General features: G+C 40.3%; 1 protein-coding gene across 5 annotated transcripts; it reads left to right on the top strand.

Moving 5' to 3' along the window:
- Positions 1-7,334: 7,334 nt before the first annotated feature.
- POLD3 (DNA polymerase delta 3, accessory subunit) lies at positions 7,335-51,680 on the top strand. Of its 5 annotated transcripts, none has more exon segments than NM_001167904.3 (12): positions 7,335-7,525; positions 9,023-9,078; positions 19,082-19,184; positions 25,317-25,356; positions 26,591-26,723; positions 31,533-31,797; positions 32,411-32,483; positions 34,540-34,705; positions 38,042-38,148; positions 43,915-44,024; positions 45,122-45,200; positions 49,449-51,680. In NM_001167904.3, coding segments are annotated over 12 exon segments (1,395 nt in total). In that variant the 5' UTR covers positions 7,335-7,465; the 3' UTR covers positions 49,652-51,680.
- The last annotated feature ends 20,409 nt before the right edge of the window (positions 51,681-72,089 follow it).

Genomic DNA, 72,089 nt, shown 5'->3' on the forward strand with positions numbered 1-72,089 from the left:
AAAGGGCCTCTTGATGAAAGTGAAAGAGGAGAGTGAAAAAGAAGGCTTAAAACTTAACATTCAAAAAACGAAGATTATGGCATCCAGTCCCATCACTTCATGGCAAATAGATGGGGAAACAGTGGAAACGGTGACAGACTTTATTTTGGGGGGCTCCAAAATCACTGCAGATGGTGACTGCAGCCATGAAATTAAAAGGTGATTGCTTCTTGGAAGAAAAGCTATGACCAACCTAGACAGCATATTAAAAAGCAGAGAAATTACTTTGACAACAAAGGTCCATCTAGTCAAAGCTATGGTTTTTCCAGTAGTCATGTATGGATGTGAGAGTTGGACCATAAAGAAGGCTGAGCATCAAAGAATTGATGCTTTTGAACTGTGGTGTTGGAAAAGACTCGAGAGTCCCTTGGACTGCAAGGAGATCAAACCAGTCACTCTTAAAGGAAATCAGTCCTGAATATTCACTGGAAGAACTGAAGCTCCAATACTTTGACCACCTAATGGGAAGAACTGACTCACTGGAAAAGACCCTGATGCTGGGAAAGATAAAAGGCAGGAGGGAAGGGGATGACAGAGGATGAGATGGTTGGATAGCATCACCGACTCGATGGACAAGAGTTTGAGCAGGCTCCAGGAGTTGATGATGCACAGGGAAGCCTGGTGTGCTGCAGTCCATGGAGTCACAAAGAGTCAGACAAGACTGAGGGACTAAACTGAACTGAACAGGAGAGCACAGGCTGGACAAAAGATGGCAGCTGGATGTTTGAGTTAATAAATAAAGCCTGAAACCCTATTTTTATATGAAATCCCTTTTTCTTTCAATTCAGGCAATTAAATCAGTTAAAGTTTGACCACAGAGTGTTTTCTAATTGATTGTTAAGGTCCTATGCTATGCTATGCTAAGTCACTTCAGTCGTGTCTGACTCTGTGTGACCCCATAGACGGCAGCCCACCAGGCTCCCCCGTCCCTGGGATTCTCCAGGCAAGAACACTGGAGTGTGTTGCCATTTCCTTCTCCAATGCATGAAAGTGAAAGTGAAAGTGAAGTTGCTCAGTCGTGTCTGACTCTTAGCGACCCCATGGATTGCAGCCCACCAGGCTCCTCCGTCCATGGGATTTTCCAGGCAAGAGTACTGGAGTGGGGTGCCATTGCCTTCTATCTTCCTGTTATTCTTCCTGTGAAAAGAAGCACCAGCGGCTCCTGATGGGAGATGACAAAGGAAGAGCTGACACTGCCATCTGCTGCTCAGTGATGGTACGTACCTGCCAGTCTTTGTTAGGCTTTGGATACTGCCTGCAGAAATGGTCGGATCCTTGTAGGCCCTTTGTTTTCTGAATGAGATGTCTTGAGGTCTTTCATTTCATATCTGGAAGCCATCTAGCCAGCTGCTGGGTAAAACCCACATGCAGAATCTGTCCTGTCGTGAGCATCAGTGACGTACTAGCACAGAGCCCAAAGTGTAGAAGTTTCAGGCAGAAGAGAAAGGATTGGAACAGGACACACCATAGGAAGTTAAGCTTCAGAAAGGGGCACAGGTTAAGGTAAGAAAATGGAAAAAAAAGAGTGGATTTGAGAAACAGTGCAAACAAAAAACAGACCTGGATAGACACGGAATTCCGAGAATGAAGATATGGGACCATCGATGCCTGCCAGTGACTTGTACTTTGTGTTACCAAATTAATCTTCATAAAACTTCAGTTTGGTCATTCATTAACTTTGGCCTATTTTGGCTTTCACACTGAGGCCAGTATGAAATCTGTCATCAGGTGGACAATGAACGATCCTCCCAACCACCAGTCAATCACTGTCTATCATGAATCCCAGACTTGGTGGAGGTCACGAAGTCCTAGTGTCAGCCCCCGGTTCAGTCATTTTCTGGCCGTGTGATCTTGGAGAAAGTCACTAAACATCTGGGAGTTTAGTTTTCTAATCTTTAGTTACTCATCTGAACAATAGCTCCCTCTCAGGGAGTTATTCTGAGCCAGTAGCACATGAGGGAATGCCTGACATCCATCATCTTATTGAATCTTTGCAACCCCAGGGGATGGGCACTACCATTACCCTCTTTATTCAGATGAGGACACTGAAGCTTGGAAAGATGGAGTAGCTTGCCCATGGCCACGCTGCTAGTAGATGGCAGAACTAGAATTCAAACCCAGACTGCTTAGCTTCAAAGCTTTCTTGTACTGAATATCTGTATCAATTAGCATTGATATAAAATGACTCAGCCTGAAACATCGTGTCTTAAATCTATGATCACTTTATTTAGCTCAGATGCTATAGGTCACCTGGTGTTGGTTAGCTCAACGGATCTATGCTAGGCTCCTCCTTGGATCTATAGTCCACTGGCGAATTGGGTAGTCGCCTCACTCACATATTTGGGGTACCTTCATTCTCCTCCACCGTGGCCTCTTGTCCTCTAGCAGCCTAACCTAGGCTCATCCACATGGTGATCTCTGGACTCCTCATGCAAAAAGAGAAGGGAAGCCCCTGTACTCAAGCATGTTTCTAGTCAAAGTGAATCACAAAACCAAACCAGAGTCAGGGTGGGAGGATGTTTTTGAAAGGTATAGATAGAGGGAAGGGAGTAATTTCTGGGCTTTTTTACAGTCTTCTGTGGCTTCCCTGATAGCTCAGTTGGTAAAGAATCCGTCTGCAATGCAGGAGACCCCAGTTCGATTTCTGGGTCAGGAAGATCTGTTGGGGAAGGGATAGGCTACCCATTCCAGTATTCTTGGGCTTTCCTTGTGGCTCAGCTGGTAAAGAATCTGCCTGCAATGAGGGAGACCTGGGTTCGATCCCTGGGTTGGGAAGATCTCCTGGAGAAGGGAAAGGCTACCCATTCCAGTATTCTGGCCTGGAGAATTCCATGGACTGTATAGTCCATGGGCTCGCAGAGTTGGACACAACTGAGCGACTTTCACTATCTTTCACAGTCATAGCTGCTAACCTGTAACCCCTGACTATTGGACAGAGTTGATCAAAGGAGATAAAGGATGTAAATAAGCTTTGAAAACTTGTGTAAAGCACTGTCTAGATGAGAGGTACTGTTAATTAGATTTTATTCCACTAATATCTCAAACTCAGTATGTCTGATTATTATCTCCATTTTACCATGAGGAAACAAAAGCCCAGAGAGGGTATCATGGATGTAAAGACTTATAAGTGAGAAATAGAATAGTGTATGCAAGGACTTATGAGCAATCTCTGGTGCTGAAGTAAAGGTAAGAAGCAATGAAGGATGAGAGGTGAGGTTGAAGAAGTAATAAACTTAAACTTGATCTTGAAAGCTCTTAGATCTACCCAAGAGAAATGAAAATATACGTTCATGTGAAGACCTGTATGCAAATTTTTTAGCAGGAGTTTTAGCACCACAACTGGAAGTAATTCAAATGTCCATCAACTGGTGAATACATAAACAAAATATGGTACATCCATTGGATACTACCGAGCACAAAAAGTAAAGAACTACTAATATTTATACTATTTTAAAAGAAGCTCAAACACATTGTGCTACATGAAAGCAGCTATATTAGTTTGCTAGGGCTGCCATAAAAAAGTTCCAGATTGGGAGGCTTAAACAATAGAAATTTATTTGTTCACAGTTCTGGAGGCTAGAAGTCCAAGATCACGGTGTTCTCAGGGCTGACCTCTGAGGGCTCTCTTCTTGGCTTATAGATGGTCATCTTCTTGGGTCTTCATGTGGTCTTCTATCTGCAGTGGATTGCCTATCTTAGTTTCCTCTTCTAATACGGACACCAGGGATTAGGACCCACCCTAATGACCTCATTTTAATTTAATTATCTCTTTAAAGACCCTGTTGACAGTTATAATGTGAGCTACTGAAGGCTAGGACTTCAACATATGAATTTATGGGGGGGACACACCTCAGTCCGTAATAAAAACTCTACCCAGAAAACTACATATTTATGGTTCCATTTATAAGAAATTTCTAGAAGAGACAAAATTATAGAGATAGAAAGCAGACCCTTTATTGCCTGATATTGGGGGTGAGAATAGGGACTTTTTGTGTAAGCAGGGAATGAGGGCACAAGAGCACTTCTGGTGGGCAATGGAAGTGTTCTAAAATTGGATTGTGTTTTTTTTTCATCAGTTCTGTGTTTTAGAAATGTCATCCTGAAACTGGTGTTAAAGAGGGACCCAGATTGGGGTTGGGGGAAGATTGGAACAGAGACCAGGCTAGAGAAGATGTGGATGAGCATGCATTTCCTTTATATGATGAAAAACGACTTAAAAACAGAAGACTGATGATAAGGAAGGTCTGAAATAGAGAAGGTCCAGGGAGATCAGAAGGATGATGGAGGCATTTCCTCATGGGATAGGGAACAGGGAGATGAGGAGAATCAGTCTGGGGAGAGTCTACCATCTGATTTTGTCTCTTACTCTATGGAGTCTCAGAAGAAATACTGAAAGGTAAGATGCTTCAAATTAGTCAATTCAAAGTATATGGAATGTTTACTAGATAAAATCCTGTCTATAAAGATTGTACATGTAGGAATGCATGGCGCCTCCCTTTGGGGTCTCCAGCAGCAGTGTTCTTTGCAAGTCTCAAGGCTGTTTAGGATCTGGGCTTGATCCTGACTTTTGTCCACAAAAGGGCACCCCTTGTCCCCTATTTCTGATCACTGGGACTTTGAAGGCAGCTGAATCTCCCCAGTTAACTTATCAATAATGCTCCCCCTGATAACAGACTATGTAACCATTTCAGAGGTGGATGGAAAGACAAAACCTTCCACAAACAATGTTCTGAAAATCAACAAAAGGGATTATAGAGCAGAATAATGTTTAATTCAATTCCATTCATCCATCCATCTACTCATTCTGCCATTTAGTTATCAGTCAACAAATATTTGTTAAGGGCCTACGGTCTGCCAGCAATGGCCATGCTGGATGCTGGGAATCCAGGGGGAAAAGGCCTTTGGAAAAAATTTCCATTCAATGGGAATTGAGGATGTGTCACATGCTCTCCTCCTGCAGATTCAGGCCTGCGGTTTCTGAGGCAATCCTGACTGAGGATCTTCTACATAGAAAAGACTCCAGAAGGCCTATCCTACTTCCTTCCCAGACAAACACCCACCACCACCTCCCACCCCTGTTGCTTAGGCAGATTTGTTGTGAAAGTCATGAGCCTCACCCCACTCTCCTCTCTGTTTCACGGAGTTAAGTAGCCAGAGTTGTCTCTAAGCTCTATCTTCAGTTCCTTTTCTCTTTCTTCCTCACTTCTTGAATCACTGAAATCTGGCTTTTGTGCCTCTTTCACTCCTCTGCCCAAAGTCACCAGAGAGTGTGTTAGTCACTCAGTTGTGTCCAGTTCTTTGCAACCCCATGGACTGTAGCCCTCCAGGCTCCTCTGTCCATGGAATTTCCCAGATAAGAATACTGGAGTGGGTTGTCATTTCCTTCTCCAGGGGATCTTCCCAACGCAGGGATTGAACCTGGGTCTCTCTCACTGCAGGCAGATTCTTTACAGTCTGAGCCACCAGCAAAGCCAATGTCACCAGTCTAAGTGTGTGTGTTAGTCGCTCAGTTGTGTCTGACTCTTTGTGACCCTATGGACTGCCCAGCAGGCTCCTCTGTCCACAGAATTCTCCAGGCAAGAGTACTAGAGTGGGTAGCCATTCCATTCTCCAGGGGATCTTCCTGACCCAGGGATCGAACCCAGGTCTCCCACATTGAAGGTGGATTCTTTACTATCTGAGCCACCAGGGAAGCCCGCCCATCCCAAGTACAGATACTAACTGTAGATTTCATTGTGTGCAGGCGTGGCACAAGGGTTATGTATATATTATCTGGTTTATAGCTCTGGCCAAATAAAATTCTTTAATTTTATCATCTGCACTTTCTCTCAAGTCTTCATATCCCATAGTCAAAGACATCACTATTAACATATAGATTTAGGTTCCAAGTCTAGGCAATTTTTATTACCGTCTTTATTACCATCTTTCTCATTCTCCACTCATCTAACTCATTAGCGGGTTTTCCTGACTCAAAAACAAAAGGAAACCAAGTTACTGGGTTCTCAATTTCTAGTACAAATGATACTATTTTAAGCTGCTATCATCCCTCACTCAAAAATCTCCAAGAAAATGTAAGCCACATTTGGACAGGCTCCCTGTGTTATTGATCACAGCTGTATCTGCAGGACAATGCCAGGCCCCTACTAGGCTTTTGCTAACTATATCCTGAATGAATGCATGTTGCAACAAACATTTGAAGTGGGTTGCTATTACTATCAGAGAAGGCAATGGCACCCCACTCCAGTACTTTTGCCTGGAAAATCCCATGGACAGAGGAGCCTGGTAGGCTGCAGTCCATGGGGTCGCTAGAGTCAGACACGACTGAGCGACTTCCCTTTCACTTTTCACTTCCATGCATTGGAGAAGGAAATGGCAACCCACTCCAGCGTTCTTGCCTGGAGAATCCCAGGGAAGGAGGAGCCTGGTGGGCTGCCGTCTATGGGGTCGCACAGAGTCGGACACGACTGAAGCGACTTAACAGCAACAACTATTACTATATCCATCTTACAGATGGGGAACAGGCTTGCAGTGGTTAAGCAATTTACCTAAGTTCACACAACAAATACCAAAACCAGGATTCAAATCCAGGGTCCCACTCTAGTGCCAGCTCCATTATTCACTGTGCTGCCGTACTGAAATACACAGCTTATACGGAAGGATTTTTTTTAAGCTGATGTTAGGAGAAATTTTATTTGAAATCCCCCAATTCTTGAGAATAGAGTTCACGCGCACCTTCACGCAAACTTTGTGGGCACTGCATAGTTTGGCTTCTTCCTTCCTCTCATCTCTCCTCGTGTCCTTTTCTCCCAACATTTCAACTATAATGAAAACTATTCTCTTCTCAGCAAACACCCCCTCTCTCATTCATTCTGGAAAACTTTCCCTAATTTCTCAATTCTGAGAGATTATAACATGCAGTACTTTATCCCAGCTGGCAGGACTTGACTAAAATATTTATTTGTCTTTATTGTTCACTGCTGTGTCCTAGTGCCTAGGAAGTGGCTGGAAATAGACTAGGTACCTAATTAATATTCATTGACTAAATGTGTGACAGGGCAAGGATTATTTTATCAGTTTACGGGTGGAAAGACCGCGACTCCTATAGAGGTGAGGTCCCTTGCGGTGCATCAGCCACGAACTGGCAGAGCCTGGATTCGACACTAGGGTTCTATAGACAGCCGTTCTAGACCACGCCTACGCTCCTCATTCCTCACTTCCGTCAGCTCCTGTTAGCTCCACCTACTTCAGCCTACGCCGTCTCCGAGACTAGTTTGACCCTCGAGCGGCCGCCGTAGCGCGTCGCCTTCGTTGCCGTGGGAAACGACCCGGGACCTGGGAGGGGAAAAAAGACGTTTCCCGCCGGCGGGAGCTGCGGTTGTGGCGGCTAGGGGAGCTCAGCTGCGGCGGAGCACAACGCCGCGGCACCATGGCGGACCAGTTCTATCTGGAAAATATAGACGAGTTCGTGACGGACCAGAACAAGATCGTGAGGAGCTAGGACTGGGGAATGCGGGCATGCGACTGGGGTTTTGGGCCCAGCGAGGGCGGCGGGGGCCTTGATCCCTCTGCGTGTTCCCGCATGGGGCTGGTCCAGTGGAGACGGTCCCCACTCCTGGTGCCCCAGGCAGGGCGAGGACTCCTGCCCCACCGGCAGATCCAGGTTCCTCGGGTGGGCGTGCTCGGCTCTGCGCAGACCAAGGGCCACGGAGGTCGGGCGGGGAGGGAGGAGCATTAATTGATGTTGTTTCTAAGGCGTCTCTACACGTTTCTGGCAAGGTGGTTGGCGTTTGAAGTCTCAAGTTTACAGTTGAGGAAATTGTGTTTTGACCGGGTTAAGTAACAAGTTGTTTAATCTTACCATCAGTTGGTTTCGTTTTCCTCGAAGTTTGTTATTGGTTCAGGCTTGACCTGCCTCACAGGGTTGAAGTAAAGATCAAGTGAGACGATGGATGTGAGAGCGTTTCGCACATCGTGATGATTGAGTGCCTACTGTGAGCTTTGGATATACATTATTGCTTTTACTTTTTACAGTGACCCATAGAGGTCGGCGGAAGTAGCCTTAGAAAAGGTAGTTGAAGCAGAGGGGCCAAATAACTTGTGGTTAGTAAGGGATAACCCGCCTGCAGAAGACCTAGGTTTGATCCTTGGGTTGGGAAGATCTGGGAGAAGGGAATGGCAACCCACTCCAGTATTTTTGCCTGGAGAATTCCATGGACAGCGGAGCCTGCTGGGCTGTAGTCCATGGGGTCACAAAGAGTAGGACACGATTGAGAGACTAACACACACACACACAAGGGATAATCAGTTTTCCAGTCTATGTCTGTTTTGCTCGTGCTTTCCTCTACATCACACTGCCTTTGCCCAACCTGTGCTAAGTCTTCTAATTACTGGAAACTCAGCGTTTAGAATTGGAAGACTTTGAGGGGAGGGTGACAGGTTACAAGGAAGTGGCAAATGACAGTTCAAGGAAGGATGGAAGGAAGAGCAAAGCTTGATGCCAGTAATTCCCAGTCTAACCTCTGACAGAGTATTCATCCACTTCACTCATTCATTCCCTGACCCCTGCACCACCTGTGCCCTTTAATATTTATGTGGCTGCAACTTTCTTCGGAAGTTTCTGAGTTGTACACTCCAAAGTAACAAGTTTCTGAGTGAGTTTGAGGATAGTTTTTGGTGGTGGCCCCATAAAAAGAGAGAAATGTGGAAAGAAGGACCAGGGTGAAACAGGGAGTGTAAGGAAACTGAGAGCTTTTTCTGTGTATATTCAACCTTTTTAGATTCTTGCATTATTCTGTGATACAGACTTCTTTGTAAAATAAATGTCTGAGTCCTGCCTGCCCAGATGGATGGTTCTTGGCAAAACTAGGGTGGCATTTAATGTAATTTATAAGGCGTAATCGCCTTAGAATCTTTAGGAGCCCTTTGGGCTGACCTACACTCTGCAGTCATCTAATAAAATTTTTTTAAAAATTCCTTCTTACAGGTGACATACAAATGGCTGAGCTATACACTAGGAGTTCATGTTAATCAGGCCAAACAGTAAGTACAATTGATTACTAACTTTAATCAGATTGGAACTTTTTGTTTTGTTTTGTTTTGTTTGTTGTTAGCTTTACAGAGAGTCTCTTGATTAGAACTCCCCACCCCCTCTTCCCCCACCCAGGGAAATGGGAAAGCATAGTGTTTCTATTGCCTTTTACGGTTTTTGTTTATTAGTTAAGAGATGAGTGGACTTGCATACAAATGTGTGGTGATATGTTTATTGTATTTATTTGTAGCCTTGCCTTCTGGTTAATCACTTTGTTATTTCAAAAAATTTATTAAATGGGCTAGCCAGTTCTGTTTAGATCTCAGATTTCTATGTCTGTTATGTAAAACATCTTTGCATTTTCACATGTGCTTCTTAGGCCCGTTTCTGGGTGTTATTGAAATACTTCCATAATGAGGTCAACAGGTGTTTGACACAGGCTATATAACAGTATAAGACAGGGGAGAACACTTAAGAGAAACTAAAAAGGGAGGGTTTAGGATGGCACAGAGAGTATCAGTCTTCTTAAATTTTGCCCTATCACCTTCCTTGCTGAAACTTGTAGTCCAACTTGGAACCAAAATGGAAAAGGCAGGCTTTTGGATTAACTTCAAAGTTTCTTCACCTGCAAATGTCCAGTGGGTAGGAATTGGTGAATAGACTGAGAGCCCATATATTGAGTTAAATACTCATTTCATTTGCTTTATTCCTGATGGTGGTCTGATTTTTCCCTATTCCTTGAATCATAGGAACATTCTGTGAGTCTTAGAAAAATCTTTGATCTCTAGAATGGCTTGTTGTTTGACAGATTTAGGAGTTTATTTTATGATAGATCACAGTTTTTTTTTTTATTCTTAATGACAGAAGCAAGGAGAAAAATCTCCCATTCATAGTAAAAGCTACAACTAGGAATTCAGTCTTTATGTGTAATGGCAAGCCCCAGCCTCGTGTCCTGTCTCATGTGCATACATGTGCCCACCGCCCTCAGGTGCTTGCACTTAGGCCATGGTGGAACACCCGCTTCAGGGGGCTCCTGGGCCAGCTCTCCTGCCTGTGAAACTGAGGTCAAACTAGCTGAGAGTTTTAAGCGGGGAGGAGGGTCTACTTTACCTAAGGTATAGGTAGAAACTTGATTTCTAGACCCGTGCCCCACTCCCCCACTCCAGTCCCAGCAGGTATTTGAGGTCCATGTCCCTCTTCAGCTCCTCAGCACAACAGTTAAGTATTTACAGAGCTTCTAGGAGTTTTATTTAGTTATTTTTGGCTGCGTTGGGTCCTCATTGCTGGCGCGTGGGCTTTCTTGAGTGGGAGCTACTCTCTGGTTGCAGTGCACAGGCTTCTCACTGCTGTGGCTTCTCTTGTTGTGGAGCCAGGGCTCTAGAGCATGAGGGCTTCAGTAGCTGTGACATGCAGGCTAAATTGCTCCATAGCATGTGCAGTCTTCCCAAACCAGAGATCAAACCTGTGTCCCCTGCAGTGGCAGATGGATTCTTAATTGCTAGACCACCAAGGAAGTCCCCTAGTTTTGAATGAGATGTTTATGCCTTCAAGACTTAAAACTCTTGGCTCAGGGCTAGGTTTATACTGATTTTGACTATTTGAGATTGCTCTTGCTAAGACTAGTCCAGACCCAAACCTAGCATGTTAGGTAACTTTAGGACTGGATACCCGTAAGAGTAATTGTTTGTTACGGTTATGAGTGTTTAAATATGGAGTGAGGTAATTGTTACTACTAATATATAAGCCTATTGAGATTAAAGGTGCATACTGAGGACTGGAGATGAAATAAAGTTGCCTGGAATTTTACTCTCAGTTCAGTTCAGTCGCTCAGTCGTGTCCGACTCTTTGCGACCCCATGAATCGCAGCACGCCAGGCCTCCCTGTCCATCACAAACTCTTGGAGTTCACCCAAACTCATGTCCATCGAGTCAGTGATGCCATCCAGCCACCTCATCCTCTGTTGTCCCCTTCTCCTCCTGCCCCCACTCCCTCCCAGCATCAGCGTCTTTTCCAATGAGTCAACTCTTTGCATGAGGTGGAATTTTACTGTAGCTACCCTTATTTCCTATAAGTTTTATGGAATTAATACACACGTCTAGCCCTTGCCTGTCTACCAACTTTATCCCATAGCACCTTCTACCTCACTTATATTCTAGCCATATTTACCTTTCTGTTCCTTAGATATACCAAGCCCGTTCTCACCCAAGGAAATTTGTACCATTCTCTCTGCCTGGAATGCTGTTCTCACAGCTGTCCTCACTGTGCACAGTTCAGCTCAAATTTCACACATTACTTCGTGTAACAGCTCTTTCCTAATGCTTTACTCCTCTCTCTGTCTCTCTTAATTTTTTTTTCATAGTTATTTTTTAAAAGCTTTCTTTAGATGTATTTCAAATATCGTATAGTTCACCTATTTAGACTGTACAGCTCATTGGTTTTTAATATATTTACAGAGTTGTGCAGTCAGCATCATAGTTAATTTGAGAAGATATTCATCACCCCAGAAAAGAAACCCTGTATCCATTAGCAGTCCTTCATCATTCCTGCCTCCCAACCCCCCAGCATCAGGCAACCACTAATACACTTTCTTTCTATAGAAATTTGCCTATCCTGGACATTTCATATAAATGGGGTCATATAATAAGCAATCTTGTGTATCTAATTCCCTCCAGTTAGCATATCTCCGAGGTTTGTCTATGTTAAAGCATGTGTCAGTACTTCATTCATTTTTGTGGTTGAATAATATTCCATTTATGGTGTAAGTTCTCTAGGGCTGCCAGAACAGAATACTACAAACAGGTGGCTTGAAACAACAGAAATTTATTGTCTCAGTTCTGGAGGCTTAAAGTCCAAAATTAAGATGTTGGCCAGGCCATGTTCCTTCTGAAACTTGTACAGAAAAATCCTTCCCTGCTTCTTCTTAGCTTCTGGTGGTTTACTTCTGGTGGTTTGCATTCCTTGGTTTGTAGCTGTGTAACCCCACTGTCTGCCTTCATAGTCACTTGGCATTCTTCCTGTGTGTCTGTCTCTTCACATAGCCATCTTATAAGGATACAGTCGTAGATGAGGAGCCCACCATACTCCACTATGACCTGTCTTAACTAATTACATCTGCAAAGGCCCTGTTTCCAAATCGGGTCATACTCTGAGGTACTGGTGGTTAGGACGTCAACATATCTTTTTTGGGGGACACAGATCAACCCATAACATATAGATATACAACATTTTATTTGTCCATTCATCAACGGATGGACATTTGGGTTGTTTCCACATTTGGGGCTTTAATAAATAATGCTACAGTGAACATTTGTGTACAAGTTTTTGTGTAGACATGTTTTCAGTTCTCTTGGTATACACCTAAGATTGGAATTTCTGGGTCATATGTAACATTTTGAGGAGCTGTTTTTCAGAGTGACTACACTGTTTTACAATCCCACCAACAAAGTATGAGGTTCTACTTTCTCAACATTCTTGTCAACTTTTTCTACCATCTGTCTTTTAATTTTAGCCATCCTAGTGAGTATGAAGTTTTATCATTATGTTTTTGATTTGCATTTCTGTAATGGCTAATGTTTTAGCTAATGGCACGTGTTTTCCTGTGCTCATTGACCATATGTGTATCTTCTTTGGAGAAATACATGTTCAGATCCTTTACCCATTTTTTTCCATGGGTTTTTTTTGTCTTTACTATTATTGAATTGTGAGAGTTCTTTATGTAATCAAGTCCGGATTTGTTTATTTATTTGACTGTGCTGGGTCTTAACTGTAGCGTGAGGCATCCTTTTTGGTTGTGTCGTGTGGGGTGTTTTTAGTTGCAGCATGTGATCTTCTAGTTGCGGTTTGCAATCTCTTAGTTGCTGCATATGAGATTGAACCCTGGCCTCCTGCATTGGGAGTGCTGTGTCTTAGGCACTGAACCACCAGGGAAGTCCCTCTACATAATTCTAGAAACAGTGTCCTGATCAGATAATGATTTGACCCATTCTGTGGGTTGTCTTTGCACTTTCTTGATGGTGTCCTGTGAAGCAAAGAAGTTCTTATTATTGATAGTGTCTAATTTTTTTTCTTCTGTTGCTTGTGCTTTTTATATTGTATCTAAGGCATAGTCTAACCCAAGTAAATCATGAAGATTTAATTCTGTTTTCTTCTGAGAGTTCTGTAGTCTTAGCTCTTAAATCAGTAATTATCAGTTTAACATTTCTACATATTTTGTTCTTATTATACTTCCTCACAGTAAGAGTACACTGTAGTTTTCAAATTAGATGTTGGTTCAAGGTAACTTATGAATGAAGCCCTAAAATGTGTATAGGCATACCTTATATTATTGTACTCTTCTTTATTACATTTTGCAGACACTACATTTTCTTTCTTTCTTTACAAATTGAAGGTTTGTGGTAACCCTGAGTTGAGCAAGTCTATGAGTGCCATTTTTCCAATAGCGCTCGCCTATTTCTTATCTCCGTGTCACATTTTGGTAATTCTCATCATGTTTCAAACCTTCCATCAGCGAGAAGATTGTGACTTGCTAAAGGCTCAGAGGATGGCTAGCATTTGTAGCAACAAATTAAAAAAAAAATTACTTGGCCTCATCGGGTCTTAATTTGTGGCATATGGGCTCTTTCATTGTAGCGCTCGGATTCTCCAGTCGTGACGTGCAGGCTTAGTTGCTCTGCAGCATGTAGAATCTTACTTACCCTACCAGGGATCAAACATGTGTCTCTTGCATTGCAAGGCAGATTCTTAACCACTGGACGACCAGGGAAGTCCACAATAAATTATTTTTTAATTAAGGTGTATACATTGTTTTGTAGACATAATGGTGTTACACCCTTAATAGACTACAGTATAATGTAAACATAGCTATTATATTCACTGGGAAACCAAAAATTTATTTGCTTTGCTTTATTTTGATATTCACTTCATTGCAGTGGTCTGGAAGTGAACCTACAATATCTCTGGGGTATGCCTATAAATAATAACTATTTTTTCAGGCATCATTTTGCATATGGTATAAGGAAAGGGCCCAGTTCATGTGGATATCCAGTGTTCCAGCATTTCATAATTCTTATTTCCAGCTGACATGTTCTCGCTTATTGTATGCCCTCCTCCCACTAGAATGTAAACTCCATGAGGCAGGCAACATGTTTATCAGGCTCATCACTGTTCCAGTTACTGTTGCTTTGTAACAAATTGCCCCCAGATTTAGCAGCTTGAAACAACCATTTTATTATGTTCATAGATTCTTCTGATTTGGAACTTGGGCACGGTGCAATGAGAATGGTTGTCTCTGTTCCATAATGTCTGGTGCCTCAGCTGAGAGGCATCAGTGACTGAAGCCTGATCATGTGTAGGCATCTTTATTCTCATGTCTGGCAGTTGTTGCTGGCTGTCAGCTGGGACTTCAGTGGGGGCTATTGACCAGTCATTGTGTGTGACCTGTTTATATGGCCTGGGCTTCTTAAGAGCATATTTTCGGGTAGTGAGGCCTTACCCAGCAATTCACAGCTGTAAAGACGCACATTCCAGTGCAAGGCAGAAGCTGATTGCCTTTTCTTACTGGCCTCAGAAGTCAAGCAGTGTTGTGTCTGCTTCATTCTTTTGGTTACATTTAATCTCTAGCCTTCCCAGATGCAAGGGGAGAGGATGACTCCACCTGTCTATGGGAGGATGAAGAAGAGCATGCAGGATGGGAGATGTTGTGGCAGCCATCTTTGGAAAATACAGTCTGCCACAATTATTGTATCTTCACACCATGCTCATAATATTGTTCAGTCACTAAGTCATGTCCAACTCTTTGCATCCCCATGGACTGCAGCACACCAGGCTCCTCTGTCCTCCACCGTCTCCTGGCATTTATTTGCTCAGATCATGTCCGCTGGGTCAGTGATGCTATCTAACCATCTCATCATCTGCCACACCCTTTTCCTTTTGCCTTCCATCTTTCCCAGCTCATAATAGGTGCCAGTGGATATTTGTTGAGTGAGTTCTGGGCACTATGGTAGATATTTTCACAAATGTTTATCTCATGTAATCTTTATAATAATCCAATATAATGGGTGTTATCAATCTCTTTTAACACATGAGAAAACAGAGACTTAGAGTGTCCTGGCATCCTTTTTTCTCTTATCTATAGTGAGAGCATTTAACTTATCATTGTTGGCACTGAGGGCAGTGACTGGGCATGGTTGTTGCTGTTTGCATGGGTTCAATAAGAAATATTGTTTCAGGTTTTACTACATTTTTAGCATTATTCTAGGCTCTGTTATAAAGCAGCAAACTTGACAGACAAGGTCTTTCCCATCATTGACTTAAGATAATTTCAGGCTATAAAAATGCTGTGAAGGAATTAGATTAGGGAAGATAATATAGACTATACACCTTATATATCTTAGGAAAATTATGGGTGGAACTGATCAGGAGAGATGAAAGGTATATAGTTAATCATGTGGGTAGTAAGTGCATCTTGTAGGAAATCATATTTATTATCATTCATATTTAAGAATATTTTGTGTGTTTTGTTGCTGAGATTTTGACATAATCAAATTAGATGAACATGTTTTAGAGATTCAGACATTCAGAAAATTTTAAAGAGGTTGTGCAGTGTTGACCATCTTGTTAATATAACAGATACTATATTATGTAATAGATGTAATAAAACAACCGGTTGATCCGGTGAGACGGTGCACAGAGGACAATGACTGTAATGATGCGAGCGAGACTATGAGTTGTTGATAAAAGACTGCATTTCACCAGCAAGCTGAGAGCATCTTGGTATAGTCCCTGCCTACCATTTCTTCTGCTAGGATGGTCCTAACTAGCATAAATAAACCAAAATGTTCATGACTCTGTGTTCCTCATCTTTCCTAACATAATTGCTGCATGGAAGGAAATACTAAAGAGAACAGGAGATAGAAATCAACAAAAATGCTGATTTTTTCCCCCCCTCAGGGTGTTTATAGTCTAGTGGGGATGGCAGATATTAAACAATTAGAATACAGTGTGGTAAGTGCTATAATAACAGATGTGGGATAGTTCCTGTTAGAACTTAGAAAGCAAGGCTGCCCTGCTTGCTTAGCAGTGTTAGGGAAGGCTTCACATAGGAGATAATACCTGAGCTGCTGTCTTGATGAGGAATTAGATAGATGAGGTCTGAGCAGAAGGCAGAAGGAAGGGCATACAAAAGAGCTAGGAGAACTTCAGAGTGTTTCATAAGGCTGAAAATAGTGTGAGTATGGGAGAATGGTGAGAAATACAGGGGCCAGACGAAGAAAAGTCTTACACGTCACTGATGGACCTGTGGCTCCTTAGGGGATAGGGCGCTACTGAAAACTTTTGAACAAAGAGTAATACTTCAGATAAGAATAACCAGCTACCTTTTCAACAGCACTTAATGGCTAATGGGCATCTAAGATTTAACACGCCCCAAAACATTGGAAGGACTGATGTTGAAGCTGAAACTCCCATACTTTGGCCACCTGATGTGAAGAGCTGACTCATTTGAAAAGACCCTCATGCTGGGGAAGATTGAGAGCAGGAGCAGAAGGGGACGACAGAGGATGAGATGGTTGGATGGCATCACCAACTCAATGGACATGGGTTTGGGTAGACTCCGGGAGTTGGTGATGGACAGGGAGGCCTGGCGTGCTGCGGTTCATGGGGTCGCAAAGAATCAGACATGACTGAGCGACTGAACTGAACTGAATTGAACTGAAAACTTAATTCCTAATTATTTTCCACTCACCCCCACCATCACCTCCTTCTGCTTTTCTCCATCTCAGTGAATGACAACTTCATTCTTTGAGTTGCTTAGTCCAGTCATCCTTGATTTCTGTTTCTCTCATACCTCACAATCAGTCCATCAGCAAATCCTGTTGTTTCTTCCTTTAAGATGTACCCAGAATTCATCCACTAATTACTACCATCCTAGTCTGAGCCACCGTCATCTCTAGCCTGAATTACTGCAGTAGCCTTGTAACTGGTCTTCCTGCTTCCTTCCTTGCTTCTTAATAGTATATTCTCCACACAGCAGTCAGAAATCCTCCTAAAAAGTGAGATCATGTTATTTGTGCTCTAAACCTTCTAATGACTTCCTTCCTAATGGGCCACAAAGCCCTACATGTCTCGTGCTTGGCTCTCTTCTTTCCTTCTTCCTTATTCAGCACACTCACCTTTTCTGTTCCTTGCACCTTGCTTACGTTCTTGCCTCAGAACCTTCAAATTTGTTTTTTCTGCCTAGAATATTCTTTGCTGAGATATCCACATTGATGGCTCTGTAACTTCCCACAGGGCTCTGTTCAGGAGGCCTTCCCTAATCTTATATAAATAGCAAAACTTCTTAGACACTCTATTCTTCTAGTCTTTTTTCTCCCTGTAGATTTACTACCATCTGACTTCTTGTTTGCTTATTATTTGTCTCTCTTTTCTGCAGTACAAACTCTAAATGGGTAAGCACTTTGACTGCTTTGTTCACTATTCTATCCCCAAGGCATAGAGTATGAAGTAGCCACCCAGTTAAGTTTTGTTGACAGATGACTTGACTTGCATTTCTAAAACTTCACCTTGGCAGCTTTGTGGATAATGAAGGGGAAGGGGGTGTGACGAAGGCATTGACACTTGGAATTAAAATAGTCCAGTCAAGGGATTTGGAGGGCAGGGAGTCAAGAATTACTTGGGAGGTAAAACTGACAAGATTTGGCACCTCACCAGACTGGGAGAAGTGAGGGATAATGACTCCCAGATTTCTGGCTTGGATGGTTTGAGCAGATGATGTTGTTGGGAATAAATGAAGCCAGGGGATGAATGAAATGGGTCAAGGAGAGTATGTCGTAAGGTGACCAGTCATCCTTGGTGTGCCCAAGACTGTTGGTTTTAGCACTAAAAGTCCATGTCAGGAAATACCTCAGATCCAGGCAAACCCAGATGATTGCTCACTCTAATATAGACTGAAAAGGTAGCTGAAGACAACCCCAGCAGTACAGAAGAGGAGGAGGAAGTCAAGTCTGTGCAGGAAGTAGAGCAGAGCCAATTCAAGAGTGGCAGGAGATGAGTGAGGCATTGGATCAAGGAAGCTAAGAGCTCAGTCCACAGTGTAGGTTGAGTTTCTCTTGGAACTTTTGTTTCTAGCCATCCTTGGCAGACCTATGACATATTATAGAGGCTTGGTAAATGTTTCTTGAAATAGCAACGCAAATGATGTCTCTTTCCTTGAAGTTAAACTAAGTTATTGAGGGGAGTCAACTTCTGATGCTAATCAGATCGTATGGATAAAAACGAATTTAGGGAATGTTACTAAAAGCAACATTATTTCTATAGTGACTATTTGGCAGTCTTAGGTTAATGAATACTGGGGCAGTGTGAGTAAACTGTTACTTTGTGGTTTTGAAACAACATTGATTCTGAATGATCCTAAAATTGGAATTTCAGAGCAGGGCCCTTGTGATCATCTACAAGATGGTTCTTAATGTTTTGGAGTAATCCTTCTGCAAATCTGTTGAAAACCTTGAACTATCTCTACCCTCTCCCCGCCTCCTTCCCCTTGCAAAACACACATTTTGCTTACAATATTGAGGGGTGAAGGATTATGGATCCCAGGGTAAAAGAATTGCCAATCTCATACAGCCCTCTGTAATTATACCTCAGGATATAAAGAAGCCTAGAAAAACTATTTTATCTAGGGTCACATGGCTAGATAGTGACTGAACTTATTCTTGATGATTCTAGCCATTTTATGTCTTTACTTCTTTTAATGCAAGCTCAATCTCACTTGACCGATTATTAGATTTCTTTTATTTCAGTTGTTTGGTCACTCACTGTGCTGGCTTTATACAAGTTGACCCCACCCCCTGTGTTCCATTCGTCTTTTTTTAATTCTTTGTCTATGAACAGAGCAAAAATATTCTGTATAATGTTTGATGGACTGTCAGATTTACTATTTACTAACTTTTAAGTCATGAATTAAGAGTCGGTGAGGTAAACGTTCGCTAATGACTTACTTGTGCATTTTGTTTGTAACAGGATGCTCTATGATTACGTTGAAAGGAAGCGAAAGGAAAATTCAGGAGCCCAACTGCATGTCACCTATTTAGTGTCTGGCAGTCTCATTCAGAATGGACATTCTGTAAGTTCTCAGAATCTTATAATGAGTTTAAATGTGTTTGAGCTGTTAATAGTATTATCTAACATAACACAGGGCAAAAACAACAACATCCAGTATTATGGAAATTTTAAAAAGCTACTTGAAGACAGTGATTATTTTGAATTTGTAGACTAAACCTAAAACTCTCGAGAAGTTTGGGTAATATCAATACAGAGACTATTATCATCATTGTACAATTTCCCTAGACAACAAGACATTCCAGACTGTTTCTGTTCCTCTTTCTTCCTTTTGAAGCTATATTGGGGACAATGCTGGTTAATTTCCAGCCTGTTCAGATGTCAAGCCACACAGGTGTTCAGCAAATACAATTTTTAAGTGAATTTGATTTTAATTTGAGCTTTCACCCCAGAAGCTCTGCTGAAATAACTCCTTTCCTTCTCCTGTACCAGACTGATTCTTGGGAACTTAATGCCTTCTTTCTTGCTTCCTCCCCAAACTGAGGAACACCTCTTTGGTTCTCACTTCCTAAACCTCACCTGAAGGTTCTTTTGCTCCCATACCACCAGCCCTAGAGAATTTAGCCCAAGGATCAAGATCCTCAGAGAATCACACACAGATGCATGTTTTCCTCTTCTCTTTTGACTTTCCCTGTGACTCATAAGTTCAGAAGCCAGATTTATCCAAATACTTACTGTATTTGGCCTATATCAATAGAGTCTTAAGAATGTGAGATTCCAGACTGGAATGGCAATTTAGTAATTTACAAGGAGAAACAGAACTACGATCAACGCAAAGAAATAGAGGAAAACAATAGAATGGGAAACACTAAAGATCTCTTCAAGAAAATTAGAGATACCAAGGGAACATTTCACGCAAAGATGGGCTCAATAAAGGACAGAAATGGTATGGACCTAACAGAAGCAGAAGATATTAAGAAGAGGTGGCAAGACTACACAAAAGAACTGTACAAAAAAGATCTTCACGACCCAGATAATCACCATGATGTGATCACTGACCTAGAACCAGACATCCTGGAATGTGAAGTCAAGTGGGCCTTAGGAAGCATCACTACAAACAAAGCGAGTGGAGGTGATGGAATCCCAGTTGAGCTATTTCAAATCTTAAAAGATGACGCTGTGAAAGTGCTGCACTCAATATGTCAGCAAATTTGGGAAACTCAGCAGTGGCCACAGGACTGGAAAAGGTGTTTTCATTCCAATCTCAAAGAAAGGCAATGCCAAAGAATGCTCAGACTACCGCACAATTGTACTCATCTCACACGCTAGTAAAGTAATGCTCAAAATTCTCCAAGCCAGGCTTCAGCAATACGTGAATGAACAATGAACTTCCAGATGTTCAAGCTGGTTTTAGAAAAGGCAGAGGAACCAGAGATCAAATTGCCAACATCCACTGGATTATTGAAAAAGCAGGAGAGTTCCAAGAAAACATCTATTTCTGCTTTATTGACTATGCCAAAGCCTTTGACTGTGTTGATCACAATAAACTGTGGAAAATTCTGAAAGAGATGGGCATACCAGACCACCTGACCTGCCTCTTGAGAAACCTGTATACAGGTCAAGAAGCAACAGTTCGAACTGGACATGAAACAATAGACTGGTTCCAGATAGGAAAAGGAGGTACGTCAAGGCTGTATATTGTCACCCTGCTTATTTAACTTATATGCAGAGTACATCATGAGAAACGCTGGGGTGGATGAAGCACAAGCTGGAATCTAGATTTCTGGGAGAAATATCAATAACCTCAGATACGCAGATGACACCACCCTTATGGCAGAAAGTGAAGAAGAACTAAAGAACCTCTTGAAAGTGAAAGAAAGCGAAGTCGCTCAGTCATGTCCAACTCTTTGTGACCTCGTGGACCCCTACCAGGCTCCTCAGTCCATGGAATTTTTCAGGCAAGAGTACTGGAGTGGGTTGCCATTTCCTTCTCCAGGGGATCTTCCCAACCTGGGGATCTAACCCGGGTCTCCTGCACTGGAGGCAGACGCTTTACCGAGGAGAGTGAAAAAGTTGGCTTAAAGCTCAACATTCAGAAAACTAAGATCATGGCATCTGGTCCCATCACTTCATGGCAAATAGATGGGGAAACAGTGGAAACAGTGAGAAACTTTATTTTGGGGGGCTGCAAAATCACTGCAGATGGTGATTGCAGCCATGATATTAAAAGATGCTTACTCCCTGGAAGGAAAGTTATGACCAACCTAGACAGCATATTAAAAAGCAGAGACATTACTTTACTGACAAAGGTCTGTCTAGTCAAGACTATGGTTTTTCCAGCAGTCATGTATGGATGTGAGAGTTGGACTATAAAGAAAGCTGAACACTGAAGAGTTGATGCTTTTGAAGTGTGGTGTTGGAGAAGACCAGTCCATCCTAAAGGAGATCAGTCCTGGGTGTTCATTGGAAGGACTGATGTTGAAGCTGAAACTCTAATACTTTGGCTACCTGATGCGAAGAGCTGACTCATTTGGAAAGACCCTGATGGTGGGAAAAATTGAGGGCAGGAGGAAAAGGGGACGACGGAGGATGAGATGGCATCACCGACTCAATGGACATGAGTTTGGGTAGGCTCCGGGAGTTGGTAATGGACAGGGAGGCCTGGCATGCTGCAGCTCATGGGGTTGCAAAGAGCCAGACATGACTGAGTGACTCAACTGAACTGAAAGGCTATAAGATACTTATATTCTACTGCTACTGCTAAGTCACTTCAGTCGTGTCCGACTCTGTGTGACCCCATAGACGGCAGCCCACCAGGCTTCCCTGTCCCTGGGATTCTCCAGGCAAGAACACTGGAGTGGGTTGCCATTTCCTTCTCCAATGCATGAAAGTGAAAAGTGAAAGTGAAAAGTGAAAGTGAAGTCGCTCAGTCGTGTCCGACTCTATCGACCCCATGGACTGGAGCCTACCAGGCTCCTCCGTCCATGGGATTTTCTAGGCAAAAGTACTGGAGTGGGGTGCCATTGCCTTCTCCGACTTATATTCTATGACTAGCATATTCTTCCAAATAGGAAAAGGAGTACGTCAAGGCTGTATATTGTCACCCTGCTTATTTAACTTCTATGCAGAGTACATCATGAGAAACGCTGGGCTGAATGAAGCACAAGCTAGAATCAAGATTGCCGGAAGAAATACCAATAACCTCAGATGTGCAGATGACACCACCCTTATGACAGGAAGTGAAGAGGAACTCAAAAGCCTCTTGATGAAAGTGAAAGTGGAGAGTGAAAAAGTTGGCTTAAAGCTCAACATTCAGAAAACGAAGATCATGGCATCTGGTCCCATCACTTTATGAGAAATAGATGGGGAAACGGTGGAAACAGTGTCAGACTTTATTTTGGGGGGCTCCAGAATCACTGCAGATGGTGACTGCAGCCATGAAATTAAAAGACGCTTACTCCTTGGAAGAAAAGTTATGACCAACCTAGATAGCATATTCAAAAGCAGAGACATTACTTTGCCAACAAAGGTCCGTCTAGTCGAGGCTATGGTTTTTCCAGTGGTCATGTATGGATGTGAGAGTTGGACTGTGAAGAAAGCTGAGCACTGAAGAATTGATGCTTTTGAACTGTGGTATTGAAGACTCTTGAGAGTCCCCTTGGACTGCAAGGAGATCCAACCAGTCCATTCTGAAGGAGATCAGCCCTGGGATTTCTTTGGAAGGAATGATGCTAAAGCTGAAACTCTAGTACTTTGGCCACCTCATGTGAAGAGTTGACTCATTGGAAAAGACTCTGATGCTGGGAGGGATTGGGGCAGGAGGAGAAGGGGATGACAGAGGATGAGATGGTTGGATGGCATCACCGACTCGATGGATGTGAGTTTGAGTGAACTCTGGGAATTGGTGATTGACAGGGAGGCCTGGCGTGCTGCATTTCATGGGGTCGCAAGGAGTCGGACACAACTAAGCGACTGAACTGAACTGAGCATATTCTTTCCTTGTTAGTAAACTATTTGGCAAGCCAGATGTTAATTAGATATTTGCAAGTGTAGATGAAATCAGATGTCATTGTATATTAGAAACAAGATTAAGCAGACCTGATTCAAAGATGCGTAGGTTATCTATGGCTTTTTAAACAGGTAAGTAATTTTATTTTTCCAGTGATTATTATTATTGTAAAATTGCTTAATAATACATAGAAAGTAGAAATCTCCTTCTAATCTCATCCTGCAGAGTCTTCCAAAGGATTATTTGAATGTTTCAAAGGAAATGTTCGGTTGATTCTTTTTGTGATGTTAGAGGTTGTTGGCCTGATCCATTTTTTATTAGGTTCCCCATTAGCTTGTCATGTGATGATTTTAGCTGAGATTGATTTTTATCATTACCTTGATCATTAGTTCTCCAGGAGTTACAAAATGGTGATGTTTTAATTCTGTCATTCCATCTGGATTTACTGACTGAAATGTTTCTATGAAGAGGAACTTTCTCTCATCAACTAGCCATATTTTCCCTTTTTTTTTGATTAACAGCTCAAGGGGCCTGCCCCCAGCCAGGCTCTGGGTTTATGGATGCTGAACTTACGCCTGTTTTGCCCTTAACAGGAACCCACTGAATCAGAGCTCTGTTCTCATTTACATTGTTTTAGCACTGGCATTTCCACCGTGTTGTTTTTCTGCATTTCTAATATTCCCTAAGGCAGCGTTTAAAGGTACTAAACTGTCTCAGCTGCCATGTTTTCTCCTGAGGGTACCAATTATTGTTATTAGGGCTCCTTTTACGTAGGTTTGAGTGATTAGTTCCTAATGCTCTTTTTCTCATAAGCTCTGTAATTTTTATTGTACAATTTTGCAGAACATGACATTTTTAAGAATGCTTGTTTTTTTTTTAAGAGAAAATGCATTATGAAGACATACCGATATTCTCAGTTCAAACTTACAATTACATTTTTAAAAAACTTACTCAGTTTTACATTACTCTTTTTTTCTTATGTTGTAAACTTTGGTTGTCCTAACATTAAAAGGAATATGTATTTGCTTTAGCCAGATACATGAGATTTAGAAAAGCAAAACCAATAATTTTACTAACAATATGATGACTAAAGGCAGTTTAAGGTTTGTAAGTGATCCTGAGCATTACTCTGGCCAGTTATTTGCAGAAGTATTTCTCATTCCTTATTACAGCCACATGATCCTACATTGATGGATATACCTTAGTTTATTCAGCAGTCCCTTACTGATAGTTATTTGAGTTATTTACAGTCTGATTAGTACATACAGTGCCACAGTGAATAGCTCAATGTGTATGTGCTTTATGTTTTTGCCAGAGTGTTTTAGGGTTATGTCCCTAGAGGTAGGCTATATATGAACTTTGATGAATATTGCCAAATACCTCTCCATTTTCCATTCCTACCAGCAATGTATGAGAGCACCTGTTTCTACACAGCACATGTCCTGTTTCAGCATCATCTGCATTTCTCTTCTGTGAACTGTGTCTTCATACTTCTTGCCTATTTTCTAAAGGATTGTTAGTCTTTGTTTTCTCTGTTTTAGAAGCTGTATGGTAGCCCTTTGTGATGTAAGTTGTAGATATTTTTCCCACTTGACCATTTGTCTTTTTAATTAAAATTGTTTTTTTGTTAACCAAAAATGGTTTGTTAGTTTTTATGGATAATTTCAGTTACTTCTGGTTTTGAATTGCAGTCAAGAAACTTTTCTGTATTCTCAGGTTATATTAGTTTTTAGAAGAATTCACCCTTATTTTCTTGTGCATATATGGTTTAATTCTTTACTTTTAGATCTCTGATCCATTTAGAATGAATTTTTTTTGCATGGTATAAGACAGATCCAATTTTTAACTGGTTCCATATGATTATACAATAATTCTCATTATGTTACTTACTGAAAATTCCTCTTCTCCTTGCAGTAGGCAAAGTGCAAGTTTGAGATGCTGTGTTTTTTTAATTTGGGTTTTTTTGTTTTTGTTATTGATTTATATATACTCTCTCACTTTCCTTAACCTGATTGAGAAGTTTTAAAGAAAGCAAGTTAAAAATGGGTCTGGAACATATATTTTCAGAGGAACCTAATGTTTCTAATTTTACATCCCAGTGCAATTGAGTCATTGGTAAGGAAACTTTAAAACTGCAAGTCGCACTATTAATACTTTAAATACTAATGAAGTGTTATTTCCTTACAGTGCCACAAGGTTGCAGTAGTGAGAGAAGATAAATTGGAAGGTAAGTATTTTAGCGATTTAGCAAGTTTTTCCTCTTAGGGCATCAGTGTCATTAACATCGCATATATATTTAGCTGTTTTACTGGAGAGCCATATATTCTTTTATTAGTAGTTTCTGAAACATGTTAAAATATGATACTCCACTAACTTCCCATTTTTAAGGCCAATAGCTGCTAACATTGATAAAGCACTTTTATCACAGAATTTCAAAACTCGTGATAGACATGTAAAACACTTATGAATACCGTATGGAACACCTCATTAACTATAAAAAGACAATCATCTCTAAATATCGTGTTGTATTCCATAGCAATTTTTTTAGGAAGAAAATTAAAGAATGATATTATAAAGCCAGAAAGGCATAGTATAACTTCTAAGTTAAATTTGTCTACCTATTTCAAGACTGTTAATGCTACTGTTCTATTTTTTTAATACCCAAGTCAAAGGAATTTTGTAATAGCCACGTGATCTTGGATGTCTCAAGACAAAATCACTGTCATACTTTGTATATAAAGATGCCTACCACTGGAGTGTTTTCTTATAAATTAACTGAATTATTCAAGATAGTGAAAATGTCCAAGATTTTCTTTCTGAATTCTCACAGTGGTAGATTTATTCATTCAGTAGATACATAGTAAGTATCTACTCTATGTCAAGCTCTATGCTAGGCACTAGGGACTTGGAACAAGTGAGGCATGGTCCCTTCCATCATGGAACCTAAAATTTTTTCTTGTGATTTTCCTCTGAAGACATATCTGATTAGTAGTAGTATTGTTTTAGAGTTTCTTTCTATAAACTAAAATAGAAGACTTCTCAGGTAGAAATTACTTATTCCTCAGTTGCTATGTATATATGCTAGAGTATATATACTCTATATATACAGTATATATATGTATACTATATATAGTATATATAGATTCTACCCTGACTGAAAAACAAAAAACACATCACGGTATCATCAGTTATTCATTAATATTTACTGAGTGTCCACTGGTTGAGTGATACCCTCACAGTGCTGAACTTAGAACTGACTCATCATCACCTACCTATCATAATGTCCTTGTCACAGACAGAAGAGTTGATACTATACTGTATACATGACTGTTTGGCCTTTTAGAGCTTTTTTGGACCACCACCGATTACAAATGGTGTTAATGCAGAAGGGTTTCTTGTTAAAGTCCCCACATGCTATGAAGTTTGTGTATTAACAGACTGCTTTTCCTGTTGACTTGTAGCAGTGAAGTCCAAGCTAGCGGTGACTGCCAGCGTACATGTGTACAGCATCCAGAAAGCCATGCTGAAGGACAGTGGGCCTCTGTTCAATACCGACTATGACATCCTTAAAAGCAACTTGCAGAACTGCAGCAAGTGAGCTCCTTAATGTTCCTTGTGGGCTTCTTTACGAATTGATTTTGTAAGATGTTTACACAGTGGCTGCCTCTTAAGAGTGAACGCCAAGTCTAGTAAAACCTCATTTATCTTGCAGTAAGACACATGCCTGGTTTTATTAGTACATCATAAGGTGAAAAATAGCCACAACCCATATTGAAAACCCCAGTAGACTCCCCATAAATCTGCTTCTCATGTATTTATCCTGTCACTGCCACCAGAAATGTTGTTTGTTGTGCCCCCTCATTACTCCTTTACCCCAGTCTCTGCTTGTCTAATTCCTACCCACCCTTCAAGAACCAGTTGACATGTTGTCCTTCAAAAAACTATTCCTAATTTGACATCCCTCTACCTTCCATCCAAAATCATCCAAGTTGATCTTCCACAGCCAGTATCAGATCTTATTCATCTTTTGTATCCTTCACAGCATGGGGAGGAGGTGGACTATAATGTACGTGGTTTTGGAAATTAATGGTCATGGGCTGGAGTTTTGACTTCACTGCTAATGGCCCAGTGGCTTTGGACAAGTTACTTAAACTCTTTTGGGCTTTCGTTTCATCATTTTTAAGTTGGATATAATAATGCCTACTTTGTGAGGTGGTGTGGAGGGTTCGGAGCAGATTCTCAGGCATATATTGAACACCTACTACTTTGGCATGCACTAAGCAAGATAATTTGAATTAATTCAGCAAAGATCTGATGAGTATGTGTGACATGCCACATACTGTAGAGTGATTGTAACCTGATACCTGCTTATGGAACTGATGGTCTTATGGGAGGCAGTTACGGTATAGTGTGACAGTGCTACAGTAGGAATAAATGTGTAGGAGGAAGTTGAGGGACCACTCATCCCTGCCTTTTTTGTTGGGGTGGAGTGAGGAGTCAAGACAGAGATGGCTTGTAGAAGGGTATGGCATCTAAGTTGAGGCTTAAAGGCCTAGAAGAAGTAGCCAGGCAGAGGGAAGTGGGAGAGGAAGGATAGGGCTGAGAGGAAACACGATGCTTATGCAGAACCACAGTAGTTTTCTATACCTGAAAACTAGAGTGAGGGGCAGGAAATAAAGATATAAGGAGTCAGACTCTATGCTTTGACTGCTAGGATAAGTTTAGGTTTTATTGCACAGGGGAGCCACTGAAGATTTTGAAGCAGATGATTGAAATGATCAGAATTGTATTACAGAAAGATCACTCTGGCTGTGATGGTGAAAGTGGATCTGAAGGAAATAATTGCACACAAGGCCACTATGAAGGAGAAATGTTGCAGTGATTCAGGGTAGAGATGATAGTCTCTGAAGTATAGAGTTGGTATTGGGAGTGGAGAGGTACGTAGGTTAAAGAGTCATACCATCAATACCTGGATGGTTTGGTAGTGGGACCAAGAGAGTGTGTTATGATGGAGATTGTGGGGTGCTTCATGACATTAAGGATGATGGTCATGTTTCTGGTTTGAATTGCTGGATGGGTGATGATACCATCACTAAGAATGGGGATATATGAGAAGGAGCAAGCTTTGGGAGAAGGGAAAAATGATGAATTGGGTTTGGATATGTTGAGTTTAAGTACTGGATGGGGAGTCCAAGTGGAGATGTCCAGTGCAATAGATACAGGGGTCTAGAGCTAAGGAGAGAAATAAGAGGTAAAGATAGACATTTTGGAATCAGAGAAAATAGGTAATTAATTGGGCTACAGCAGTAGATACAGTCATGCAGAGAGAATGTATAGGATGAAAGAAGAGCAGAAAGTTAAACTCTAGCCACAGTTACTGTGTAATCTTGGGCAAATTATTTAACCTTTCTGCTTCATTTTCCTAAAATGAAACTGATAATAGTATCAACCTCAGGATTGTAGGGGCTTCCCTGGTGGCTCAGACAGGAAATAGTCTACCTGCAATGCAGGAGACCCGGGTTTGATCCCTGGGTTGGGAAGATCCCCTGGAGAAAGAAATGGCAACCCTCTCCAGTATTCTTGCCTGGGAAATTCATGGACAGAGGAGCCTGGTGGGCTACAGTCCTGGGGTCACAAAGAGTTGGACACAACTGAGTGATTAACAGGGTTGTAGAGGATTAAGTGAATACATACATGTAAAGCACTTAGAACAGTGCTTAGCACACAGTAAGCGCTATTTAAGTGATAGCTATTTTTTAAGGGGTGGACAGAAAAAGAGGGACCTAAGCAGAAGCAGCCAGAGATAAGGGGAAAATCACGAGTGTATGGAGTTCTAAAAACTTAAGAAGAGAGTTTCAAGAAGGAGGGACTTGTTGACAGTATCAAACCCTGTTGAGAAGTGGAATGTAATAGGAACTGAAAAGTGATGGCCTTAGTGAGAGCAGTTTCAGTGGAGCAGCCAGATTCTGGTCACCTGGGTAGATGGGGATATAAGGCTGTGGGATAGCAAATAGGGACAACTTTCTGGGAAGTTTGATGCTGAAACAGAGGAAAAAGAGAGGTGACCTGCTACAGAGGAATTGAGACTTGGGGGTAGGGGAAATGTATCCATTTTTAGAGTTGAGAATGCCTTGAACTTGTATTATTAGTAAAGAGCCATAAAAAGAAGAAATGGTTGACGATACTGGAAGAGGTGGATTAACTGATACAGTTGGGTCTATATCCAGGTGGATATAGAATTGCCAAAAATAATTTCTGTAAGTTCCATGAGAATAGGGATCGTTTATTTTGTTAACCACTGTATCCCTAAAACGGTACCTGGTAACTATTAAATAAATAATTGTTGAGTGAATTAATGGTAGACATTGACTCTTTTTTTTTTTTATTCTGCTTAAAACCTTGAATGTAATAGGCATACAAATATTTATTAGATAAATATAATTATACTGCTAAAGAGTAATTTATGTCTGGTGTCTTTTAGAGAAGGATTATAAGAAAACATAAACACTGTGATATGTTTATGTAATTTATTAGATTTCAAAAATAATCTGTATTAAAATCTAGTTTTGGCATGTCAAGCTCTAAAAATCAGTTCTATTGTATCTAGCAAGTAAGGAAACTAGAATAAAAGTGACACAAAAGTAACAAAAGTCCAAAATTAAATTTGCATAGAGACCACTAAAATAAACATGGCAAGTAGAAATGTGATAGTAGGAGACACTTTAATGAAACTTTACTTAAATACTTAAAATATCCTCAGTAGAAATGTGAAGAAAATAAACAAATAAAAAAGAAATGTGAAGAATTTATTTCCAATTAAGAAGTTTGTGTTTGGTCCTGAGAATTATGGGTCCACTGAGATCTGACTCATTGTTTCCTGTGTTTTAAGAAGTGCTATGACAGGAAGAAAGTTGATATTTTAGATTGAGCAGATTCTTCTCTCTTCAGACACGTTCCCAGTCTAACTTGGTCTCTTCCTCATTGCCAGTTCCTGGTCCTGACCCTAAGGTGTGGAAATGTAGACCAAATGGAGAAAGAGTTGTCTTGGGGCCAACTTTAGACGCTGACAATGAACTAAAACGTTGTTCTTTCCTTGTGCATGGCGGCGTTGCAGGGCCAGAGAGGAAGAATGGTGGTTGAAAGGAAATGACTTCCGCCTGTTCTTAACTCTGATGCACAAAATATTTGTGTTAATGCGAGGTTTTTCTGTGTAGACTGTAATAAATCAGTGGAAGGTTTTTGGAGCTGTGAACTCTAGCTTGGGGCTGTTCAGCCTAAAGTTACTTCAAAAATTAAATGATTTTATCCAGGTTTTTTTCCTTAGGCCAGTTAATCTCAAAGTTGTGCCTGGTTGATCTCTAAGGTAATTGCTATCATCACATAGTTTCTTAACCTCCATCTTCTCCCATCCCAAGTTGAGATGATACACTAAAGAAGGGAGAGAAGCCAGAAGACTCACTTTCAGTATCTTAAATAATCTCTCTTTGAATCTTTGTATGCGCCAGGTCTTGTACTAGGTACCAGAAATACAAAGGATGAATAATATACTCACCCTCAAGGAGCTCTCACCTATCCTCAATAAGCAAAAGACTGAGGGAAATAAAATGTTGTTCTTTGTCAGGAAATGTTGGAAAACTTTGCTTTAAGTACAACCATTTCAGAAGGATGGATCAGTTACCCATTTACAACATAGAACACTATATTTTGGATTTTTGTGAAACAGGCACATCTACAGTGATTACAGAGGAAGAGATGAATGTTCCCTTTAATATGGCATGCAAAGTGTGCCAAATTTTTCACTTGGCTATGGGCAGACTTCTCTGGTGCTGTTAGTTGAGATTATTATAAATTATTAACAAATGACTATAAAGGACCACAGGTTACAGGAGCTAGTGGCTCTGTTCCCAGCTTATTCCGTGTTCTAAAGCATGATCCATTCTGGTCAGGAGAGTTGCCAGGAAATTTGTTAATATTTAAAGCTTTAATTTTGAGTTAGTCAATATTTATGGTATATCTAGCCCTATAAGGTAGAGGTCTTTAAAAATAAGAGATAACCATTTGGTTTACCACAGTTGGTGAAATTACTAATATTTTCGTATTGTTTGGTATATTCTTACTATTTTGAATTAGGGTGCTTTTTCAAAAAAGCAAAAATACCCATACAGTTTGGTAGAAGACACCTGTTTTCAGTCTTAGTTTTATTACCAACAAGATGTATAATCTAGGACTTCACTCACCTCTCTCCAGTACTTGTTGCACAAACTTATTTCTAAAATCCATTTTAATTGTAAAATTTCCTAATTTTATAGTATTAGGGTTAGAAAGCATTGTGTAGAAGAAGCAAGAGTTTGAAAGGAAGGTTTGATATGGACAGTTAATTTAATGTGACATTTCTGTCCTCAGGTTTAGTGCCATCCAGTGTGCAGCTGCAGTTCCTAGAGCTCCTGCCGAATCCTCCTCTTCTGAAAAGCTTGAGCAGTCAGATCCTCCGGTATCACCTGAGATGCAAGCCAGCGATGAGCTGACAACCAATGGTCACGGCCCACCTGTCCCCAAACAGAGTTCCCAGCAGCCCAAAGGAATCATGGGCATGTTTGCTTCTAAAGCTGCTTCTAAAGCCCAAGATGCCAATAAGGAAACCAAAACAGAGGCTAAAGAAGTAATGAATGTAAGTCTTCTCTCAGCTCAGAATGGGGAACTAGAAAGCATTTGATAATTCCAGTGGTTGTGGTTTAATTATATAAGGTTCTGATATTTAGTTCTAGTTTTTTCTACTTTGGTGTAGGTCGTTTAATTCTTGGGCCGATAGTTTGATCTTTGTTTAAATCCTCATTTTCCGTTCTGTGAGGGAGAGGTCATCTTGTTAAGTAATTTGGATGTCATATTGTTGTTAAGTGGTGGAACCAGAATGCAGTTCCACTTACGGTGATTACAAATGTAATGTTCTGAAGGTTTTTCCCCGTTTTGTACCATATTGCCTCTGATCTGTTTTAATTCTGTCAAAGTAAGTAGTTTTTAAATATAATAAAAAAATGTTTAGACACATTCATGGATAATAATTTTATAAAAACTATGAGAAACTAAGCTTTGGAGATGAATACCAAACGCTGTGTGGTCTGGCTTTGTTCTTATACCTAGTATGTACGCACTCTGGCATGGTAATATAGAGGCTCTATGATCACGACAGTGTGTTCTACTATTGACATTTTTTACTGTTTCTTGAAGAACAGCCTAAACACAGAAAAAAAAATCATGTGTGTTTTCTTTTGCTTTGCTTTCAGGCATCTTCGGTAGGCCCCAAGGCACCAGGGAAGGGGAATGTCATAAGCAATTTTTTTGGAAAAGCTGCTATGAGTAAGCATGTTCTTAGGTTCCTTTGACTAATATGTGAATGTTAATATAATAACCTTTTATCGGAGGTGAAGGCCACCTTGTACAGTTTTTACCCATCTAACACACTACTCTGTGGTTTTCCTACATCCTGACATAAATTTGCAGTCTACAAACCTGTGTATTGATGAACATAACCGACTGGAACAGTGGATTTTACTGGTGAGCTGGGTTTGGTTGAGATCTCCTGAAGGATAGTTTACTTATTTTTGATTTTACTTCCTGCCTTGGAAAGAGAATTAAATAATAGGGTTCTTGAAAATGAGTGATTAAAGTAAAAGGGAAGTTGCTTGGTTAAACAGTGTACTGTTAATATCTTGGATGCTTTGTCGGTTTGCCTGGTATGACCATTCTGTTTCCTAAGGGGCTGCAAAAACAAATTTTTTGCCTTTCTTATTTTTGCAGATTACTTACAGTAATGAACTAGACCTCAGTTTGAATTAAGAGGGCCCAGGTAGTAATGACCATTTATAAATATTTACATTTTGAGAAAGCAAATCTCCTTTATTTAAAAATATATATTTGGGTGAGAATTCTTTCAAATAAAAAGAACCAATAATCACATATTTCCGTACTTCTCATATCAAATACACATCCCCTGAGGGTATGTGGCCAGAATACCAGGAAGAATGCAGGAGTTGAAGGGTAATTATGGCACACTTCTTGGAGCATAATGCTTTACAAAGATTTTGTGGGAAGCAATTTTGTTACATGCCTATGCAAGCAAAATTAGTCAGAAATCTGCTTTTCTGTGATGGTCAAAATGGTAGTTAGGGGATAGATTGGGGTAATAGTTTTTTTATTTCCCATAAAAGCTATCATAAAACATTTTTATATTCTGAAAAAAATAATGAAAATTTGCTACTTTCAGGTTACTGGGAAAGCATGATTGTATTATTTCAGGCCCAATGCATAAGGCCAGTGCAGGAGATACAAGTGATGTGGGTTTGATCCCTGGGTCAGGAAGATTCCTTTGGGGAGGAAATGGAAACCCATTCCATTATTCTTGCCTGGAAAATCCCATGGATAGAGGAGCATGGCGGGCTACAGTCCATGGGGTTGCACAGAGTCAGACATGACTGAGCACATGTACACACAGTGCATAAGGAGGGCTTCCTCCTCCTGTGAAAACGTATCATGCTAAGGTCTTTCATCTTATGAATGGGTAGACAATATGTGACAGATGGAATACTTTTAAGCTATAAAAAGCAATGAAGTACTGAGACATGCTACAAAATAGATGAACCTTGAAAATGGCAAAATGAAAGACGCTGAACACAAAAGGCCACATGTTATATGATTCCATTTATACAAAAGGTTCAGAATAGGCAAACCTAGAGAGACAGAGAGGTTGTTAAGGGATGGTTTGTGGAGTACAGGATTTCTTTTAGAGGTGATGAAATGTTCTAAAATTGGATAGTGGTGTTGGAATTAAGCACTGAATTGTACAGTTTATAAGGGTAAATTTTATGATATATGAATTCTGTCTCAGTAACAAACACCTTAATGTTTTATATATTTTTAAAAATTGCAGCATTGGTGACAAATTAGGAAGTCGTCATCTGTTATCTTTCTTTGCTTAAAAAGGTTTTTCATATTTTTTTCAGTATAAAAAGGAGATGCTTTTCTGCTGTCATAATTCATAAGCTGCATATTCTTGGGAAACATCTTTAATCCCTCTGACTCTTAATTTCCTCATAACAAATGAGAATGTTGGTACTTCATAAATTTGTATTCATTTTTTTCTAAGTCCTACTTTTACTATCATTTGGCCTGGGGGCTATGATATAATGAGGGATTAGCAGGAGGCAGAAATGAAAACAGTTTCAACTAGAGTGGTAGTTGGAAAGGAGAAATGTTCTCTTGACTAGACCATGAGCTCTGTTAGGACGGGGACTGTTTTTCATCCCTTTAGCCCATGTTCCTAATATATTACCTGGCACTTAGTAAACTGTCAAAGGAATGATAAATTAATATTGCACGACGGGGTTATATATCATCTGCTATACTTTATTTATAGATAAACTTAAAGTCAATTTGGATTCAGAACAAGAAGTGAAAGAAGAAAAAAAAGTGGAGCAACCTCCTCTGTCTGTCACTGAACCAAAGCTGGCAGCCCCTGTGGACCTGAAGAAATCTAGCAAAAAAGCAGAGCCTGTTAGGATGCAACAGAAAGAAAAAAAAAGGTAGGAAAATTTTGTTGCTTGTGAGGGAAGAGTGTCTCTGCTGGGGGTGAAAAGGTCTGGGCTTATTGACAGGCAGGCAGTTTTCAGTTGAGTACTAAATCCTACTTAATGCCTTAGGGATACAGCTGTATAACCAAAATTGAGAGAGACGCTCCATAGCTTATCTAGTGAAGCAGAACTTGAATCAACCAGTTCGGGTGATGTAGAGCCCAAAGCCAGTTTTTTGGGGCCCCATTGATCTAAATTGATTGTCTTCTTTACTTCAGTTTATACTTGTGGGCATGGCGTAAGTGTGCCTGAGCATATGTCTCTGTGGCTGTTTTTCACCTTAGATTGCCAGATGAGGGGTTACTGTTTCCAGTGAAATTTAAGAGAAAAAGTTCTTTGTTTTCTTTTTGTATCAATGAGTTTATTTTTCAAGTGGTAAAATGTAATTAGAAAAGAAAATAAAAAGCACACAAGCTGTTAAAAATGAATCCAGGAATTTGAGACACTACCTCATAGTTGGTAGGAACTGGTCTGTTGAAAGAAATTCTAAAGGACACTGTCAGCACTGATAGGCCCAGAAATACTTGAGTTTTGTGGCAAGGTTGTGGCCACTCTATTAGAAAACATAAACAAAATGCTGAAGTTGCAGAGGGTCAAAGCTCTGTCCAGTGGGCCTCACCTCCTCAGAATGTGTGATATGGATGGGTTAAAATGTCTCCTCCCGTGAGTACAATTCTCATTGATAGTTACTGCCAGGATCACGTTCAGTATTTCACCACCAAGTGGGATGTTAACTCTCTGTTTTTAACACATGGTCTTCCCTTGTGGTTCAGCTGGTAAAGAATCCGCCTGCAACGCGGGAGACCTGGGTTCAATCCCTGGGTTGGGAAGATCCCCTGGAAAAGGGAATGGCTACCCACTCCAGTATTCTGGCCTGGAGAATTTCATGTACTATACAGTCCATGGGGTCGCAAAGAGTTGGCATTTTAATACATGAACTTTACCAGATTCAGGAAGTTCTTTTCTGTTCTTAGTTTGATGTTTTATAAAATGAGTGTTGAGTTTTGACAGATACTTCTTCTACATTTATTGAGGTGAATGTATGGTGTTTATAAATGAGTGTTGAATTTTGACAGATACTTTTTCTACATTTATTGAGGTAAATGTATGGTGTTTCTGTTAATGTGGTGAATTACACCGACTAGTTCTCAAATTTTAAACCAACCTTGCATTCTTGAGATAAACCCCACTTGGTCATGATGTATTATCCTTTTTATTATTGCTAGATTTGATTTGTTAATGTTAATAATTTTTTGCATCTATGTTTATGGGGGTATAATCAGTTATATTATCTTTGCTGGTAATGTCTTTACCAGATTTCAGTATCAAAGTTATGCTCATTTCATGTGATTAGTTAAGAGGAGTATCTTCTTCCTCTGTTTTCCAAAAGAGTTTATGTAAGATATGTTTTGGTTTTTTTTTTTCTTAAAAATTTGATAAAATTCACCAGTGGATCCAGGCTTGGAGTTTTCTTTGTGGGAAAATTTTTATTATGAATTTGATTTCTTTAAATAGAGCTATTCAAGTACATCTTTATTCTTTTGTGGTCAGTTTTGAATGTGTTTTTAAAAAAATGTATTTCATCTAAGTTAAAATTGTTCTTAATATATATAACCTTATTCTTTGAATATCTACAGAATCTGTAGGTATTGCTACAGATTTCTTCTTTCATTCCTAGTACTGGTACTATATACTTTTTATCAATCTTATAAAAGTCTTACTGATTTTATTAGTTTTCTTGAAAAATAACTTTTACCGTTTAAAATTTTCTGTTTCATTGATTTCTGCTCTTTATTATTTCCTTCTGCTTTGGGTTTATTCTTTGTCTAGCTTAAGGTAAAAAAATATATTGATATTTGTTATATAAGAAGTATGAAAAATTAAAAAAAAAAAGTATGGTTGAAGGTAAAAACTATGTCTTGTCCTTATTTGTGTCTGTAACACACAGTAGGCCCTTGATAAATTATTGTTGATTGAATGAATAGTGTGGTGGAGTATCCAGATAGAAGAGCTAAATAATGTCAAGATGAATTTAGGTTTTTTTATTATGTCATTGTTGCTGTTCAGTTGCTAAGTCGTGTCTGACTCTGCAACCTCATGGACTGCAGCACACCAGGCTTCCCTGTCCTTCACTGTCTCCTGGAGTTTGCTCAGACTCACGTCCATTGAGTCTGTGATGCCATCCAACCATCTCATCCTCTGTCATCCCCTTCTCCTCCTGCCCTCAGTCTTTGCCAGTAGCAGTCTTTTCCAGTGAGTTGGCTCTTTGCATCAGGTGGCCAAAGTTTTGGAGCTTCAGCTTCAGCATCAGTCCTTCCAATGAATATTCAGAGTTGACTTCCTTTAGGATTGACTGGTCTGGTCTCCTTGCTGTCTAAGAGACTCTCAAGAGTCCTCCAGCACCACAGTTCAAAAGCATCAATTCTTTGGCACTCAGCCTTCTTTATGGTCCAACTCTCACATCCATATGTGACTACTGGAAAAAACCATAGCTTTGACTATATGGACCTTTGTCAGCAAAGTGATGTCTCTGCTTTTTAATACGCTTTGTAGGTTTGTCATAGCTTTTCTTCCAAGGAGCAAGTGTCTTTTAATTTCATGGCTGCAGTCACTATCCACAGTGATTTTAGAGTTAGAGTCACCTTAATGTTTTCTGCCTATGCCTTTGTTCATGTTGTTCTTTCTTTATAAAATTATGTCTCCCTTTTCTATCTGATAAACTGTTTAGATTTTGATTTTAAAATAAGACTCATGTCACTTAACATTTATTTGTTCAGAAAAATTTATCATATTGTATTTTATAGTCAGTGGTATTTGTATCTGTTTTTCCTGCCAGAGCTTCTTAAGAACAATGGTACTTTTTTGATCTTTGCATCTGGGTGTTTAGCAAAACGTCTTTATGTAAGTAGTAGCTGCTTATTTAATGCTTGTTGAATGACTGAATCAACAGTCATTCAACTGTTGCATTCATAATGCTTGTTGACTTAATGAATTATGAATGCATTCATAATGCTTGTTGAATGACTGAATCAAAAGTAGGGGAAGTAAGGAATTTAAAGAAATTTTCAATGATCTGGTAAGTAGCTTACAGTGGTCTTTAGAGAGCTAGAGGAAGTTTTTATTCTGAAGTGACTTAGTTGTGTGTGGGCAGTTAGTGGAGTATCCTACTTTTATTTTCTACCCTCTGGAATTAAGTTCATGAATTATGAAGCAAGGCCGATAGTAGCTTATGAATACTTACATTTTTATTTTGTGTAACATGCTTAAATTATTCCCAAATGGCAACAGGAGGAAGCAAATGGAGTTATCTGATGATGAGACAAAAGAAACTGAAAACATGAAGAAAAAGAGGAGAAGAATCAAACTTCCTGAGTCTGATAGCAGTGAAGATGAAGGTGGGCATTGCTAATTTTTTTATTTTAAATTTTAATTTAAAATTTTAATTTTTGGCTAGTGGGATTGTCTCAGTCAAATTGGGCTGCTATTATAAGAATACCATAGACTGGGAGGCATAAACCACAGGACTTTATTCCTTATAGTTCTGAAGGCTGAGAAGTTCAAAATCAAGGTACAAGCTGATTCAGTTCCTGGGAGAGGCTCTCTTCCTCATTTGTAGAAGAATACCTCCTTTCGTGTTATCCATGGTAGAGAAAGAAATCATCTTCTTTGTGTCTCTAATCTCATTCATTACAGTCCTGTCCTCGTTTTATCTCCCAAAGGTCCCTTTCCTGCTACTATTGATGATTTGGGCTTCAACATATAAATTTTGAGGGAACACAAATATTCGGTCCACAGAAGGGTCAGTTCTTCTTGTGATGACTTTAGCTCAAGAAGCTAAAAAGTTGCTTATTATGGGTTGCAGTGACAATAGTAATCCTAGGACTGAGAGACACAGTGTACCTGTTTCTGTTCAAAACCAACTTTTAACCTTTTAACAAGAACCATAATCTTCTGGTAATTTGTGAAAGTAGCAAACACAAAGAGAAGGAGGATAAGGATTATTATTATATTTATTATCAAGGATATTTTCTTTTTTAAAAAATAAAATGGAGCTCTTCCTTTGGGTACCTTCATGTGTGTCTTATAAAAAGTGAGATTGTAGGCATCAGGGGTAATGGTGCTGTTTTGTACCACATAAGTAAAAGCACACTGAGATGAATCTGCATTGTTGTTGTGGAAAAGGAATGACACTGTGGACCCTCCTAGTTTTAAGTTGTAGACACTGCTGTAAAATAAGTACAGAGTACGGGCAAGAATCTCGCCTGGAAAATTAATGTGCCTTTTAAGAGAAGATCAAGTAGTCTAAGAGCCAATTCAAGTATTCTTCCCAAATTATGTAAATGAAAATATATAGAAAAAGGAGGGACTTCTCTGATGGTCCACTGGTTAAGACTGCATTCCCAGTACATGGGGCCCAGGTTCAACCCCTGGTCAGGGAACTAGATCCTACATGAAACTAAGATTCTTCATGCACGTGGCAATGAAGATCCCTTAGTGCCGCAACTAAGACCCAGTACAGCCAAGTAAATTTTTTTTAAAAAGACCAAAGAGAAGGATTTCTGGGTTGGACTGATATGCCATATGACTTCATCTCTGAAAAGCCTGCTCTGAGAACTGGTGGTGAAAAGCTTGAGCTGCTGTGATTGATTCTCCATGAATTCATGGCATATTATTTTAGGAAATGGCCAGAACTCTCATCCAAAGGGATTCAGCATCATGTAAAGGTAGACGAAAGCAAACAAACTGAGAGATTCTTTAAGAGATTAAAGAGAAATGAATGCAAAAAAAGAAACCTGCTATGCTGTTGAAGGGCAAAGCTAAACTTGTTAAACTCCAGTCTTACCAGAAACTACTATAAGAAGCACTAAAAGTGGTAACAGAGGCAACCCAAACTGGGGGAGTGTTATCTCGAGTGAGCTGAAAAACAAATTATAGATGGCAGTCACACAAAGGAAACGAACAGACCTGAGAAACTGTACAAGCAGGTTGACTGTGCCTATGGCAGGGCTGCACCTTGGACTCCTCCCTCGACTTAGGGTTTTTGTTGACTGTGAAACAGATAGGGATTTGGTATTGTGAGCATCCCAGTGGGATGCTGAATCCTCATTCCATGTCATTTATCAAAATGATTTAACCAAGATCACAGAAAGGAAGATTTCGAAGTGTGTAGATGAAACAACCATCAAGGAACATTCTGATTGGTTAAGAGTTGAGGAAATAGAGGCAACTCTGCAGACACATAGGAAAATAACTTAGAAGGTAACTTAGGAATGTGTGCTAACTGGAGCAGTCATCCCTAATTCCAACCAGGAAAAGAACTTGAGGAAGATTCTGGATAAGTCTTTGAAATCATCAGCCTTAATATACATTAAAAAATAAACTAGATACTCTAGTATTAGTGAAGGAGTCAGCCGTAATACTGTGATTGATTGAACACTCTTTACATACTTCTGAAATACTCTCTGTAGTTCTAATCCTTAGCTCACAAAAATGATACTCTTAAGTGACTAGAAATAAGAGTGGGGTTATTTAGTCTGGAAGGGAGAAGAAATGTGAAAGAGGTGGGCAACCCATTATAACATGATACAGAGCAGAGGCACTCAGATTTTTTTTATCTGGGAAAGATAATTTTTGGCATTTGACTAAATTTATAAACTATTGCCATTTTATTCCTAAATTTCTTCTTTGTCTCAGAGCCAATGGGATTTTACTTTAAACCTTCATACAGTCTCTAACCTGCTATTGCTTTATTTCTGCTATGCTGAATATGTGCTGTCAGTTCAGTAAGCTATCTTCAGCTAGAAGTTGGCAACAGAAGTGGAGCAAATGGCAGAGACTTTGGAGTCAGACAGACCTGGGTTTAAAAGCTTACCTCCACTACTGACTGTGACTTTAGGCAGGTTACTTCTTCAGTTCCTTGTTTTCTCTTCTCTAAGATAGGATGTTATCACATAAGATAGGCCTTTTATGAACATCAAATAAAATGCTGTTTGAAAAGTGCCAGGACAATGCTTAACATATAATCAGTTTTCTTAATATTCACCCCACTTTTCCTGTTGAAAGTCAGTAAGCGTTTAATGGTAATAATATACTTGAAAGTACCTTCTCTCAGAAAACTCCCTTCAACTTCATATTCTTAACTATATACCCGAGAAAGTATTCCTTTTTCTTTCTCCCTGGCAGACTCATAAGCACCGTTAGCAGTTCTGTATACTCTCTGTCTAAAGTAAAGAAAGGCCAGACCCAGAAAGAAATAACATGAAGAGTAATATCTATATTGCTAGGAAAAAGTAGTTTTAACTGGTATGTTTCAGGCTTTGCTACCGTTTTCAGTCCTTGCAAATTGTTTATAGAGAATGGTAAGCAAATGACCCACCCCCACCCCTTTTTTGAAGGTTAAGATAAGTAGTTTAAAAAATTTCCTAGGAAGCTATGAATGGTTTCCAGGAATTCTAATTACCCATCTCTTCCAGAAAACTGGTAAACAGTGGTTACATTGCTAGATCCCTGCAATTATCTTTACCACAGTTCTTATTCTGCCCCAGTGAAGGGTGCTTTCCTGGGGTAAGTGATGTTTCACTACTTGAGTACCTTTCATCTGAAGAGCTGCAAAATCACTTACAAATATATTTAAAACACACCAATGCACCCATCATTCCATAGCTTATATCACTAAAAATATGTTGAAGGAGTACAGTCGTCTTGGTAATAAAGACTAAGGCAGACAGACATGGATTCTAACATATGAAAGTGGGCAAGTATTTTTTTTATTAAGTCTCTTTGAACCTTGGTTGTATAAAACAAATAGTAATAGTGATTTTTGTGGGGTTATTATAAAAATGAATGATTAATGTTTGTAAGCCCAGAAAATTCTAGTTGTTTTCCCTATCCTTTCTTAAAATATTGTAATTAAAAAAAAATTTAAGTAATACATATATAAGTGTTATATATTAATAGTAACCTCTCCTATCAGACTCACCTAATTGACTGATGCTTCTCTTGTCAACTTCTTCTCATCCGCCTTCCATCTTCCAAGGGTTTGTTGAAATTTCTTATTCCTGAGGAGCTCTTGGCTCCTGTGACATTCTCTTCCCTATTATGAGGGGGTTACATTTCTTTCCTTTATTATTGTTACGTTTCTCATCGAGGGTGTGTGGAAGGCAGAGGGAGGCATATGCCGAATCTTCCTTGACTTAGAAGCTCCTCATCCCAATTATAGTTCAGAAAATGATTCTTTTATTAAAAATGTTACTGTATATTCAGCGCTAGGGAAGTGGTGGTGCCTCTGCCTGTATGGAGCTTAAGAGTCTGAAGGGGGCTCTAAACAGCTCCACACGTGCAGTGAGGGGGTCTTAGAGGGTGCCGCTGGGATTGTGTGTTTTCCTTGGTTAAGTCAAGTGGTTGCAGAACTGGAAACAGAATCAGAACTCATAAATTTATGACTGAGTACTCAAAATTCCTTTTCTTTGGCGTCCTCACTGCATAAACGTCTCTCCTACCACTGTAACTCATTGCTTCACAGCTTTCTTAATAACTATACCTTCAGGAAAATGGGTGCTTGGTTCTGGTGGTTTGACTGGACTTTTTCTTTCTCAAGCTCCTGACATGTTCTAGCCTCCCAGTGCTGGTTAATAGCTGGACCACTTTGCTTTTATGTTTCTATTTCCTAGAGTTTATAAAGTTTGGGGGCCCATTTCATACTTGAAGTGTGTAATTTATTGTTTCTTTCTGGCTGTTGTTCTGCTTCACCTCTTTAGGTCATTTGGCCTTGAACTCTCCACTGTCATAATTTTTAACACTGACCTAATGAGTTGGGAGAATTTCAGATCCAAGACTTGTGCTAAGAATTTGAATACAGCCAGGAGATTCAGGGAGCAGGTGAGGCTAAGCAGCTCCCCAATCCCTTGACCAGCAGTTTCTTTGCGGTGATTAAGCAATGGGTCAGCTGAGGATTTTCACTTCCCTTCTCATGGGCCTTAAACTAAGACCACTGTTTCTGGAACTGTTCAAAACTGATGGGATCCCTCTGGTGGTGCTCTCTTTTCAGGTGGTACCATTTCCATAATCATATTTGTCTCCTTAAAATATTCTTTTCTTGCTGATCATATAATGAGCAAGTCTTAGTTGTTAGAGCTATAATTGTGATCATCATTTCAAAGATGATTCCACAACCCCATGGTTTATGCTGTTCAATGTCAGCTGGAAAATTTAAGTCTAACGGACATCTCAGGTGATTGCAAATAGTCCTTAAATCACAGTCACAAAATCATTGTTACTATTATTTATTGCATACAACAGAAGTTCATAGAGATTTTTTAAAAACTTGCCCACCTTCATATGCTAGGATCCATATTGGTCTGCCTTAGTCTTTATTATTAACCCAAGTGTTCTCCTTCAGTATGCTTTTAGTGACATAAGCTTAAGGAATGATGGATGTGTTGGTGTGTTTCAAATGTAGTTGGAATGGAGTTGTAGCTCTTCCGTTGAAAGGTGCTCACACTTGGTATAATCTGAGGACTCTCTCCACTTACTTCATCTTAAGAAAATGTCTGTCCCTGCATGGTAGGCAGCATGGGATAGTTGAAATAGTCAGGCTGCGGAATCAGACTGACTGGGGTTTAAAACCTCTTGCCTCAGTTGCAAGCTCTGTGCCCCTGGCAAGCTAATCAACCTCTCAGAACCTCTGTTTACCCAACTCTAATGTATGAATGATAGTATTTGTCTCTTAGGTTTGTTATAAGGCGAAAGTGAAGTAATGTCACTGAAATAGATGACACATGGTAGATGATCAGTGGATATTTTTAAAACAACTGCATACCCTGACTTATCTATAAAATTAGAAGCTAGCTAAGATGATCTCTAAGGTACATTCCAGCTCTAATAATTTTTTTAATTGGACTACAATTGCTTTACGATGCCAGCTCTAAAAATTTTTGATTCTTTGATTCTCTTTATATGAAAATTGATAAAATGTGTATTTTAAAGATATCTGTCTAGTTATATGTATATTAATAGATATATAACTGCACAGTCCTTGATTGTCGTGAATTACTGCTTGCAGAATACCCTTTGCTGGACGTGGAAGTGTAGAGAACTAGTGAGCGGGCATTGTACCAGACACTGTCGTGGTTCTCTTATCTAAGTTTGTTCCCTTATTTCAGTCATACCAGACTCTCCTGGAGCTTATGAAGCTGAGTCACCATCCCCACCTCCTCCTTCTCCTTCTCCTGAACCAGTGCTAAAGACTGAGCCGGAGCCTCCTCCTGTCAAGGTAAAACTTTACTGGGATGTGTCCTTTATCGCCCAAGAATGAAGCCACTCTGCTGCGTTAGTTCTCTGCTCTACACTTCACATGTGGCAGTAGCTGGCTCCTATCTCATCCTGCTCTCCTGTAGGTGGTACAGAATGGACATTCCCTCTCTTCTCACAGGAAGGGCAAGTTGAGCCATAGGGCATCATCTCAGGAATGTAGCCGAGGTCAATCCTGGGGGCTCTTTAGTTTTTCATGACTTCCAGTTTCAGAGCAGCTGTGCTATCCAACTTCTATTGGCATTATGCACAGTTAAGTGTAGCAGAGTTTGTGAAAGAGTAGAACAAACAACTTATGTGTCTTTGTTGCTCTTCTAGAAAAGGGCTGCAAATGGGGAAATACAGTTTCCAGTAATCTTCAGCTGGGTCTTGTCTGCATCTTTAAGTGTAAATAATGAAGGATTGAGAAGTTGGGTTTGTTTTTTTTTTTTCTTTATGATTATTAGTTTTCCTTAATTCATTGACTGTCATTTAAATTTGGCACTAAATTCCTCATTAGCTTAAAAGAAAATGGAGTGAAAGGCCAGTGGAGAGAAAAAGAAGTTGGTATAAGTAAACCTTTTTGATACTGAATTAGACAGTTGTAATGTTGCAGTGTCGAGGCTGAACTAGCAGGTATCCGCAGCAAGGCTGGATGCCTTGGAGACCTGCAGTCTAGGGGCCTTCCCTGGGCACTTCCAGTATCTGCTGTGGCCTTCCGTTAAAGCCCTTACCGCAGTGGTCTGTGTTCCTTGTCTCTCTCCTCCAACTAAGGCTGTTGTCGTATTGGTCTTTTTAACCATGGTGCCTACTCTCTCCAACAAAAGTTTGTTGACTGAATGAACACAATTCTTTGCTCAGCATGCGGCCTCTCTTCTCACAGTGAGGTATCAATGAGCATAACTTGTCTGTGGTTGGGCTGGTCCCCTAAAGGGAAATTTGTAGATACCTTGTGTAACTTTTTATCCTCATAAAATATTGGAGGGTGATTGTCAAAAGATAAAAAAAAATTTTGTTCTTCTCTACAGCTTGATTGGTTAGTTTAATGTTGTATCCTCTGATCTTCCTGTGACCTTTTAGGGCTCCGATGGAGAAAACAAAAGAAAACGAAAACGTGTGCTGAAATCTAAAACCTTTACAGATGAGGAGGGCTGCATGGGTAAGAAAAAATGTTGGCTCCAGGGATAGAGTTATGACCGTAGAGAGCACCTTAATCCCTCACAGAGCAGGGCGCCTCATCACCATGTGATGCTGGCTGCTTGGCTGTGGCCCACACTGAGTGGCTGAGTCGGGGAACACTGCAACTACAGAGAACCTGCTTCCTGTTTGTTTCATACACTTGAGATCTTGGATAAAAGTTGCAGCGTCTCTGGTTGGGGAGTTTCTTATCTGTGGCGTGGAGGGGAAAATAGCCATTTTGCCTACATGTGAGATTGTTGTGAAGATTCACGTGAAGTAATAGATTTAAAAAAAACACTTTCAAGGTGAAAACCACAATACCAACTTTAAGTATTATCAAAGACACTGAGAAACAAGTGGGGTTGTTTTGAACGTTTATTTTATACATTTGAACTGTGGAAAAGAGGCTCCTGCAGATGATTGGACTCTGAAGAGAGTGTCAGGAGTCGTCTTCATATTTTGTCCCATTTGTTGTTTAGAGGGGTATGACTTCCATATCACTTCCTGTGTGTTTCCTGTTTTGTAAGTCATGTTAGATAAAAGCATGTTCCTTTTACAGAGATGTAGAGGGAAAATGCAATTCAGGCTTTGAGTCATCACTTGAGTCCCGATGAAATGTTAAAATCCTGGTACTATCTTTTGTGTTTGTGATGAGTTGTGGGTTTAGGCTCTTCAACCTCTTGTTAGGGAGATGGCCCTTAAGTGTCATTTCTTTTTTCCTGTGGCATCTGCCACACCTCAGCTCTTGTAGAGAAGTATTTTTTCCCTTTTCTTGATTTTCCTTTTCTGGTTCACATTTTTGTCTTAAAAAGGTTTAATTGACTATGAAGAATCAACTTTTCCAAACAGTGTGCTTGTTAAAACTAGTGAAGACATCTCATTGACCTTGAGCCTCTCTGGTTCCCTACCTCACTCAGCTGAAAAGGCCTCTGCCACTTTCACTGTAGCATATGCTTGGGGAGTAAAATTCCTCACACAGGACATTTTGGTCTTTGCAGTGCCAACTTTCTCGTGAGCCTATGAATTCTGGACTTTGGTCTTGTTTTATTTGTTTTTGCTTTCAATCTTCTAGTCATGAATTTCAAGCCTCTTGGTTTGTTAGTGGTAATTTATGTATTTACTATTGAATTTTTTTATTCGTTTTCATTTTAAGAGGACAGAAGCATCAGTGCTAGTTTTTTCCTCCTGCTACCCCAAAAGAAAAGCATCAAAAATACCTTTATAAGAGTTCATTGGGGATTTGTGGCTAATTACATATTGCTTTGTTCAAAACACAGTTCTCAAGTTTTGGCCAGGTATGGGATGTGAACTTTTTTGTACTCCTGTCTCCAGACAGGACTATTAAGAGCCTTGGATGCAACAATGAAAACTGTGCTCACATAGCACATTTTTTTTGAAAAGTTTTTATTCCAAACTCAACTTAATGAATCTTGGCTCCTGTAACCAACAAAAGAGTTCTGCTTTTCTCTCTGTGCTCAGACTGTTCCAAACGTACCAGCTCAGGGGGCTTGTCCTGCCCTGTGCTGGATCGCAGTTATTCTGTAGATTTAAAAAGCTGATCTTTCCCTTTCTGTAAGTTCACTGCAGGGACTGGGGAGCTGGGCCCCTGAGATATGTGTGGGGTAGACTTCTGGACAGGGTAGATTTATAAGAGCAAAACAGTTGAGTGGAAAAGAATTCTGTTACCCCCACAAACTGGGCCTTTTTTTTTTTTATGGCAGCCCAGAAAAGTGGCATGTTGTTCAGCTAAAATAAAGGTCCTGTATTTTTAAGTTGAAATCTCCTTTGTTCTGTAGTTTGAAGTAGCTACAGCTTTGAATATAGAAATGCTCCTTTTAGCTCTTAAGGGCTATACCAAGTGTTCTGCTTAAGAAATTCTGTTGATGCTGCCCTGACTGATTTTTAACTCCTTTAAGCAATGGATTGCACAGAACTGGCAATGAGACAGCCAGTGGTTAGTCAAGAAATAATGAGCTAATTGATGCTGAAGTTTAATATTATAGACATGCCACCAGTTTAATACAGAATATAGCTTATGGAGGAGCAAGTTTTGTAGTAAGTCATGTCTTTTCTGTATGTGTAGATAGATGGCTCTTTGGACTTGCCTGATTTGAGATATTGAGTAAACAGCTCATAATTTTGTTCCAAAATCCAGTTATGTAGTACTTTGGCATCAGAATGGGGATGATGTTCTGCAATCATAATTGTTGCACTATAGGCCTACCATGGAAGGTCTCTAAATAATCTGAGAGCAACATTTCTTACATTTTGCTGAGTATATACATTACTTGAAGATCTTGCCAGATTTCAAATTCTGATTCAGTAGGCCCTGAGGGTAGGACTTAAGATTCTGTATTTCTAATAAGCTCATGGGAGATGCTAATGCCTCTGGTCTGGGAAGCCTTAAGGCCTCCAAGAATGCTCAATATATATTTTAAACTTTTTAGTGTTTATGTAGTCTCCAAGTTGGCAGGAGTCACCCAAAGTGAATTCTAGGCTCTTGAAAGTAATGATAAATCCTAGGAACTCTTGCGGGGTGGGGGTGGGAGGACGACTGTTAATTATGCATCCTTAATAAGAATAGACGGATAAGGTGAAGGAATACTCCACTGCTAGAGCCAGTTGATCTCCAGCATGGCCAATGAGGGGAAAATATAGCATTAAAGAGAGCTTGCCAGAGATTACTGGATGTATTTGTACTTTCTCTGAGGCAGCAGATGACCTTTTACAGGGAAGCAACGAACAGTGATTCTCAAGGTGTGGCCCCCAGACCAGCGGCATGTCAGTATCACCTGGGAACATGTTAGAAAAGCAAATTCTCAGGTCTGCCCCAGACCTACTGAATCTAAACACTCTGGAAATAAAGCCCAGCCATCCATGCTTAAACAAGGCTTCAAGTAATTCTGATACACATTAAAATTGGAGGTTAGGTAAGTGACATACTAGGTATTAGAACACAGGTGTATTTGATTCCAAAGTCTATGCCTCTAGAACAGTTTGACTGACATATTTTATTTGAAAGACATGATCAATAATTGAGAGCTTGAAACTATCACTGTTCCTTAATGGGAAAAAAAAATACCTTTCACTTTGCTCACTTGAATATGTATTATGCATATTATGCATATGCATGTATATGCATATTACTCTGTTCCGCTAAGAAAAGGAGTTCTCCGTTTTTCATCATGTGCTGAGAAAGGGCTTAGGTGGTGTTGGTTGTGCAGCTGCTGCATCTCTCTAAAGTCACAGGAGGGTGGCATTGTACTGTTTCTTGTGGTTGCTGTGTACACTGCAGTAGTACTGAAGAACCTCGTCGGTTCTGGAACATCATTGTTGGAAGCCACTGTCTGTGCCTGTGCCCTGGGGGCTTTCTTGTAGTGACTCCTCACTCATGGAGATTTTTTTAAAAGTTTCCTGTAGGAAGAATTCAGTGAATATTTTGGTAGGAGAAAAGGCAAAATATGCCCTTGGCCGACAGGGAGTAAAAGCACTGGTAACTTTCTCATTTTATCATCGTCTTTCCTTAAAACTATCAGGTTTGCCATCTGATTGAGTTTGCCTGAGATAGTGTCTTCATGATGCAGACCACTGCTAAATCTTGGGTCACTGAGAACCAAGAACTGAACAAGGGAGGAACTAGCTAATCTCCAGTTCTCTGTACTTAGGACACATGGAGCCTCGTGACATCAGGGCAGGGCTAGCCAGGAGGTACCATGGCAGTGAGCCTAGCTAGGCAGGACGGGGACTAGCAGGTGGAACCGAGACTAAGAGCGGGAAAACCAGAGGTGGCGATGGCAGCACTGTGGGTCAGGAGGTGAGACTGAAGAAGTCAGTGAGAGTGTGGAGGTAGAAGCAAGTGTTTGAGATTGGAAGCAGACGGTTCTCATACAGGGTTCAGGCAGTTAGCTAGCACAGACCAAGGCCCAAATGCAGGATTTGGGCAATCAAATGATACGGGCCCACTCAAAGATGGGACACAGCAGTGACAGGATAGGGGTAATGTTGATTTTGAGCCACAGCTCGGGCCTGTGAGCTCAAGATACTGTCTCCAGCCTGAGGTGGGATCTGATCTCCCAGCAGTATTAAGCTGCGGTGATCGGTGAGCACACCTCTCTTGGTCAGTGGGACTGAGGGGATTGGAGTGAACCAGACAGCTTACTCTCTCTAGAGAGCAGTGTTCTAAATGACTCAACCCACCCATATCCTGTTTTTTCCCTCGTTCTACCAGTGACTGAGAAAGTCTACGAGAGTGAATCCTGCACAGATAGTGAAGAAGAGCTTAAGATGAAGACTTCCTCTGTCCATAGGCCTCCTGCCATGGCTGTGAAAAAGGAACCCAAAGAGGAACGAAAGGGCCCAAAGAAGGGAACTGCTGCTATGGGCAAAGCCAATAGACAAGTGGCCATTACTGGCTTCTTCCAGAGAAAGTGAACTGCCATCTCTGCTAGGTCAGAGATGTGGTGTGGTCAAGGGACAAGCCCAGGACGTACAGACTCTCACTTACTGTGTAAGTTCATCCAGCGCCTCGCCTCACCTGTGTCAAAAGACTGTTCTTCCACCCTGTAAGGTTTATACGGCTTCTGGTTTTCAGCAAAAAAGAAATCACCTGGACGCAAGAGGCAAAAGAATATTTAAAAAGCTGTTACCTTCTAATGACATTTTTTTAAGCACAATTTTGACCTGTCCAGGAGAAGGTTTCACTCCAAAAATATATTGGAACGGGTTTCTGAATTATCACTGAAGCCATTAGTGGCTAATCCACTGTGTCCTACCCATCCTTTGCCCTTACCCATCCATGTGTGGCTCAGGAAGTGATCCTCCTCGTTCTTTTGTGCTCCGTGGACTTATGCAGGTATTTTTTTATCCCTGAATTTTACTGGGTGTGTCTATCATCCCCCTACACTCCCTTCCCCACTACCACCCTTCTGTGTGAAGTATTTTCTGTAAGTCTTTTAAAGCTTGGACTAAGGCTGAAACAAAAATCTGCCTGTAATCCTCTTATCCTCCATTATAAAGTACACTGACACACCTGGCCACAGACCAGCATGTTACTTGTGTTCTAGCCCTTTCACAAAAGCTCTTACTCTCTAGACCTTTACTTGCAATTAGTGGTTAGGGAAAAGCCTGAGGCAGAGCACAAATAGAAAGTAATGATGTATTCAACCCCCAGAAATTACTTAGAGTCAGCACTGATGATATTAGAGGACTTGTCATGTTGCTGGCGGAGGGTGTGCTGTATATTGCTCTTTGTGATTTTTGTCTCCTCTCCGCTCTCCCTTTCCCACTGTCAAGACCTAGAGAGGGAAACCCACACAGTGAAATGAAGGCTAAAAAGAGAAGTCCCTTCTTACACACAGTGTACGACAGTTAAGTAAAATTTCTCCTCTTCAAGGAACCTGAATATTAGAAACAGCAGTTTTCCAGAAAGGTAATGAGAAAGAGGTAAAGCACCTTGGCTGTCAGTGTCGCTCCTCTGTAGTTTTAACTCCCCACGTGCTTAAAAGTAAAGGTTCCCCAAGAAGAGATGGAGAGAGCCAAGTCATTGGTACATCTCAACATTTTCATTTTTTATTCGTGGAAAATCATTTATTTAGTGAAAACTTGGAAGCAACTTCCTGTATGGCTGGACAGTGAGCTTGGGGGATGGAGGTGGTGTGGTCGACCTTGCACAGTGAGCTCCGAGGAGAGGAAAGGAACGCAGGCTCAGCTGCTGGCCTGACTCATGACTAACAGAGGAGGGATGTCTGACTTGCCTCTTCTCCATCCACCTTTGCCTGGTGTATGTCGTAAGTGATGCAGTCAGCCATCTACTGTTTAAGGTTAGGTTTGTGACTGACCTTTAATTAATAGGAGCTTCTTTAAGCAACTGTCATCCAGGCCCCTCCAGCCAGGCACCCCATGGACTTGATTAAAACCAGAGGTTTGGGAGATGAGTCCCGGCGATATGTCTACAACTTGAGAAGACAGAGGCTTTGTGAGCAAGCTGAGTAAAGGTTGACATATTCCAAACCTCTTTCTTTTTAAAACGTAAAAGGACAGAGAGAAGGCTGGAAGGGCTGAACTTAAACCTTTACAAAAAAATATCTGGAGAGGAATCCCTTTTAAATGGTTATTTTTGTCATTGCCTCTAGTCATTTTTCTAACTAGAAATGGAAAATTAAAAAAGCAACAATCCAGTCGTTTTTTAAAAAATTACATTGGGATCTCTAATAAAATCACATTTCAAATTGCAAACCTCTGGTGCTGGTGGAGTTCTGTCTTTGCAAGGATAATGCAAATCCTGTGATCACTGTGCCCAGTACGCTGCCTACACTCTGAGCCGTCTGTGAGGCTTGGTAAGTAGTAAGTACTGGCTGTTTTTTTCTTTTTGTAAAAAAAAACAAAAAACAAAAAAAAAACTACCATGTTATTCACATGAGTTAAATAAATTTGAGAAGTTGTTTTAAAACAGTGTTTCAAACTGAGTGTCTGATGAGTCTGTTACTTGACAGGACAGCAAGAGTGTATGCAATTATTCAAACTCTGAACAGGAAGAAGGCTGGTTTTCAGTTTATATTGTTAAAATAGCATACCCATAGTCTGAGATGGACAAGTTATTTGCTGTCTTCATCACTTTTCAGCCCTGTGGGAAATCTTAGTTTCAGCCAACCTCATGTTTTAGTTCCTTGAGAAGAAATTCTTGTCCTGATCCTGCACATTGTGTTAGTCTGGCTTCACTACTTGCTGGCTGTATGACCACGGGCAGATTTCTAAACCTCAGGTTCTTTATCAAACTAGAGCTCAGACAAGTTACCGTGGATTGTCAAGGGTGAAGTAATTTATATACAGAATAAATTCAGAACACGTAGGTGCTTTGCAAATGATGGCTTCCTTCTTGATGTCATAAATGATGCAATTAGCCACCAGCTTCCTGAAATGTTATCGAGGATATGACCCAGATGTTACACTCTTTCAAAATCATCATTCTGGCTGTAAATGTAGTCAAAGAGGGAACGAAGATTGTTATACTGTTTTATGCAAGGTTTTAGAGAGTATATTTTCCTACTGAGAGAAAGTAAGATTCACAAATGACTATCTTTACTATTCATGAAGACATTGTACATCACGTCAGGCTTCTGTCGTGACCACTAGACTATAGAATCCTAGAAATTCTATAGAAATCCTAGTTTCTTCTACTAGTTGTCCTCAGGAACTGGTAGAAGAAATAAGGAGGTAAAATGAAATTGCAGCCTCACATGGTGAGTGCAGTTGTAAATGAGCACAGGGTCTTCTGAGAGCCCACAGGAGGGCGGGTGTTGGGGAAGTCTTCCCAAAGGAGAGAAAACTAAGCAATTTTTCTGAAGGATGAGTAGGATTCTACCAGGCAAAGATGAAAGGATTTTTTCCAGGCAGAGGAACAGGACTTTTAGGGGGAAAGGAACTGTTAGAATTTGGAAATAGGGAGGAAAATAAACCGAGAAGCGAAGTCAGGGTCTTGCTAAGGAATTTGGATTTTATTTGAAAACTGTGGGGGCCAATTGAAGAATTTTAAGAAGAGTAACATTAGAAGTTGATGTTTGTTTAAGCATGACAGCTGGCATTGTCTTTGATTTTGTGTGCCATATAGGGAGTGTTTCTACCCATGCTCGCACGTTGTATCTTAGTTCTAGTGATATTTAAAGTTCTGATGGAATTAAAAATGTCCTGGTTAAAGTACGACTGCTTAATTCTGGCAGTCGGGATAGGCAGCTGCAGTATTTTCCCTTGTCTTCCTGCATCAACACAACTTTCTCTAGCAGAAGTGATTTCAAGTTTTTAAAAAGTGATTTTAAAAAACTGGTAGTTCTCCTCTGACATCTCAGTGATATGTGGCTCTGCTCATTTCCCTGAAAAAAGCAGAGGACGAGTGGAACAGTTCTATTCCTTTTCTTTGTTTCTCTAAGAAGACATTAGTTATTATACAGGAGAGAGCTGAAGAGAAGGGCCATATAAGGAAACGAAATAGTTGCTCCAGGACCTGAGTAGAGTGAGTGCATAATAACATATTTGCCAGAAACGTACTCTGTGTCAAGACTCGTTTTGGTAAACTTGTCTCCTTTCATTGGTTCTGGGACCTCAGTATGCTGTCATGCAGCTTTTTACCACCATGAAACATTCTGGGGCTGCCTCGTTTTGTTGGGAAAAGGCAGTGTTGCTTTCTGAATTATTACCCTGGCGGCTCTGTAAATCAGCCCATGTTGTCACCATGCCCTCTCTGAAGGGCACATTGTACCCAAATGACTGCATTTAGGATTGACTCTTGCCACTCCCTGCTGCTTGACACTTCTCACCACTTGTATCTGTGTCCAGTTTTTTTTCGTGTGTTCTTAAGTGTGGGCCACCCACAGATTGCCACCCAGGCTCTTGAGCCTGAGAAACTTGGGAAGGCTTCTGATCCAAACCCACCTTAACTCTAGAATTCCCCTTCATTTCAACCCCTAACTATCGTCTGGCTCCTCCACCACCTCTGCCCTTCTTTTTTCTCATTTGCTTTTTGCCAGACTTCTTGTTTTTTGAGGCTTCACTTTGGCTTCCCCCTCCCCCCTTTTTTTTAACACTCAAAGTTCTTCACGGCTAGTCTTTTTTTCAGTCCTTTAGGCTTGCTTTCTCAAGGTTCTTATGTCTTCTACTGAACTGCTCATGAAGAATGGGAAAAAATCACATTGTTCAGTATCTGCTTTGGTCATTCAAATCCAAAGGGTCAGGGAGTTGTTGAAGAATAGTTATATTTAGTCCTAGATAAGGTACTTGAGGGATTGCAAGAGCTCAGAGGTTAGCATTTTGGAGTGGAGCACACGCACACTAAAGAGCATTGTATAGCAGCTGAGATGGTGCTTAGGTGAGGGGCAAGAGGGACTTAATTCAGAACAGAACCGGGATAATCATAATGGGCAAAATCCATAGTCCCATGTAAAGAATAATAGGATTTAAGACAAGAAACAGGCTGAGGGAGGCTCACCATTTTAGTGGATTTTTCTCTAGCTGTTTGAACATGACTATTTACATAATCATGGTGTAAGTAAACCATGATCAAGTGAATCCTTACTGGGGTTATTTCTGCCCTACCTTAAAAATGAGAATATTGACAAGATAGCAAGCATGTACCCAGGGTTATTCCAAAAGGCAGGATCTACATATATTGGATCAGTGTAAATTCAACTCAGTTTTGCACACACACAACAATTTTGACATACTGGGGAAGCAGGAAGCTGTGATGGAAGCAACACAAGTTGGGAGGCAGTGGGCCTGGATTCAAACCCTGTGCCAGGCACTGACATCAAGTGAGGTACTCATCTTCCAAGAACTTGTTTCTTCATTCTTAGAATGAGCTATACCATCTACACTAAAGGGTTGTTTTCAGGCTCCATAAAATGATGCATGGGCAGTTAGTCCCTAGTGTTTTGACATGCATACTGTGCTAAGTCGCTTCAGTTGTGTCTGATTCTTTCCAGCGCTATGGACTGTAGCCCGCCAGGCTCCTCTGTCCATGGGATTCTCCAGGCAAGAATACTGGATTGGGTTGCCATTTCCTTCTCTAGGGGACCTTCCTGACCCAGGAATCAAACCAGCATCTCGTATGTCTCCTGCATTGGCAGGCAGGTTCTTTACCACTGGCATCACTGGGGAAGCCCCATTTTGACATATATTTAGCTAACACAAGGGCTTCCCTAGTGGCTCAGCTGGTAAAGAATCTGACTGCAATGAAGACCTAGGTTTGATCCCTGGGTTGGGAAGATCCCCTGGAGAAGGGAATGGCTCCCACTCCGGTATTCTGGAGAATTCCATGGACTGTATAATCCATGGGGCCGCAAAGAGTCGGACACGACTGAGCAACTTCCACTTCCACTTTAGCTAACACAAAACAGGACACCTACTGTGTGGCAGGTACTGTTCCAAGAATGTTGACTGTATTAGCTTTTTTAAAAATTGAGGTATAGTTGATATATAATATTAGGTATACAATATAGTAATTCACAGTTTTTAAAAGTTTTAGTTTATAGTTATAAAATATTTGCTATATTCCCTGTGTTGTAAATCCTTGTGGCTTACTTATTTTATATTAGTAGTCTGTACCTCTTAATCCCCTATTCCTATCTTGCCTCTTCCTCCCAGATATATTAATTCTTAATCCTTACAGCAACCCTAAGAGACAAGTTTTTTTTTTTTTTCTTCCCATTTTACACATGAGGAAACTGAAACAGAAATAATGCAACTTGTTCAAGATCACCGAGTCAGCAAGTGACAGGCAGACTATCAATTGTGACAATTTGGCTTCAGTGCCTGCAGCCTTAACCCTATGCTATACCGGTTTGGGCTCTATATTAGCTCACACTTCCATACTGCCTGATTATGATTCATGTTCATTTTTACAAGTGAAAATACAGCTAGGTTGTTCAGATCCCAGGCTGTCAGATTTGAAGGTGATCTTACTGTTTATCCAACTCAACCACCCATTTTCTGCCTGAGTCCTCTCTACAGCATTCCTGCCAAGTGGTCTTGAATCTATAAACAAAGATTCAATTATGTTCAGTATACCATACTTACTAAATTACATAGATAAGTAAACTAATAAATGTTAGGAAGAATTTAAAGAGAGGCTAGAATAAAATTTTATGATTAATTTTTAGATCATCAGGAAATTCTTCTGAATCGAGCATAGTTTCCTAAGTAATTCATTTAGTTGCTTTTAGTCTAAATCAAGAATGCTGTTTTTCCTTGGAAAAGATTGTCCAATTCTTGGCCTTGCCTTTGACTTAACCTCTGTAAGAGAATCAAAAAATTTGGCTTTTTTTTGCCCTATTGAAGCCATGTTGAGTTCACAGGTAGTAAAGTGGCTTCAGGATTAGACCAAGGGAGTCTTCCTCAAACCAGGTTTTCCTAAAAGATATGTGATGATTGCATAAACAGCATAATCTGGTATTGTGGGTTGTTTTGTTTTAGCCTCTCCTGGTATAGGAGGTACAGGAAGCAGAACCATTTTCCTGAAACCATGAAGCCTGACAGGAGAGTTTGCCTTCTCCCTCTTAGTTATATTCCACCTTTTCGTGTTGCTTCACTTGATCTTATTTCACCCTTGTGATAAACCTCAAGGTTTTTCTCTCCCGTGTTTTGTAGAAAACAAGCCCAGGTCATTTATCAAGTATGCTTAACCCCACTCCCAGTAAGGGGTGGACTAAGGCTAGAACCAAGGTCTTCAGACTTCACATCATGTAACTTTTCCACTGTAGAGCAACTGCTAAGAAGAATGTGTTGGTCTTCTCATGAATGTGCCTTGAATGAATGCTTACTGATTTGCCCAACAGTCATGGTGGCTGCTATGAAAGACAAAGGAAAACCACATCCAAGTTCTCTGCTTCCTGGAACTGAAAGTCATTGTAAAGGCCAAACATGTATGTATGTCTTGTGCATCTCATAGACTTCTGTCAAAAGTTTACTGTGTGCTAGATGCTGGGGATACAAAGATGAATTTCTTGACCTTGAGGAATTAGTGGAGGGAGAGACATAGACAAATAGTTAAAATGTGCTGTAATGATAAAACACTAGTGCTTACTGTCGGAGAAGGCAATGGCACCCCACTCCAGCACTCTTGCCTGGAGAATCCCAAGGACGGAGGAGCCCAATAGGCTGCAGTCCATGGGGTCGCTAAGAGTCAGACACGACTGAGCGACTTCACTTTCACACATTGGAGGAGGAAATGGCAATCCACTCCAGTGTTCTTGCCTGGAGAATCCCAGGGATGGAGGAGCCTGGTGGGCTGCCATCTATGGGGTCGCACAGAGTCGGACACAACTGAAGCGACTTAGCAGCAGCAGCAGCAGTCCTTACTGTGGGCCAGAATTTGTGCTAGATCTATTTTCTTTAATCCTCAGAACACTTTTCATCAACAAATGATACAGAGGCTCAGAGTTTAAATGATTTGGCCAGTAAGTGGCAGAGGTGAGATGCATTTGTTTTCAATAATAAATTTATAATGAAAAATTGGAGGAACTAGAATACTTGAGTGACTGCGATTAGCAAACCTGTATAGGAAGCTGATTCCCTGTCAGATGGATGTGTGGGCCAATGTGGAGGCTGGAACAAAAGGAGTAAAATTAATTATAACTTCAGAATTGTCAGATAGAGATGACCTTACTGGTGGTTCAGGTCACTAAATCTTGTGGCTACAAGTCCCTGCATCTGTCTTTACATAAGGGGAACCACACGAGTGGACTATACATTAGGCTGGAAGGCTACATCTCTCCAGCTGGCCTGGGAGGACGGCCAGAGTTTAAACTCTAGGCTTTCTGACTTGAAACCTATTTTCTTTCCACTGTGTCATGTCCTCCCTCTGCTGCATGAAGGAAGTATGTGCCCACAGTCGGTGTGGGCCCAGAGAAGGGTTGTCTGTGACTGCCTTAGGGATTAAGGGTTCATGGGATAAAGTTCTTAGTAAACTAAGAATAAAAGTTTGTCAACTGGGAAAGTGAAGAGCACCCCAGGCGAAAGGAACAGGACATATTACATAAGAGGCATAGACCCATGGGAGAGCACAGAGTGTTAATGGAGCCTCAAAGGGTCAGATGGAACTGAGAACACAGACACAGGTGGTTTAGCGAGGGACGGAACAGTGGGTTTTGAGACAAGTAGGCAGAGGCCACATCACAGAGGCTTGCTGAATAGTCTAGACAATAGGCAATAGAAAGCCATTGATAAATTGTAACATCTGAGATTCGTACATTAGAAAAATCACCTTTTGTAGCCTGAAGGGAGAATCACCAATCTGAAATAGGTCATAAATCAAAGCCAAACGGCACCTGTATCTTGAGATCGAACAAGCAGATGAACACAATATGAAACTGGATTTAGTTTAGTTTCAGGCAAATTTCTGTGATCCCCTTGGAAACTCAGGACAGGAGAGGATTGGGGTGACTTCAAATGTGGCCTGAGTAGCCTTTTGCTGGGTCATCTCATGCTTGGAAATCCTCCGGCTTTTGCCTGAGCCATGGTCCTCGTTAAACCATGGAGATGGGATTGGTTCCACGGTTCCACTAAGGAACCATGTAGGCCATTCTCTGACGCACGAACACACACTCTGATTTAGACCTGGAACTGACTGTATCTCCCTGGAATTTTCTGGGCCAAAATGACCCACAGTCCCAGACTGGTCAACTAAACTCATCTCCTATGAATAATGAATAAATGTGACTAAGGTTGTATTTATTGTACACCTATTACACCCAGGTGCTTTCATATACTTTATCATTTACTCATGATTTTGTGAAATGTAGATATCAGCCCAATTTTGTGAATTAAGAAATTAAGAGAGGCTATCTGGCTAGCCTTGGCAGAGCTGGGGTTTGAGGGGCAGACTGAGGGTCCCATCACCATCCTCTCCTGACCATCTTGCATATTGTAACGAGGGTTCACATCAGGCACTCACTGAACAGCCATTATGCTCGGGACTGGACAATGATAGGCTTCTACTCTAGCAGTGAGGAGTTTTGGCTGCAAACTCCTAGGTTTACCCTAAAATAGGGGACCAGCTATCCTGAAGCCTTTGCATGAAGCCCCCACCCTTACTTAAAATTGTGTGTAACTCACGGCTTGAGTTGCGTAACTTCTTAGCCAATGACACATTAGAAGCAGCCGAGCAGCTAGAAAGTGTCACTTTTTGCTTTCAAGCAAGTGGATGTCACTTCTTGGTTTTGTATTAATAGAAAGTACTTGGATTTTAGAGTTGAGAAAGACTGGAGCTGAATGCCCATTCATTACCAGTGTGAATTTTCAGAAGTCATCGGACTTCCCTGAGCCTTGATTTGCTCATCTGTAAGATGAAGATAATATCAGTATCTACAAGCAGATCAGTATGAGGAAGAGAGACCAGGAAGTGTCCAATTCATAGTGTTTGGTCAGTAAATAATTATCATTATTTTCAAAGCAGTGCTTTGGATTTTAATCTTACCTGTGTGAGAAAAGTGAGTTGTCATCCTTCATTTGTTTGTTTTTCAACTAACCTTTGTTATAGACAACACATCGGCCTATCACATCTGATGCTCTGCCGAATTAGGAGAGAGTGTTCAAGTGGTCAGCCTTGTGATTCTGATCACCTGTCCCTCTCAGTGGGCTGACATGTCCTTCTGTATACATTCCGAACTCTTGTTTCAACCACACTTCTACTTGAAACGGTTTAGAGGAAAGCCAGGGGTCTGAGTACACATTCTATGTCTCCAAAATCAGGCATCAGAGGGCTCTTTTATAAGTGAAAAGTAAACAGATCTCCGGCAGTGAAGAGGCCTCCTCCTGCCTGCCCCAGTGATGGGGGCTGGGGTGCTCATAGTCATGCCTGCAGTGTGAGCCCATCTGTTTTTTCTGTCCGCCTCCTGAGTACTGTCCCCTTGCGGTTTGCATCATTCCCAGATACGAGCCAACTCCAACCTCCTCAATCCACTTGGTCAATAACTGTCTTATTTAAACACACTCCCTCTCTCTTTGGGCGCCAGATGTGAAGTTTCAAGGCAGTAGAGGCCAGGCTGGCTAACGCCGGGACACCTGCTTCAGCAGGCAAGCCAGTCAGCTGCTGCTTCTGATGATGTTGGCCCTTTTTCATGGACTTCATGAGGGTTTCACCCCACCAAGCACACACACAGGCAGCTGAAGGAGCCTCATAAATTATGGTTTTGTTTGTTTACTTAGGGCAGGCAGCGTGGTGTAGTGGAAAGAGCCTGCACTTGGAAGCAGAAAACATGGGTTTGAGTCCTCGCTGCTTATGGGATTTTGTCTTCAGAGCACCTCTTTCCTCACAGATATATAACACCTGAAATGATGATAAGTGCTAGTTGTTTATCTGCTTATCTCCTCCACCACAGTGTAGTCAGTCCTAGGAGGTCAGGGCCTACTTTGGCCATAGTTCCATCTCCAGCACCTAGGACAGTGCCTGGAACATAGTAGGCTCTTAGAGAAGATTTCTTAAATGAATGAATTCTAAAACTACCTCTTCCACTCACTGGCCATGCCTTCTGGGGAAAGTCATTTTATCTTCCTTGGGCCTTCATTCTGTCAGCTGTAAAATGAAACCATTAGATTGCTATTCCTGATGCTCTAAGATGATAAGAGTTCATTCATTTAAAAAAGTTACTTTGGCACTTCCCTGGTGGTCCGGCGGCTAAGACTGCACACTCCCAAAGCATGGGGCCTAGGTTCCATCCCTGGTCAGGGAACTAGATCCCACATGCCAAAACTAAGAGTTTGCATATGCTGCAACTAAAGATCCTACATGCCGTAACTAAAGAACCCAAACACGCCACAATGAAGACAGAAGATCCCATGTACTGCTACTAAGACTGGGTGCAGCCAAATCTCTCTCTCTCTCTCTCTCTCTCTCTCTCTCTATATATATATATATATAAGTTACCTTGTGTCTCTGGGATGGGCACTCTGCCAATCCCTGAAAATATACAGTCATGAATGAGTCAGAACCTGCCCTCATAGAGTTTTGAAAGGGAGAGGCGACCAAATAAATTATGGCATGCACAGGTATTTAAGGACTGCTGTGATAAGCCCCACAAAGGATCTGCAGAGGCCACTGTGACAAGATGTAATGGGCCTAACTATGTTGGGGGTCATCAGGGCGCTATCCCAGCAAGAGTGACATTTAAGCTCAGACTTTACAGATAAGTAGGGGTTGGCCAGGCAAGGCGGGTAAAGGATTTCAGGCACATGTAAAGACCCTGGTGGAATGTGGCTGAGGTGCAGTGATCGACAGAAAGATTGTACCCAAGCTGAGGCCAGAGAGGTAGGCTGAGCCAGACTGTTGAGAAGCCTGTGACTGTGGAAAGGACTGTGTCATTCTAAAGGCAAAGGAAATCATGGAAGACAAGACCTGCCATTACGGAGAGAGCCCTAATACAGTCAAAAGGGACATCTGTACCCCTTCCTTACATCCTAGGGTAGGTGGGCAGATAACACCCCATTTTGTAGATAAGGAACCAGGCTTAGGGAGGCCAGGTGACTTACCAAGACCACTGGGCATGTCAGTGGCAGAACTTCATCTTTGACCTTTCAGTCCACTCCTCTCTCTATAGCTATAGGGACAGGAAACAGGAAGAGCTATAGGAAGCATGAAACTCCCCAAGGCCTAGGAGGAAGCTGAAAGGTACCTCACATTGGTGAATGACCAATTCACTGACAGTGAGGCACTCAGGTGTGTGGCTGCTGCTGCTGAGAATGTGGTGTGGTTCCTGGAGATGTAAGCGGAGGGTCTGTGAAGCTGATAGAACCCTGTGGACTGGGGGCTAAAAAAGTACTAAGAAGGGACTTCCCTGGTGGTCCAGTGGTTAAGGATCCTCCTGCCAATGCAGGGGGCACGAGTTTGATCCCTGGTCAGGGAAGATCCATATGCCATGGAGCAACTAAGCCTGTACTCCATAACTACTGAATCCACATTCTAGAGCCCATAAGCTGCAACTACTGACCCCACATGGTCCAACTACTGAAGCCTCCATACCCACAGCCCATGCTCTGCAACAAGAGAAGTCACTGCAATGAAAAGACCTTGCGCCACAACTAGAGAAAGCCCACAGGCGGCAATGAAGACCCAGCACAGTCCTTGAGAAATAAAGTACTGGGAAGGAAGAAAACTCTAGTAGAAGCTGAGTCGGTGGGGAGATCAGCATGAGTGACCACTGCCAGTAGACTTCTGAGAGTATCATAATGGGCTTGTTAGCTCCCCGAGTGGGGTTATGGGCCCAAGAGTCAGAGATCTTAGTGCTCACTACCCACACTTGGCTGGTGGGAGGGGCCTGTACTTTTGTCTCCTATAGGGCCCTGCACAGACTATGCTCTGGGTATGTTTCAGAACCAAACTGACTTTTCAGCAATTTACTGTTGATTGAACAAATGTTTAATGTGGTGCTGCTGCTGCTAAGTCGCTTCAGTCGTGTCTGACTCTGTGCAACCCCAGAGACGGCAGCCCACCAGGCTCCCCCGTCCCTGGGATTCTCCAGGCAAGAACACTGGAGTGGGTTGCCATTTCCTTCTCCAATGCATGAAAGTAAAAAGTGAAAATGAAGTCGCTCAGTCATGTCTGACTCTTAGTGACCCCATGGACTGCAGCCTACCAGGCTCCTCCATCCTTGGGATTTTCCAGGCAAGAGTACTGGAGTGGGGTGCCATTGCCTTCTCCAAATGTGGTGCTAGGGAGGGGAAATAAAGATCAGGATGTCATGGTTCATGCCTCCACAGAGTTTACAATCTAGTGAGGGTTGACTGTTGGTAAGAAGTATAATAATTACAATATTTAAGGGAAGGGCTATGAGAGAGAAGTACAGGACACCATGAAACTTCTCGACTAGAAGAGGCCTCAAGTCGAGACTTGGTGGATATGCTAAGGATGCAGGGTAAATTTTGGTGAGGACAAGGACTATGTATATCCTTTTCACTGCTAGATCATAGCACCTGCTACATGATGCTGCACTCTGCTTAGTCGCTCAGTCATGTCCAACTCTTTGCAACCCTATAGACTGTAGCCTGCCGGGCTCCTCTTGTCCCTGGGATTCTCCAGGCAAGAATACTGGAGTGGGTTGCCATGCCCTCCTCCAGGGGGGCTACATGATAGACCTCCATAAATGCTTGATGAGTGAATAAACAAAAGGAGGAGTGAATAAAGTTATGCCGATTTCTAAATCAGTGAGCCAAGTTGAGGATGTAAATAAAGTTCCACAGTGGCTGTATCAACCTACATTCCCACCAGCAGTGCAAGTGTGTCCCTTTTTCTCCACACCCTCTCCAGCATTTATTGTTTGTAGACTTTTTGATGATGGCCATTCTGACCGGTGTAAACTCATTGTGCTTTTGATTTGCTTTTCTCTAATAATGAGCGATGTTGAGAATCTTTTCATGTGTTTGTTAGCCATCTGAAAGTCTTTGGAGAAATGTCTTTTTCCCACTTTTTGATTGGGTTGTTTTTCTGGTATTGAGTTGTATGAGCTGGTTGTATATTTTGAAAATTAATCCTTTGTCAGTTGTTTCATTTGCTATTATTTTCTCCCATTCCAAGGGTTGTCTTTTCACCGTGCTTATAGTTTCCTTAGCTGTACAGCAGCTTTTAAGTTTAATCAGGTCCCATTTGTTTATTTTTGTTTTTATTTCTGTTACTCGAGGAGGTGGGTCATAGAGGATCTTGCTTTGATTTATGTCATCGAGTGTTCTGCCTATGTTTTCCTCTAAGAGTTTTATAGTATGGAGATTACTTTAAAAACTAGCAATAAAACCACCATATGACCCAGCAATCCCACTCCTAGGCATATACCCTGAGGAAATCAAGGTTGAAAAAGACACATGTATCCCATTGTTCATTGCAGCACTATTTACAATAGCTAGAACATGGAAGCAACCTAGATGCCCATCGACAGATGAATGGATAAAAAAGTCGTGGTACATATACACAGTGGAATATTACTTAGCCATTAAAAAGGAATGCATTTGAGTCAGTTCTGATGAGGTGGATGAACCTAGAACCTATTATACAGAAGGAAGTGAGTCAGAAAGAGAAAGATAAATATCGTATTCTAATGCACATATATGGAATCTAGAAAAATGGTTCTGAAGAATTTATCTACAGGGCAGTAATGGAGAAACAGACATAGAGAATAGACTATGGACATGGGGAGAGGGGAGGAGAGGGTCAGATGTGTGGAAAGAATAACATGGAAACTTACATTACCATATGCAAAATAGATAGCCAACGGGAATTTGCTGTATGTCTCAGGAAACTCAAACAGGGGCTCTGTGTCAACCTAGAAGGGTGGGATGGGGAGGGAGATGGGAGGGAGTTTCAAAAGGGAGGGGATATATGTATACCTGTGGCTGATTCATGTTGAGGTTTGACAGAAAACAACAAAATTCTATAAAGCAATTATCCTTCAATAAAAAAATAAATTAAAAAATAATAATAAAGTTTCATACAGAGAAGAAGGCAATGTAAAGTCCTGGAGAGATTAAGAACATAGTCCAATATGGCTGAAGCAAAGTCAAGAAAGCTCAGAGTGGCAAGATTCAAGGTTGAAGAGGTTTAAAAGGTCAGGTCATGCAGAGGAAGAAACAAAACAAAAAGTAAGACAGACACTAGTGGCTGATCACACACACACAAACAGGGAAAGCCAACAACTCAGGTGGCCTGAGTTTGCAGTGTTGGTTGGGGCAAGCAAAGGACCAGAAATTTAATAGGGATATACCAAGAATGAGCCAATAAAGTGGGCCTTGAAAAAGTCCCAAACAGCTCCACCAAAACACATGAAAGACCAAAGAGTGTACGCAGGAGAGATCTGTGTACAAAAGTGTACACTGTACACAGGAGAGACCAAAGAGTGCCCTGGCTATCCACATATTCCTGGTAGAACTTAAGGCCATGTAAGCAGCAGAGGGAACATGAGTGCACTCAACAGAAAGTAAGAGCTGGGGCAGATTTGTAAACTGCTATGATTTTGAATGTACTTTCTAACCCACACATTAGATTCATCATAGAACCAGTGAAGAAAACAAAAATCTTTTGGGCTTAGAGTGTTTGAATACAACCTCTAACCAGTGAATGGTTGACTACTTAGCATTGCTGACACAGAGGCAATCCCTAGGAAGCAAGGCTTAAAAATAAAGTCAAGAATTCAAGAAACAAAACAAAAATAAGGTAGATACCAATGGCTGCACACTATAGGTTCCACAGATTTATTCCAGGCAAATTACTAAACCACCAAAAACAACACAACCCCTAAAAGAAGAAAGAACAGATTTCAGAATTGCTAGAATATATTATCTAACAAACACAAGAAATGAGATATGCAAAGAAATGGGAAAGTGTGATTCATATTCACATGGGAAAAGCAGTCAATACAACAATACGCAGATTTTAAAACCTTATCAACCAATTTTACCTGATTGACATTTACAGAACACTGCACTCAGTAACTGCAGAATATCTGTTCTTTTCAACTGTGCATGGAGAATAAGCCATGCATCTTTTTACAAAATTCAACACCTATTCTTGATAAAAAGGGAACACCCCATGCAATTTTCCAAAAACTAGAAAAAGAACAAAACATTCTAAATCTGTAAAGCAGAATGTGATATTGGCCATTATTAATTCATTCAATATTATATCATTGGAGGTTCTGGCCAATAGAATAAGACAACTAAATAAGAGACATAAAAAAGGAAAATATGGCTTCAAAACGAAGAAGTAAAATTGTCTTTATTCTCAAAGAACATGATCATGAACATAGAAAAACCTAAGGAAATCTAAACAAACAAGAAAAACAACAACAAAAAAACTATGGAGCTAAGTGCATTTCGCAAAGTGATGAGACACCAAGTCAACATACAAGAATCAATTGTATTAACATACATTAATAATAAGCAACTGAAAATTTTTAAAAATTTAAATACTATCCATAATAGCATTGAAACAAAATACTTAGGAATAAATATAACAAAATGTGTGCAAGCCCTCTACATCAAAAATCATAAACACTGAAAAGAGAAATTAAATTCAAAATTAATGGAGAAATATCATGTTCATGGATTGGAAGAACCCCATATGTTAATTTGTCAATTCCCCCCAGATTCATAAAGAGGTTCAAAGCAATATCAAATTTCTAGCAATCCTCTTTTAAGAAATTGACAAGTTGGTTCTAAAATTTATAGGGAAATATAGAAGATCTAGAATATAGCCATCCTGAAACAGAACAGAGGTAAAGAATTTCCCATTACAGAGGAGAATAAACAAACTAAATAGTTTTTGCACAGCAAAGGAAACTACCAACAAAATGAAAAGGCAGCCTACTGAGTGGAAGAAGATATTTGCAAATGATATATCTGACAAGGGATTCATATGCAGAATACATGAAGAACTCATACACTTCAGCATCAAAAAAACAAACAACCAATTTAAAAAATGAGCAGAGGACCTGACTAAACATTTTCCCAAAGACAGATAGATGGCCAACAGACACATGAAAAGATGCTCAGCATCACCAATCTTCAGGGAAGTGAGACACCAATGAGATACCACCTCACACTGTCAGAATGGCTATCCTTAAAAAGACAACAAATAATAAATAACAGTGAGGATATGGAAAAATAGGAATGTTTGTGCACTGTTGGTGCTTTGCAAATTGGTGTAGCCACTATGGTAAACAATATGGTAGTTTCTCAAAAAATTAAAAATAGAACTACAGTACAATCCAGCAATTTCACTTCTGGATATTTTCCCAAAGAAAATAAAAGCATTAATTCTAAAAGATATAGGCACAGCACTGTTCATTGCAGCATTGTTTATAAAAGCCAAGATTTGGAAAGAATCTAAGTGTCCATTAATAGATATATGGATATATGGATAAAGATGTGGTGTGTATGTATAATGTTTTATAGAACAAAATAGAAACAGACTCACAGATACAGAGAACAAAAAGATGGTTGCCAGAGGGGGAAGGTAATAGGGGGGTGAATGAAATAAGCAAGAGAAATTAAAAGGTACCAACTTCTGGTTACAAAATAAAGGAGTCATAGGTGTAGAGCATGGGAAATATAGTCAATAATATTACAGTAACTTTATATGGTGACAGATGGTAACTAGACTGTGACTATTTTGTAATTATAGAAATATCAAATCATATAATGTGTACCTGGAATTCACAGTGTTGTAGATCAATTACACGTCAGTTAGCAACAACAAAAAAGGACATGTAACCACTGTTTTCTAAGATGTTCTGCAGTAAATAATACTTACATTGTTACAATGATGCAAAAGCTAATTATCAGTATAATTAAAATTATGATAAAATTTGGAAAAGAGGATGAGGAAGGAGAGGTGGAGTTATTAAATCTTTATCTCTTATAACATTTATAAATTTAAAAATTACTTTTTTCTTTTCTTTTTACTGTACATATATGAGATGATAGATGTTAATGAAATGTGGTATAATCATTTTGCTGCTGCTGCTGCTAAGTTGCTTCAGTTGCGTCTGACTCTGTGTGACCCCATAGATGGCAGCCCACCAGGCCCCTCCATCCCTGGGATTCTCCAGGCAAGAATACCAGAGTGGGTTGTCATTTCCTTCTCCATTGCATGCATGCATGCTAAGTCGCTTCAGTTGTGTCCGACTCCATGTGACCCCATGGACAGCAGCCCACCAGGCTCCTCTGTCCACAGGACTCTCCAGGCAAGAATACTGGAGTGGGTTGCCATTTCCTTCTCCAGTAATCATTTTATAATATATGTAAATCTAACTGTCAAGCTATATATTTTAAATTTATATAGTGATATAAGCCAATTATTTCTCAATAAAATTGGGAAAAAATTTTTATATGGAAATATAAAAGATCTAGAATAATCTGTGGCCCATCCACGTTGTCTCAAATGGCAATCTTGATTTAGGACATAGTTGAAGAATTTACATTACCTGATCTCTGATCTTATAGTAATGCCATAGTAATCAAGACAGTGTGGTACTGGTATAAAGATGAAAAAAATAGATCAATGGGACAGAATACTTAGTCCAGAAATAATGAGTAGTTAACTGATTTTCAGGCCTCCTCGGTGGCTCAGCAGTAAAGAATCTGCCTGCAATGCAGGAGATGCAGGTTCAATCCCTGTGTGGGGAAGGCCCTCTGGAGGGCAGGGCATGGCAACCCACTCTTGTATTCTTGCTTGGAGAATCCCATGGACAGAGGAGCCTGGCAGGCTACAATCCATAGGATCACAGAGTCAGACATGACTGAAGAGACGTAGCACGCACAACTGATTTTCATCCAAAGAGCAAAAGCAATTCAATGTGGAAAGAAAAGTCTGTTCAACAAACAGTGCTGAAACAGTTGGCTATGAAAATGTTTTCTAGAAGAAAACATAGATTATTTTAATGATCTTTGGCTAGGCACAGATTTCCTAGACAGGTCCCAGAAAGAAATAACCATAAAAGAAAAGTCAAAAATAGTATTCATCAAAATTTAAAGGTTTAATTTAAAGCTTCTGCTTATCAAAAGACACCATTAAGAAAATGATTAGGAAAGCCATAGACAGAATAAATAGTCACTATACATTTATCTATAGCCATATCTATATTGACAAAGGAATTTTATTCGGAATATATAAACAACTCCTACAACATTAAGAACACCAAGTTAAAATCCAATTTTTAAAAAGTGGGCAAAAGATAAACAGACTCTAAACAAAGGGAGATAAACAAATGGCCAATAAACACATGAACAAGTGCTTAATATCATTATTTATCAATGAAACAAATGAAAACATCATTGAGATATCACAACAGGCCTACTAGAATGGCTACAATTTAAAAGGCTGGCAATACCTACTGTGGTGAGGATATGGAGTAAGCAAAATACATCGCTGGTGGGAGTGTAAAGTGTAGTGATGCAATCACTTTGAAAATTAGTCTGGAACTTTCTCATAAAGCTAACATGTACCTACCAAATGACTCAGCAATTCCACTTGTAAATATTTACCCAAGAAAATGAAAACATATGTCCATATAAAGATTTTTACACTAATGTTCATAGCAGCTTTATTCCAAAACTGGAAACAACCCAAATATCTATCAACAGGTGAATGGATAAACAAATTATGCTATATTCATATAACAGAATACAACTCAGCAATAGAAAGGAATGAACCCTACCAAACATTTAAAGAAGACTTCACACCAGTTTTCCCAAACTCTTCCAAAAATTCAAAGAGAAGGCACTTCTCAATTCATTCTATGAGATCACTGTTACCCTACTACCAGAAACCAAAGACATCACAAGCGAACTACAGACTAGTACCTCTTATGAGTAAAGATGCAGAAACCCTCAACAAAATACTACCAAACTGAGTCAGCAACATATAAAAAAAATTACACGCCATGACCAAGTGATATTTATCCTAGGAATGTAAGATTGATTAAACATCTGAAAATCAGTTACTATAACATCTTATCAATAGAATAAAGGTTAAAAACTACATGATTATCTCAATAGTCAGATAAAGTATTTGACAAAATCTAACATGGTTTAATGATTTAAAAATAAAAAACACTTAAAAAAAAAAAAGAATAGAAGAGAACATCCTCAACCTGATAAAAGGCACTGATGGAAACCCATGGCTAACATCATATTTAATGGTGAAAATCTGAAAGCTTTCGCCGTCTGATCAAGAACAAGACAAGGATGTCTCTTACCACTTCTATTTAATGTTGTACTGGAGGTTCTAGCCAGAGCAATTAAGCAAGAAAAAGCAACAAAAGGGACCCATATTGGAAAGAAATAAGTAAAACTATCTCTATGTTCGGAAGACATAAACTTCTAGTTGAAAATCCTAAGGAATACACTAAAACACTAAACCTAATAAACTAGTTCAGTAAGATTTCAGAAACAAAATCAATACACAAAAGTCAATTTTTGTATTTCTACAAACTAGAGATGAACAATCTAAAAATTAAATTAGAAAACAGTTCCATTTAGAATGGTATCAAAAAGAACAGAAATACATTTAACAAGAAATAAAACATTTGTATTCTGAAAACCACAACACACTGTCAACAGAAATTGAAGAAGACCCAAGTAAGTGGAAAGATACCCCACTATCATAAATGAAAAAATTTAATATTGTTAAGATGGGAATGCTCTCTACATTGATCTGCAGATTGAATGCAGTCTCTATCAAAATCTTTTAGCAAAATATCACTTTTGTGTGTGTGCAAAAATTGACAAGCCAATCCTGAAATTTATATGCATATATAAGGGGCCATAAATTGTCAAAACTATCTCAAAATGGAAGATGAAAGTTGGAGTCTCAAATTTCTTGATTTCAAAACTTACTACAAAGATATAGCGATCAAGACAGCCTGATGCTGGCATAAGGACAGACATATAGATCAATAGAACAGAATTTATAGTTCAGAATTAAATGCTTATATTTATGGTCATCTGATGTTTGACATGGGTGCCAAGATACTTCATGAGAAAAGAATAGTCTTTTCAATAACTGGATATTCACATGCTAAGAAATAAACTTGGGTTCCTTTCTTGCTTTATATGTAAAAGCAACCTGAATAGCGGCTGGAGGTAGGGGTGAATGGGGAATCCTTTAATAAGAGTTTGCTTCACAAGATGAAAAGTTCTGAAGATTGATTGCACAGCAGTATGAATGTAGTTAACACTACTGAACTGTATACTTTAAAATAGTTAAGATAGTAAATTTTATGTTATGGATATTTTACCACAATTTAAAAGTTTTTAATAAAAATATTTAACTCAAGGTGGATTATAGACTTAAATATGAGGACTAAAACTATAAAACTCTTAAAATTTTATAAACTTGGGTTAAATAAAGCCTTTTTAAAACACCAAAGTCATAAATGATAGAAGAAAAGATAGTTAAACCGGACTTCAAAAGATGCTTTCAAAAATAAAAAAAGATCACCCACAGAATGGGAGAAAATATTTGTAAATGATTTATCTAATAAGGGAACTACATTCAGAATATATAATGAACTGTTACAATTCAACAATAAACAAATAACCTACCTGAAAAATGGGCAAAGAATCGGAATAGAATTTCTCCAAAGAAGATACACAAACAGCCAATAAACACATAAAAAAAAAAATGCTTAGCATCATTAGTCATTAGATGTTGTTGAGGATATGGATAACGTGGAACCCTCATGCCTTGCCAGTGGAAATGCAAAATGGTGCAGCCCTTTTCGAAAACCACTTGGTAGCTCCTCAAGAAGTGTTCTTGCCTGGAGAATCCCAGGGTCGGGGCAGCCTGGTGGGGTGCCATCTATGGGGTCACAAAGAGTCGGACACGACTGAAGCGACTTAGCAGCAGCAGCACCAGCAAGAAGTTAAACATATAGTTGTTACCATATGACCCAGAAATTCTACTCCTAGGTAGTAATATATATCCAGAAGAAATAAAGCTTATGTCAAAACAGAAATTTGTACACAAATGTTCATAGCAGTGTTATTCCTAATAGCCAAAAAGTAGAAACAAGCTAAATGTCCCTCAATTGATGAACAGATAAGTAAAATGTGGCATATCCATACAACAAAGTATTATTCAGCCAAAAAAAGGGGTGAGGTATTAACACATGCCATAACATGAACGGACCTTATAAATCTTACACTAAGCAAAAGAAGACAGAACACAGGACTGTGTATTATGTAACACTGGGGTGCAGAGTAGACTCAAAAGGTACAGCATATAATCAGTATCTGCTGAATGAATAAAGGAATTAAGTAAAATGCCCAGGACCTGGCCAACTGGATTTAGAAGTTGAAAGAGAAAAAAACTAAGTTAATGCTGAGTTTTCTAAGCTGGGTGAATGAGGAGCAGGTGGAAGCATGAACAATACCTGAAGAGACCTGGTAGGCTCTGGAGATCTCGGGCCTCAGAGGGAAGCACAGATTGGCGTCATTGACTTAGAGGTGATAGTCTTGGTTAGACGATGGTTAAGTTTACCAAGGCAAAAAGTTCAGAAATAAAAAGAGCCAGGGCAGGGGTGCACCTGAACCTTCTGCCCTTTTTTTTCTTTGGAAGAAGTTGTCTGAGACCCTGGGTATTCAAGTGACAAGAGGGGTGTGTGGTGCAGGGGACAGAACCCAGGACTAGGGTCTGAGGACCTATCTTGCTACATGACCTTGGGCAGCTGATCTTACTGTTTGAAGCTCAGTTTCCTCATCTGTAATCAGGGACAATAATGCCAGTTCTCTCTCCCTCCCCAAACTGTGGCCTGGACTAAAAAGGGAGAAAGCATAAGAAAGTGCTTTGTAAACTGTAAAAGACTCACCAAATGTAAGGGATTATTATTATTGCAGTGGGAGA

Source organism: Bos taurus, chromosome 15 (assembly GCF_002263795.3).
Source record: "Bos taurus isolate L1 Dominette 01449 registration number 42190680 breed Hereford chromosome 15, ARS-UCD2.0, whole genome shotgun sequence".
NCBI lineage: Eukaryota > Metazoa > Chordata > Mammalia > Artiodactyla > Bovidae > Bos > Bos taurus.

Bases quoted from the DNA above. Each gene is read 5' to 3' on its own strand.
- POLD3 (XM_010812697.4), top strand. From the start codon at position 7,547: ATGCGGGCATGCGACTGGGGTTTTGGGCCCAGCGAGGGCGGCGGGGGC. The intron at 9,079-19,081 runs GTAAGTACAATT...TGTTTGTAACAG, and splicing joins CATGTTAATCAGGCCAAACA to GATGCTCTATGATTACGTTG. The intron at 44,025-45,121 runs GTAAAACTTTAC...GTGACCTTTTAG, and splicing joins CGGAGCCTCCTCCTGTCAAG to GGCTCCGATGGAGAAAACAA.